Source organism: Lotus japonicus, chromosome 2 (genome assembly GCF_012489685.1).
Source record: "Lotus japonicus ecotype B-129 chromosome 2, LjGifu_v1.2".
Taxonomy (NCBI): Eukaryota; Viridiplantae; Streptophyta; class Magnoliopsida; order Fabales; family Fabaceae; genus Lotus; species Lotus japonicus.
In genome coordinates, this window is record NC_080042.1 from 68,525,755 (window position 1) to 68,596,026 (window position 70,272).

At 35.6% G+C, this 70,272-nt stretch overlaps 6 protein-coding genes and 2 long non-coding RNA genes across 27 annotated transcripts; 2 read left to right on the top strand and 6 right to left on the bottom strand.

Annotated features, from left to right (window-relative positions):
• Positions 1–4,116: 4,116 nt before the first annotated feature.
• On the bottom strand, positions 4,117–12,049 carry LOC130739060 (NAC domain-containing protein 75). Of its 4 annotated transcripts, none has more exons than XM_057591281.1 (7): positions 12,032–12,049; positions 8,711–8,861; positions 8,246–8,426; positions 7,287–7,876; positions 6,450–6,785; positions 5,689–5,790; positions 4,117–4,821 (listed from the first exon to the last, which is right to left on the bottom strand). In XM_057591281.1, the coding sequence occupies exons 2-7, from the start codon at positions 8,834–8,836 to the stop codon at positions 4,732–4,734; spliced, it is 1,425 nt and encodes a 474-aa protein (XP_057447264.1). In that variant the 5' UTR covers positions 8,837–8,861; positions 12,032–12,049; the 3' UTR covers positions 4,117–4,731. The 4 variants fall into 4 exon arrangements, with proteins under 4 accessions (XP_057447264.1, XP_057447262.1, XP_057447265.1 ...); XM_057591279.1 differs by lacking the exon at positions 12,032–12,049 and adding an exon at positions 9,488–9,678; XM_057591282.1 differs by lacking the exon at positions 12,032–12,049 and adding an exon at positions 9,488–9,676 and having other exon boundaries at positions 5,689–5,787.
• Positions 12,050–13,323: 1,274 nt separating this feature from the next.
• On the bottom strand, positions 13,324–16,520 carry LOC130735587 (uncharacterized). Its single transcript, XR_009018510.1, has 3 exons — positions 16,365–16,520; positions 14,025–14,169; positions 13,324–13,562 (listed from the first exon to the last, which is right to left on the bottom strand). It is a non-coding gene; the product is annotated as an uncharacterized LOC130735587 (long non-coding RNA).
• A 2,384-nt stretch (positions 16,521–18,904) lies between these two features.
• LOC130739063 (uncharacterized) lies at positions 18,905–25,708 on the bottom strand. Of its 14 annotated transcripts, none has more exons than XR_009019751.1 (7): positions 24,881–25,708; positions 24,643–24,766; positions 23,104–23,233; positions 21,162–21,383; positions 20,409–20,490; positions 19,678–20,288; positions 18,905–19,466 (listed from the first exon to the last, which is right to left on the bottom strand). It is a non-coding gene; the product is annotated as an uncharacterized LOC130739063 (long non-coding RNA). The 14 variants fall into 14 exon arrangements; XR_009019754.1 differs by lacking the exons at positions 24,643–24,766; positions 24,881–25,708 and adding exons at positions 21,886–21,981; positions 23,539–24,635 and having other exon boundaries at positions 23,112–23,233; XR_009019757.1 differs by lacking the exons at positions 24,643–24,766; positions 24,881–25,708 and adding an exon at positions 23,539–24,635 and having other exon boundaries at positions 21,162–21,240; positions 21,341–21,383.
• Positions 25,709–27,073: 1,365 nt separating this feature from the next.
• On the top strand, positions 27,074–32,569 carry LOC130739061 (ATP-dependent 6-phosphofructokinase 3-like). 3 transcript variants are annotated; one of them, XM_057591285.1, is made up of 15 exons: positions 27,082–27,281; positions 27,446–27,596; positions 28,123–28,169; positions 28,256–28,295; positions 28,674–28,736; positions 28,832–28,969; positions 29,528–29,578; positions 29,749–29,907; positions 29,982–30,035; positions 30,142–30,210; positions 30,327–30,456; positions 30,861–31,126; positions 31,392–31,440; positions 31,551–31,705; positions 32,162–32,569. In XM_057591285.1, exons 2-15 carry the CDS (start codon positions 27,495–27,497, stop codon positions 32,360–32,362), a joined length of 1,524 nt encoding a protein of 507 aa, XP_057447268.1. In that variant the 5' UTR covers positions 27,082–27,281; positions 27,446–27,494; the 3' UTR covers positions 32,363–32,569. The 3 variants fall into 3 exon arrangements, with proteins under 3 accessions (XP_057447266.1, XP_057447267.1, XP_057447268.1); XM_057591283.1 differs by having other exon boundaries at positions 27,074–27,596; XM_057591284.1 differs by lacking the exon at positions 29,528–29,578 and having other exon boundaries at positions 27,074–27,596.
• Positions 32,570–34,877: 2,308 nt separating this feature from the next.
• On the top strand, positions 34,878–36,467 carry LOC130739065 (AP-4 complex subunit sigma-like). Its single transcript, XM_057591289.1, has 4 exons — positions 34,878–35,085; positions 35,309–35,395; positions 35,929–35,997; positions 36,161–36,467. The coding sequence occupies exons 1-4, from the start codon at positions 34,945–34,947 to the stop codon at positions 36,293–36,295; spliced, it is 432 nt and encodes a 143-aa protein (XP_057447272.1). The 5' UTR covers positions 34,878–34,944; the 3' UTR covers positions 36,296–36,467.
• Positions 36,468–37,679: 1,212 nt separating this feature from the next.
• LOC130739064 (glutathione hydrolase 3) lies at positions 37,680–41,303 on the bottom strand. Of its 2 annotated transcripts, none has more exons than XM_057591287.1 (7): positions 41,026–41,303; positions 39,899–40,236; positions 39,196–39,714; positions 38,744–38,979; positions 38,376–38,640; positions 38,113–38,250; positions 37,680–38,023 (listed from the first exon to the last, which is right to left on the bottom strand). In XM_057591287.1, exons 1-7 carry the CDS (start codon positions 41,123–41,125, stop codon positions 37,751–37,753), a joined length of 1,869 nt encoding a protein of 622 aa, XP_057447270.1. In that variant the 5' UTR covers positions 41,126–41,303; the 3' UTR covers positions 37,680–37,750. The 2 variants fall into 2 exon arrangements, with proteins under 2 accessions (XP_057447270.1, XP_057447271.1); XM_057591288.1 differs by lacking the exon at positions 41,026–41,303 and adding an exon at positions 40,643–40,842.
• Positions 41,304–46,014: 4,711 nt separating this feature from the next.
• On the bottom strand, positions 46,015–48,701 carry LOC130735588 (inositol oxygenase 2-like). The gene is made up of 10 exons (XM_057587523.1): positions 48,482–48,701; positions 48,265–48,346; positions 47,820–48,024; positions 47,591–47,650; positions 47,424–47,476; positions 47,188–47,310; positions 47,008–47,077; positions 46,658–46,736; positions 46,437–46,518; positions 46,015–46,288 (listed from the first exon to the last, which is right to left on the bottom strand). The coding sequence occupies exons 1-10, from the start codon at positions 48,655–48,657 to the stop codon at positions 46,262–46,264; spliced, it is 957 nt and encodes a 318-aa protein (XP_057443506.1). The 5' UTR covers positions 48,658–48,701; the 3' UTR covers positions 46,015–46,261.
• A 10,807-nt stretch (positions 48,702–59,508) lies between these two features.
• Positions 59,509–62,110, bottom strand: LOC130735589 (inositol oxygenase 2-like). Its single transcript, XM_057587524.1, has 11 exons — positions 61,960–62,110; positions 61,676–61,853; positions 61,439–61,520; positions 61,007–61,211; positions 60,761–60,820; positions 60,590–60,642; positions 60,380–60,502; positions 60,183–60,252; positions 60,012–60,090; positions 59,838–59,919; positions 59,509–59,733 (listed from the first exon to the last, which is right to left on the bottom strand). Exons 1-11 carry the CDS (start codon positions 61,988–61,990, stop codon positions 59,707–59,709), a joined length of 990 nt encoding a protein of 329 aa, XP_057443507.1. The 5' UTR covers positions 61,991–62,110; the 3' UTR covers positions 59,509–59,706.
• Between the last annotated feature and the right edge of the window lie 8,162 nt (positions 62,111–70,272).

The following is a 70,272-nucleotide window of genomic DNA, read 5'->3' on the forward strand; positions in this document are numbered from 1 at the left end:
CGCCCTTGAGACGTAACTGGAGCAGCTTGGGGAGGCCTCTGAAATCTCGCCTTCTGTACCACCAGGTAATTACCTTCAAGTCGCAAACCATGGAGCTTTCGTATCGCAGCCCTGGCCTCATCATCACTTATAAAACGCACAAAACCAAATCTGAACCGGCGATGATGCTTCCTTTTTGTTGGATAAAAACATCACGGACACGCCCTGCCTTCTCAAAAATTGCTCTCAGTTTAGCATGAGTTACCCTATCCCCCAAACCATCCACAAAAATTGAGAAAGACCCTGTTTGCTGCTTTGCAGTTTGTTGTTGCTTTACTTTATGCTGGTTACCTTGGTTATTAATTCTGGGCTGATCAAACTTTTGGCCACCATTTTGTGCCTTCACGTGTTGCCTTTGTTGTTCCGATCTGCCAGATTGGTGCCGATGCATTCCCGGACGGTGCTGTTGCTGAAACCAAGGTTGCTGATGATCGCTTTGATGCCAATAGGATCGTTCTTTGTTGTAACTCAGATTGCGACCAAAGCCTGGCGCTTGCCATGGCCGATAGCGTTGATCGCTTCCCCTTCCGGCCTCCTGCCATGGCCGAAACCGCCGTGCCGGCGGCGGCCACCTTGGCCTGTTCTCTCTACTCTCTCTCTCATGTATGGATCGGATGACACCCATTACACACCATACCAAGGTCACCTAAAAAAGAAACAGAACACCACCACAGCGGAATGAAGAACAGGGGTGAACAGAGCATCACCAAAGCACCACCCAGACAATCGGAAGAGCGAGCAACAAGAGCTATATGTATAGGTATTAAGCTAAGATTTTTCAATGAACGGTTTCCCGTTTACCAGAAAAATTAAATGGAGAAAGGAACACAAAGTATTAATTAAGCTTTAAGGATTTCCTAAATTATATATATAGGTATTAAGCTAAGATTTTTCAAAGCCTACATCTATGGTCACTTACTGCAAAATGCAAAGCAAAATCTATATTCTATAGGCTATCTGTCATGGACATTCTTCGTATTATGCCTTTAAGGTTTGTTGCTTTCTCTTACGGGTTTGATGGCCTTTTGGGAACTTTGTTGCTGTTGGTATGCCACTTATATATATGGTTCATTCATGTTTGAGGGATGTTGGGATTGGTTGTCAGTCCTTGTCATTATTTCAGTGTGTCGTTTTGGTTGGTGGCATTGACCATACTATTTGCATTTTGGTTGAACTTCTAGTTTGTTCTTTTCCTTTTAATTTTTTTTTTTATCGTGGCTACTACATTTTTTTTTTCCTCTTTGTATCTGGGTTTAGCACTCTTTGTGCTAAGGTTGAATGCAATTCTTTTAAAAAAAAATTTAGAAAACAAAATTAACATTGTACCAATTGTACCAACACAAAGACCAATACTCACCTCCAACCAAAACCAAGACCCATATCTTGGCCCCACCTGACAGGTGGCATGATCCTATTCGTCCCTCCCTTTCTCTCCATTCCTGAAAGTCTGAAACACTTCTCAAAGGCTCTCTTTTTTTCATCTAGGTAGCGGTGAGTGAATCCCACCTCTCAAAATCCTCAAACTTATTTCTTTTTCATGCATACTTCCAAATTCCAATCCACACATTATCCAGTAGAGTTGCGAGTTTAACGAGTTACTTAGATTTAACCGTAGTTATTGGTATAAATTGCACTAACGGCACTAGCGGTGAATATCATAGTATTTTTTTAAAGAAAGGAGGACAAAACCTCCTGAAATTTATTAAGGGGCCTCACTTATAGCAGAGAAAAATCGTGGTAATTAAACCATAGTTGATGAATAACTTTGTTACTTAAACCTTTGAGCAATTTGTATATATATGATAAACTATAATTGGAGGGAAATAGAGCTGTGAAATTAAAACCATGAAGTGGTAGGGCCTTCAAAAACGGAAGCAGCCCAAAAAATGGGCCCATGTGGAAGAATCCAAAAAAGTTTGGTAATTAACAAGACAACCAAATTGTTATATTCCTCTTTGCACCACCACCATTCTTCCTGTGAGTTCTTTATGAAACCAAATCTTAAGCCCTAAATAACACTGCTTGCTAGTACTGTATCTCTCCATATATATCCTGCTTTCAAAAGTACCCAAAATCTTCCATAAAGTGAAAGAACTGAATATCACCTTTTTATGTCTCCTTTAAATTTTAAAATGGCTTGGAAAGAGACTCTTCCTCTTGCTAATTTCACATCACCACCCTCTTTCTTTCTTTCTTTCTATTCTTGTTTATTTAAATCAGTACATGCACACAACCTAATTACTTAACTTAATCCCTACACATATCAATCTTAGAAACACTGCCAAGATTCTCTAAGCACTTGATTCAAGTATATATCATATATAAATATTTTGCTTCACATTATTTATACTAATCTATTTAATTAACAAATGAGATGTATGATTATAAAATAGTTGTATATCTTTCTCTCAATCTCTCTCTTTCTCACACACAGTCACACCCCATTTCTTAGGGATGGTAAAGGAGGTCAGGGATTGGTACATAGACAGTAGTCATTTAAAAAGAGGTAGCTAGCACAGAAATAAAAGCAAATAAAAAGTTTATTCTTGTCTCTTCTTATTCCCTGTTCAATCCCCTTCTTTTATTTATTCGTTTCAGAAACTACAATGAAGTTGCCCCCTCTTCATCTTGATTTTAGCTTTATCATGCATGTCCCATGAAAGAAAAGATAGCATACCATTAACATGCACGTTACTCTCTCTCAGATGTTTGTTCAAATAATACTCAGGAAAAGCTCTAATCTAACGCAGAATAAAGCAATAAAGAGGTGTCTGTCTCCTAGTATATCACTCTTTCTTAAAAACTATATGAGGATAAAGAACCTAACCAATAATACATGTAACTTGCATTGTCATTCAAAATCAAACTCAAAATTTCCAGTCAAGAAATTTAAACTTTGGATCCCTCTTATATGTTACACATAAATTTGTAATGTCTGATTCTAATGTTATATCATATTTGAGTCTTATGAACAGAAAAATCGAATAATTAGTTTTATTATGATGTTGTGTATATTTCTGGCTGAAATAAAATTATCTTTCGTGGAAAATGTACATAAAGTATTATCGGCACAATTTTTTTTCTGAAACATTCTTCAAACATATCATTTTGTCACAGTCCTCACAGACGATAAAAACTGCCACTGAGTAGTATATCTGAGAAATATTTGACAGAAAAAATGCATATCTATGTATAATCACTCGAAAATATATGTGGTGTACCAAAATATAAATATATATATATAATATATATATATATATATCCAAGACATGGGCATACATATGCACTAATTAATTAATCATAATCATATAGTCACAGTCATTTCAAGTATATATAGAGATGAGATTAGTAACGTTACGGTTCAAACAAAGAGACCGTTCGTGTTGGTCAGTTGAAGGGACCCATCAAAACTACTAAAAGTTCTTCTTGAACTTCATCCCTTTAAAGTAAGTTTTCTTTCGACTTGGGGAGACATCAGCACGAGTGAAGCTCCAATGGAGATTTGGGGGAGATTACTGTACATGACTGTGTCTTAAGAAAAATATATATCTAGTAGTGAGTGTCATGCATGAGATCAGAGATGAATGGAAATGAACATAAATTAATGAAGTACGTAACGTAACGGATTCTAAAAATTATTGATTGATGGAATTATGAAAAAAAAATACTTGAAGCATATTGTGGTGAATTGAAAATCTTAAAATTTCAATAAAAATAATTAACAATTAAGAGAGAAAGTTTAAAATACAATAATCATATTAGCAAGATTACAGACACATATAATTCCTTTTGGAACTGAATTATTAGTTGTTCCCCTAATCATCTAGCTTTCCTTTTATCCACTCTTTTATTTTAATTTCATTATATAAAAGAGTGAGGAGAGGAGAGTAAACTTAACCTGGGAATTCTTGCACCGCCATAGAGGTTCCACGTAAAGAATTCTAAAATTGAAAGCGAAAGGCTACATGAGTTGATTCCTCTCTTAACCTTTCAAAAATGTGAAAAGTAAAAAGTGAAGCTCTAGTGAGAAATTCTTTTGGACATTTCATTTTTCAATATGAATATAAAAGAAACAAATAGGAGAACAATTACAATATTTTACTATAATAAGAAAGTGACCAACTACAGCACAAGTAACAAGGTGGTTTGCAGTTTGCACAAACTCTCATTGGTATGATATTTCTGGTATGAAATAAAAATAAGAAAAACAAGAAAAAGTGAAATTATACAAATATTTCAAAATAATAAAATAATATGAAGATGGTATCTTAATCAAATAGTGATGATTTTCATGCAGCAGCAGGAGGATACATTTACTTTGTTTGGGGTTCTCCTCCCTCTCAATGTGTCAGAAGTGACAGCAGCCTTTCTTGTCTTTTTCTTTTCTCTCTGATGATTTACATTTTCCTTTATCCTTCGTTCTTTCTATATCTCTCTTTCCAGCTTGTCCCGTTTGCAATGAGAGCCACCAGCTAGAGTTTTATAAACAGACAGGCTCCATTGGAAAAGAAAGAAAAGGAGCAAGCAAACTATTATGGATGGTGATTTCTGGGCCTTTTGTTTAACTTGGTGGAGGCTTGAAGTACTAATGATGATGATAATGATGTTGTCTGTTGTATGGTTTTTTGTTTTTTTCCTACTGTTCTCTCTCTCACACACTCTCTTTTTGGGGTTCATGACCCCTCTCCTCTCCTACCCATGATGATCCGGGTTGTCAGGGTCTGGCCAATAAGAAGAGTACTTCAACCATTCAGCTTCTTGTGGGTTTGTGATAGTTGACCCCTGAAAGGAAATCATTCATACAAAATGAGAATATAATTAGGGTTAGAGCTAGCTTATGGATTATAATTTAATAAAAAATGATACCCAGGTATATAAATAATATAGACATTTAACATAAACCTTATTTTTCTCTTCTATCATATATTACACTTGTTCGTTCTTTCTATTTTCTTCTTTTCTTTCTCTAAGTATCGGTTGGATATGTCTATACTGTATAGATAGAAACAAATCATTTATTCAATTTTACTCTTAAGTCTTAAGAAACAAAACATTATGAAGTGGTCGAAATTGATTTCATGTTCCCATTTCTAACATGGCCAGTAAATAAAAATAAATCAATTAAGTCGCTAACACTTTTCCAACGCAGCTTGTTTATGAGAATATGTAATACTAAAAAAATGAAAAGTTCTCATAATCTCTCTAATTTTGGAAGGTTGTGTTTTCATTTTCTTATATATTATACTAAGATATAAAATACTACTAAAATGTAAATTCATTTGCTTATAAAAAAAAACTAAGATATAAAATATAAATTCATGTATTATACAAAACAATGATCACTTGATCAAAGAAGAAGGGTAGCTTTTTCTATATAAAGAAAAAACAATTAAACATTTTAGTAGTAGTTTAATGGGAAATAGCATAAGTTTCTCTTGTAACATTAATTCAAATATGAACTAAAGAGAAGATCTTTTAACTTCAATAGGTCCCACATTCTATCTATTGTTCTTTCCCTATACAATGATAGAAAGCAAGAAATTGTTTTCATTATTTTATTCGGTGGCCTCTTTTCTCTTTTTCACTCTAGCTATGGGCATTATGACTAACAAAGTTCATATAATTCCGAGTCAAAAAGTTGTTTCTTACCGGTTTGATATCAGTTGAACTTGAAGTGCACCCCATGATGAGTTCCTCCAAACCAGACGCAGACCTTCCTCCTAGCTTATGATGCTGTTGCTGCTGTTGCTGCTATGTGTGTAAATATCACAGATCCATTTCCAAGGTCAACAAATCAAATTCAACACAAATGCACAAACATCTTAATCATCATGTTGAACACCAATCAAAAAGTGAAAAGATAGTTTCATGCTTCTCAAGCATTCACAAAAGCTGACTCATGTGCACAATACCATGCAGAGTGCAGATTCACTCCATTTTGTATCTTCACATGCTTAGTGTATAGTGACTCACTCTTTTAGCACTAATATAAGTCTACCTTTCCTTTATTATTATGATTAATTATTAAAGGTTACATAATATTGATGAACAAATAGTTCTTACATAAATTTTTCTTAGGCACAATCAATGAGTTTTTTATATTTTTAACTATTATTAAATTCACACGACTTTGTCTACTGTGGACTAGGAAAAGTTTTGTTCACAGATTTCAAAATCATTTTAGAAAATTAATTTAAATACATGAAGAGTATATTGTAAAAATGTAGTAATAAAAATATATTTATGAATATAGACTAAAATGAAGCACACTCCTTTTCTAGCGTGACCCTTTGACCAGCTTGACCTTTTACTCTTTCTTTATTGTCACTGCTGCTACTTAAGTAAGAACAATACAAGTTATAATCAAGTAATCATGTTTAAGAGAAAGACTTTGAGTGGTGATTAATTACCTGAAAATTATCGTTTTGGAGCATTACTCTATTAACATGGTAGGAGTTTTCGTCGAGGATGATGGACGTGTGGTGTAGTGGAGCTGGAAGCGGAGAGATTATGGTGGAGATGGGATGTGAAGGCCTACTGATATGAAAAGCCGAGTTTGCAATCTGATGGTGATGTTGCTGCTGCTGCTGTTGTTGTTGATGATGATGAGTTACATGTTGTTGTTGTTGTTGCTGTTGTTGTTGTTGATGATGATGAGTTACATGTTGTCGATGCCGTTCATGCACCTCTTCGCATGAGCCTGATGCTTGCACTTCCCTTGCTGTTGAAGCCTCTACTATTCCAACCTGCATTGCATCAAAATTCAACTGTCAACAATATAGATAGATAGATAGTTAGAATGGATTCTTTGAAGTCACGGAATCCTGCACACACATATTCAAGTGTTTCTAGCCGTCTGATTAAAATTGGATGACTATGTCTGATCAAAATCGAACGGCTAAAAAATGTTTGACTGTGTGATTTTGTGATTATAGGGAATCCAAATCCTAGCTCTTGCTAGCTTTGTGCCGTGGATTTTTTATATTAGACCTTGTTAGGTAAACAAATTAAGCATATAGTAGTTGGATGACACTGATTTAGGATCATATGAGGTCCATACAATTGCATGCTGTGTGTGCAAGCAATGGTTTATGTCAGCAGCTACCTTAACCCCTTTCATATTTTTCACTTTTTGGTACTGGTTACCAATCAATATAGATTGCAATTAAGTGAAACATCATGTTCATCAATCATAGGGAAGGTGCTGTGATATATATATTAAAAGAGAAAGAGAGTTGTGAATGTACCTCATGATCAAAGCTTTTCCTGAAAGGGATGAAGCTGAAATGATCAGATTTCAGCTGTTGTTGAATGTCCAATGCATGAGTGAAGCCTGTCATTGGATTAACACCACTAACAATAACAGAAGTCATTTCATCTCTGTGAGTAGGAACAATTTCCTTGGAAGAGCAACTCCCACTTCCACTGTCTCTTCTTCCACCATTTGGCAATTCCCCACTTCCTTCACCTGTTGTGCAGGCACTCCTATCTGACCAGTTACATTGCCTTGGCTGTGTTTGATAAAATATCTTTGACACCACAAGCTCCCCTTCTCTCTCCTCCTCATGCTGGCCAAGATGGTACTGATGCATCACCCAGTTGGTCTTCTCAGGCTTTCTGTTTTTCCCAAAGTTGGTGTAGAGGACAAGGATTTTCTTGCAGCCTTTTTGTTTCCCATTCATCATCACTGGCCTGGTCTTACCTGTCTTGTGCCATCTGGTTTCTCCACCTTGCAAGTCACATTCATTTTGGATCTTTCTTCTCTTTCTTGTGCCTGTTGTGTATGCCTTTGAAGGTCTGTGGAAGAAGTGCTTGCTCAAGCCATCCCTTGTTACTCCTATGAAGCACAACAACAAAAATCAAAGTTAGGTGACTTAGGTGAACTGCAAGAGGAAACCCAAACTCTTTTGGTTGAGTGTAAGTTTCTTCTTAATTAATACAACAAGAGAGGTTTTTGTACATATAGTAAAACCTAACTAGGAATTAAATAATAATAATTTATATGGATAAAAATGAAATTGTTTAAAAGAATCAGAAATACTCATGTATTAGCTTCTCTTTTTTCAGAGTCAATTTTGAAACCCAGAAGCTACTTATAAAAGCTTATTCCCATAATTGATTCTGGTTTTAGAATCAAATGTAGCAGAATGATCAAATAGAAAAAAGAGAGGTGACTTGAATTTCATTACATCACTTTATATCCCACCTGGAAGTTTCTCAGGATGGGTGTAACAAATTCCATCTTCTCCTTCAATAGTGGGGATGAACTCATCAATCAAAGGGTGTGATCTCATGTTGTTCCTTGCCTCCACTTTGGCTTCAAGATGCTCTATTAGTTCTTGGTCTGTTGGATCAAACTTCACTCCTGCTGGCAGACCTAGCCAATCCTGCATCAATCTCCATAGAAATTAATTCAAGTAATTAAAAAACAGAAAAAAAGAAGCTAAAGAGTGAGTGAGGTAAGGAAGAGAAAGAAGAGAAACATGGGAAAAAGGGAAATAAAGAGAAATAAAGAGGGTGAAGAAGCCTTTAACAAATACACAAACTTTAGCAATAGCAAAACAAGCATAATAAGCATATTAATTAATATTAGTACACTTCTATTTGTGTGATTCTTCATATCTTAATGTCAAAGGCTTTTCATTGAAGGCAAGAATATTTGTTCTCTTACCCGCTTTCCTTCAAACTTGTGTCCGCAACCGGGGCACTGCTTGGATCCACCCAACTGATGCTCTTCAAGCTTGGCATCTATGAGATCAGAGCTGCTTACAGAACTCAAGTTGTTCATCTTATTCATGGTGGTGACGTACTTGTGTTGTTCTCTATATTCAGAAAAGAAAAAAATCCAAGAGAGCTTGATATTGGGATTGAAAAAATAAAATTTTGCAGAAGATCAATACAAGAACTTGGGTGATCAAGGGAATATAATAATGGTTTGCAGCCACTTGTATAGGCCAAAATGAAAATAAAATAAAATAATTATATGTCATATGTGGCTAATCAATTTTCACAAGCTATATATATCAAGAAATATACACTTAACCAGATGATGATTCGATTGAGAAAACAGCAACAGTAGTTGAAAAGGATGAAAAAAAATATTGAGAAAAATAAGTGATTGAAAATATTACTTCTCTAAAATATTATTTAACTAATCCTAAGGAAATAAAATCTGCAGAATCCAGATGAGAAAGAAATGGGATACAAAGAAAAAATAAACACCAAGGAGGAAGGAGAAACAGGAAAAAAAGAAGAGAGAGAAGAAGGAGAAACAGGAAAGAAAGAAAGAAAGATTGAGAGGAAGAAGAAGAATTGAGGTATAAACCTGGTGCTTTAACCATAGAAATGAAACAAACACATCAGAGAGTTGGGTCTGTAGGTACTTTAAGTGAAGGCAAGGCAGTGAGATAGATAGAAAAATAATAAAGGAAACACAGATATATAGTACCTTTAACTTGTGCTAACGCATGTATGTATGTAGCTAGGCGGTTTATGAGAGAGAAGAGAAGCAAAGAAACAAGATAGAAAAGAAAGAAAACCCGGCCTAAAGCACCTCAAAGTTTAGAGCCTCTCCTCTCTCTTCCTCTAGGAGTGAGTACCTTTCTTTGAGGCTTGCTTGACTACAAAAGCAAAAGGCACAAATTAAAACGGCCTCACTGCTAGCTGGTACTAATCAAGGATCACTGTTCTAAAAGTAGAGAAACCCAACCATTTGTATTTTGTATTGTATACTGTATTTAGTGGGTCTGAGCATTGGTATAATTACACATGAAATTTTACTAGTTACATAATCATATCAATACTCGCACTATATATATATATATATATATATAATTAGGAATCAAAAGTTTTTTTTGTCTAGTTAAATTGTTATGTTTTATAGTTTTTATAATTAGAAATGAATTAAATGATATTTAAATATTTTTAAATGAGTTAAGCTATGTTTATGTAGTAGTTAGAGTTAGATCGCCTTTTTCTCGTGTTCTGCTGTTGAATCATTATGCTTTTCTGTGTTGGAAACGTGAAACGAAGTCTCTGTAGCTAGATCTCCTTTTCCCCGTGTTCCGCCATGGAGTCGCATGTCATGCTTCTCTGTGTTGGAAGTGTGAAAGAAGTCTCTAAAATTCCATTGAGAAAAACGTGAGTTCATGCTTTCCACAACAACTTTGGTTCGCAAACAGGAACTTACATGTTATAATTGTAATCAATGCATTCTTCAATGAATTAAATCTACATTTGTATATTAGTTAGATCTCCTTTTCCCCATATTTCGCTGTGGAATGATAATGCTTCGTTGTGTGCGGAAATGTAAAAGAGAGGCATGCTCTGTTCCATTGAAAAAAAAAACGTGAGTTCGCTCTTACTTTGCAACAGGTTAGCAAAGAGACACTTTTTAATTTTAATGAGTCCATTCTTCAATGAGTTAAATCTACGTTTGTATAGTATAGTTAGAGCTAGATCTCCTTTTCCATATGTTCCGCCTTGGAATGATCATGCTTTGTTGTGTGCGAGAAAATGTGAAAGAAGGTCTATGTTCCACTGAAAAAAACGTGAGTTCACGCTTACTCTGCAACAGGTTTGCAAAGATACACTTATTACGTGTTATATTTTTAATCAATGCATTCTTCAATGAGTTAAATCTACGTTTGTATAGTACAATACTTAGAGGTAGATCTCCTTTGCCGCATGTTCCGCCTGGAATGATCATACTTTGTTGTGTGTGGAAACGTGAAAGAAGGTCCCTGATCTATGGAAAAAAGCGTGAGTTCACGCTTACTCTGCAACAAGTTTGCAAACCGTAACTTATTACATGTTATATTTTTAATCAATACTTTCAATGAGTTAAATCTACTTTTGTATAGTACTTAGATCTAGATTTCTTTTTCCCATGTTTCGCCTTGGAATGATCATGCGTCTCTGGAAACGTGAAAAGAAGTCTCTATTTTACTTTTACATTCATAGATTGTTTTAAAATACCTTAATTGTATTTTAGTTGTTTTTCTTACCTTTTGAGCAAATTTGAATTGGTTAACCCATTTTTTAGACGGGTTAACCCAATAACTAGTCTCATTTTAGGAGATTAACCCACATACAATACTTTCTTTTTTTTTAATTTTTCATCGGGCCTATCTACATTAAAATGAGTCGAGTTGTAATGTGTAGTTCATATCTCGATTCTTGATGATAGGTCAAACGTACCCGACCCATTTTCATATGGGCTGGTGATTGGGCAAATTCGCTCATTATGAATCATGAGAGTATCGAAAAACATGTATTTTTTGGCCCGTTTTTCCATCCTAATAATGATATGAGCACTAAAAATATAACTTATGTGAATATCGAGATGAATATATATATATATATACACCATTCAATAATGATAAATTTCATCTCAAAATTCACTACTGTCTATTATAATATATATATATATATATATATATAATATGAACTTTTTGAGTTTTTTAAAATATGATTGGTTCAATAGAATTGATTTTGTCCAATTTGCACAAAGGTTTCACTCATTTCAACTGATACTCATCAATTCTGAGATCTACCGATTTTCTTTTAAATGAACAATCACTGAACTATTTTCCGGCCCAACCGATCATACTAGCCGGTTCGGTTTTCAAAACAATAGTTGCTTAGAAAGATTAGCTGGGCTCTCTCTCTAAAATTAAGCAATCTTATAATACATTATTTGTTTCTATCACTAGTTGCGGTTAAACTATCTCAAAAGTAAAAGTTAATTGTAAAACAAATACAACATATTATAATGCTAAACTAAATATTGTATACAGACACTTCTTAATACGTGTCACAAAGCTTTGGAATTTTGAGTGATAACGACGACATCAGGTGGCATATTAATTAAGGTCTCATAATTTTCATATAACAGATTAATGCCAGACACACATAACATGCAGACCCAAGATTTGTAGGGAGAGAGACAGAGTGATAGAAATACGGGAAAAAGGGGATGATAGAAACTCACATGGGTTTTGAGCCGGAGTGCTGATGATCATTATGCTTTTGCTATGAATGTTTTGCACACACTGCAGGTTGCTTGATAAGCAAGACAAACCAGTGTACTTGATGGACCACCACCTCCTCTTCTAATTACGACAATTAATGTTAAAATCATATTTTTGACAAAAAAAAATCTATGCATGTATTTTTTGGTCTCATTCAATATCTTATATTAGATGTGTCTAGAATTTAAGTGTAAGTTGGAGTCCAACATTGATTAAATATGAGTGAGATGATGACTTTATAAGAGATGTGACTCATATACCCAATGTCTTAAATTTTTTAGGCAAATATGTGGTTTCAGATTCTCTTAGTGGTCTTCGACGTTGACTCATAGTCTCCTCTGATCTCTCTAATTGGATGTAATTTGATACGAGGCAAAACGTTCCCATCATAGTGGAGTTAATTATCTAATTCTTGAACTAATTAGCTATTGGTTCATATAACTTGACAAAAATCACCAATTAGTTTACAGCTGCAGGGTAGTTAAAATAATGGACTGTTATAATTAGTTTATAGGTCCAAAGAAATAAATAATGGCATGCTAACAATTTTGGGATAGTGCTATATATTATTTCCCCTCCCTATTATCTTGTCTTTTCCTTTGGCCTTGTGTTATTTCTATTCCAGGCTTATATAAAGTATTGATCACTGAGACACCAATTATATAGTTCACATATATAAGAAGGAGACCCCACAACACTATGTGGGTCCAGCATGGAAATCTTATGCCCCCATAAAGTATCCTAATCAGATGATGGTTAGGTTTCACGTTTATAACAACATTCTTTGGAGCAGTCAACAGAAAAATGATGGAGGGTCCCTAATGATGTTTGCAGTATTTAGATAGATGGCTATGATTGCCCCTTTGTCTAGTGTCTTTTCCTTTTTTTGGTTTTTGCAAATTGGGAGATTTGCTTTTATTTCATGGAGCTGAGAATGAGAAGGGGAAATGGAATTTTTTGCCTAAATATCACAGACAAGCCTAAGGAATATATTCCATCTTAAGGGTATATCTAGAGAAATTTGGACCAAGCAAGCAGATAACCCCAAAATAATGGAAATGGATTCCCAGACATTTGAAATTCATACATAATTAAATCTGAGCTATTCGATTTTTGATCGGACGGATTAAACTTTGAGACATTTATACTGTCTGTCTGATATTAATAAAAATATGAGCCAATCAATTTTAATTGTACGGTCTTTATATTATGAATACATGAGTGTAAAATATTACAGACCACTGCTAACTGAAATTCCAAAAAAAATCAACTTGTATACTATTATTTGATTCATTTCACATTTCTCATCCTAATTAAGGATAAGATTTGAGATTAAAAGAAAGAGGAACCTTTAAATTTGATGATCCATTGCAGTTGACCTTTGACGAACCAATCCTAGGAGCCCACATCCTAATTACACAGTTTCATCTGCTCAGAACCTTTACTTTGTTTTGCTTTGCATGAACCATAATATTCCACTGTTTATAATATCTGTCCATCAATAGTATGGTTGGTGACACAGTTCCGAGGAATATAATCTCTTATACTAATGATAATTATAGTAGAAAAAGAAGGATTTAGTTTTATACATGCCCAAATATTCCAAAATACTCTGTTTTCTGCATAATTCATCTTTAAGAATATTTCTTAAGGCAGTACATTAGTACAACTCTTGACCCCGATATTTGTGTATATTCTAGAGTGCTAAGGAAGATTTAGCCTGGAACGTTTTGTTATTTAGCATTCTTGTAGCAACCAGGATATTTTATTTTATACATCACTAAAATTGCAATTATTCCCATGACCAAAAGTTATTAACATCAATAATTCATATAATATGGGAGACAAATTTGGCATCATGAGAGCTTTTAAGTACATAGTAATTAATTAGAGGAGGTAATTAAGAATAACAAAAACATTGTAAGAAAGCAGGTTATATGAATATCACTTAACTGGGACATATTCATCTGATTGCCATCCCCCACCCTGTAGGCCACAATACACGTTCCCCATTTTTGGGGGGATAATACAAGTTTTAGTTCCAGCTAGGACCTTCTTCATGATATCAAAGTAGGGCTTTGAATAAGCTCTCAATTTTCTAACAAAATTGTCAAAATAGTTTTCAGTTTTCACAATCAATCAGAATTTTAGATATTAAAAAGTAGGACAATACATATTTTTAATGTAAGGGTTGAGTCGCGGTGGCTAATCATAATGTTACGCGTTCTATCATCACCCATAAAAATTAAGTACATTACGTAGTCAGCCGCTCCATATTGCTAAGTCCAAGCACATGCGACGAGAAGATTAATCACTGCTGTTAGTGATGGATACCCTGATCTCAATGGAAAAAATATATATATCTATAAGAAAAATTCTAGAAGTTACAGGAAAAATGAAGGAGGCCTAACTCAACCCAAAAGCTAGCTCAAGAGTTAAGGTTTGCACAACCATATATAAGCAATTGCTTGGCCACATCTCTAGCCAATGTGGGACTCTAACACACCCCCTCACGCCCAGTGTAGAACATCTGGAGCGTGGAATGAAACGGGTGACCCAAATATGGGGAGTCAACAAATGGATCTAGGATAGGGGCTCAGGCCCATGGTCAAACAACCATTGGCTCTGATACCATGAAGGAGGCCTAACTCAACCAAAAAACTAGCTCAAGAGTTAAGGTTTGCACAACCATATAAAAGCAATTGGCCACATCTCTAGCCAATGTGAGACTCTAACAAAGAAAAGTAAGAAGTGGTAGTTATCCTCTACCGACTACCTCTTGACTTCTCCCGAATAATGCAACCAACTTTGTCGCATTAATATTTCAAGCATTTGTTATAATTTTTCCTTTGTAACATATAACCTTGCTTGCTTGTTAGTTTTTACTAAGACGACTAATAGCTACCCACTACCGATAGTCATGAAAGTAATTCTCTAGAAACTCTGAAATTACATAATAAAAATTTCTCAACTAACCATTTTATATACACACTATACAATACAAAGATAAAACTTTTAATTGAATAATTAAGGAGTTCACATATCTACAACTGTGAATCTTGTTAGTCCTTGCTTGCTGTTAATGTAAATATGCTTTGGACAATCTTTTTGTTCTCTTTATTTTTTATTCTCTAAATGTCGGGAATCAAACATGTCTGTTACTATCACAAGATAATGCAGTATACCACTGAAGTAAGGCCTTATCCATAAATATCTCATTTGCATAAAAAAAGGACTATCACACATGTTGACCATGGGCAATAAATTTGGTGAGGTTGGCCTATACTTAATTTGATCCACTTTTCTTTGGTAATTTGGGCCTAAATGTAGCATTGCTTGTGAATTGGAATTCTTTGGTGGGTGAGAGATGCAGCAAACTTCAGGGATTACAAGTCCACCAACATTAGAGCAATAACTCAATTAGACCTCTTCATTTCTAATTAAGAACCTAAACATTCGAAGGAGTAATTAGAACTATGTATCTGGGACTCTTTTATCCAAAAGGAAAGAGCAATAGTCAATAGCTAAATGATTTTGGTAAATACCAAAGTGGGTATGACCAGTGAGTGATAATACAGGAAACATTGGTATGTATTAGTCTACATATCATGAGTCATGAAAGTTTCCTTGTATCTTACTCGTAAAATTATTGTTTTGACCAATTGGACACAAGCTAGCGTATTGAATCAGAAAGACAAAGCAAAATACCAAGTTATATCCATTACTCATTATGAGTTAGTTTTTGGAGTATCTAGAAGTTGAGTTCAGCATAACACGAAACATGTTTGTGAAAATTCATGACTTATGTGCCCAAAAATAATCGTATATTTAATCCCCAAGTTATTGACTGCAAGAGTATTGAGTGGGCAATCACATGGTTGGAAGGCCGAAGCCCAATACAAGTGGATTATTTTTTGCACAGCCCAAACTTCCTATTTACACACCACACCCTGGAAATTTCTATTACTAAAATACCCTTTGGGCCCGTCTTTCTATGGTTCAAGATTTTTCCGCATCTTAACTTGTCACATTATATCCTTTAACCACACAAAAAAATCTTATCACATGTCCAGCTTGTATTTTGGGCCTGAGGCCTTTTCTAATTAATTTCCATCCTCCTACAAAAAAAAGTAAAAGAGAAGTTTGCAGGGAATAATCTGACACTAAATTCACAATTTTAGGACTAAATTGACATACACATGACACTTAACATTACACTTGAAGCAGAGTTAATCAAAGATGAACGACCAAACTAATGTGGCTAAGAACTTACAAGTTTAGAGACTTCCATACCTATTTTTTTAAGTACAGGGGCGGAAGTGATCCACGCTTGGACCAAAATCACTATCACTCCATAAATTTATTCTCAATTTCACATCAAGGATTAGTTAATGTGATTTTGATTTGATTAATAATGTAGAAAGTAAAATAAAATGGATGATGGAGGGCGGTGACACAAGGCATGAATGAGTACGCACTACGCAGAGCTAGGAACCATTTATAAATGATTTTGCAGGTTGTTGGACCACTTTAGATTCTTCCATAAAAGATTGTATTATTGGTCCACCTGGTATATATTTTGTCCACATATCCATCAAGAAGAGAACCCGGTTCTGACCATCGAATGCTCTGGTTTTTGTATTCCCTTTCTTTCTGAAGTCACATGCTATATAATTGCATTTCTTTAATTTTCCTCCAACAAACATCATCAACTTCATGTGATTCAATACCTGTGTGCTGTCTATCATCCAGGAATGCGACTTTCCACGCGGGAATATATTATTGTCTAACACATATTGCAGCATCCATGCCTTCATTTGCAAGAAGCTGCTTCAAAATAATAAGAGCTAGATGTAAATAACTATAATTGATTAAAAAATTATTTGGTTACATGATATACTATCATAAAAAATATTATTAAAGAATATTGATAAAACGAATATACCATAGTTATATAAATTAATTTTTAATTAAAAGTTTGTGAGCAATTAATGTATTTTTTTAACAATCTGTAAGAAGCACTTTTCTATTAGTTAAATATATTAATTTGTATATGCTTTTCTGAAGAGAACAAATAAATGTGGAACATATGCAATTCATGTTTTTCAAACTCTATAACCATGTTTACTTTTTGTTAGATGCCAAGCTCCATATGGCTTTAATTTAATATTTTTTAAAGAATATTTTTAATTTATTTTTATAATTTACGTATACTTATTACTATTCTTAGGACCGGTTCAACACTAAATGAAACTTAAAACAAACTTTAAAGTGAGTTTTTTTACCTAAACAAATATTTAGTTAAAAAATTCGGGAGCCTTTTTTACTTAGTAAAAAAAAATTGGGGGTGTTTTTTATTTAGTAAAAAAAGAAATTGTTGGGAGCCCTAAAGCCCTTGCTTGAGTGGTTTTACCCTTGTGTCGGCCCTGACTATTTTATAATTCACATATTACGTTGTAGTTATATCAATTGGTATTGTAAAAATATCTCTTTTTTAAGAATATTTTTATAATTTACGTATACTTATTACTATTCTTAGGACCGGTCCAACACCAAATGAGACTTAAAACAAACTTTAAAGTGAGTTTTTTTACCTAAACAAATATTTAGTAAAAAACTCGGGAGCCTTTTTTACTTAGTAAAAAAAATTGGGGGCGTTTTTTACTTAGTAAAAAAAATTGTGGGCATTTTTTATTTAGTAAAAAAAAATTGGTGGGAGCCCTAAAACCCTTGCTTGAGTGGTTTTACCCTTGTGTCGGCCCTGACTATTCTATAATTCACATATTACGTTGTAGTTATATCAATTCATATTAGATATATCTTTATCTTAATTATTCATATTTTATGTCCTAGAACATAGATATTCTACATACACATTATGAATCGCCCGCCAAAGTCTTCCAACTTCTCCAATGTTCCCCTTACCTTGTCGACTTGTTCTTTGGGGCAATCTTTACGGTAAAAGATGTGATAATAATTTATACAAAGAAGGATTAGATTATTATCATCTATAATTTTGAATTTAAAAAATAAAAAATAATCTTCAAAACTGATTAGATGAGATATTTTAAGGGATTGAAAAAATTAAAACAAAAACATTCTTTATATTTATTAAATAACTGTCTTTTACGACTAATTTTTCATAAGAATTTCTATTAAATAAATATTTCTGTTTTTATATTGTTATATTGTTAAAATCTAAAAACTAATTTGTTGAACAGCAAATGGATCTTTTTCAGTCACATTTTTTTACTTAGTTGTTTTCTCTACTATCTTTGGATGTGAACGACAGTTGTACTTGCTTATTCGTCTCATCTTAAAATACTAAAATGAGTTTACTGTACATTTTGTGTGTTGATTTAGCAGTGCATTGATATGACATGAAGGGCTCATCATTAATTTTAATACCACAGAAACACCGATTCTATCATCTATGAAGTATATTTGAATTATTAAACTGATAAATTAGAGTAGTCCCACCCTCTATTATGTGACTGTCGTTCAAAAATTGAATTCACATACCTGAGGCAATGAACTTCACTATCTCTTCTCATATAGGAAAATAATGAATATCATATGTTTCTTTACCACTCCATATTTAATAGATAGATTAACATATCTAACATAACTTACAGAGAAGACAACAAACAAACTACATCTCATAAATCATAACATCCAATTAAGCAGCACACAAAAGGGACACAATCCTCAAATTCCATCTTGTTTGTCTTTTTGGTTTTCTCATAATATCCACACCTAGCAAGTCAAAGGCAAATATTCATAGCTTCGTACAATGAGGCACTAAAAGCTGGGAACCAAACCATTATCCAGCCTGAGCAACAAAGATATGTTGTTTTTTTAATTAGCAATGATACATTCAAGGGGGTAAAAGGCTACCCCAAACCCTTACAAAAAGAGATTCAATAATTTGACTAAGAGCCAAAGTATTGCAAGTGTATCAGTACAAATTAACAGAACCAACAAACTTAAGAATTCCTTCCATCTAATAATCGAGTAGGCAGAGGATTGATTCAATCCATTCATAGGTAGCACGTGTGAAGTGGCAGCTTCTGGCTCTCAACCATTCCTACACTTTTAACTTGACCAAGTCAAAAATGCACTCAGGCAGAAAAACCCCTTCTCTGAGAACTACTTCATTCCTTCCCACCAAAATGTGCCAAACAACTACCAGCCATACTGATAAAATATAATCCTTGTTGACCGACAGAAACAAACCAGCAAAGGGCAGAAGATGATCAACTGGACTACCAGAACATACAAAACAGACCCCCAACCAATTAAAAACCCGACACCAAATGCTCCAAGCCCAATGAAGCCTCTGGTTTATCAATATCAGCAGCATCAAGAACCTTGAGGGCATCCCACACCTATTTACTAGATAAGAACACTTCATCAAGTCTAAAGATTTGGAACACCATAAATAATTATAAGATAATTCTTTAGGAAACAAAACTGAGGCGGCATATGAATTTAATATTTTCAACTTATAAATAAGCTTATAGGATAAATGCCTATTACTCTAACACTAAGTACTTAACTAAGCTGCTTAAAGGCACAACACAATGATAATGATGCTGGTAGGTACCTCTTGTCACCCATATCTCTGATGGCAGATACTGGAGGCCCTATGAAGGTGAGACCCTTGTCTTCACAGAGTTGAGCAAAATATAAAGGAACCCATAACCAGGTTACCTAAAATCTGATATAATGTAATTATTCAAATCTTAATGTCATAATTCTAAGGGGAATTAAATAATGATCAAGCCAATTCAAGGAAAATAATCAAAATATAATCATAAAAGTTATCAACGTTAAGGAGTAGCATATGTATAATGTCATTCTTCAAAGTCCCTTGCAGTGTGAGATTATCACCCTGCACTTGGTCACACAAACAATTTAATAAACAATTTACCTACAATTAAAACTATAATGGTAACATGGCCAAAATCTCTTCGCAGAACCAGCCTTTTTTAGTGAGAACACACGCTATCGATCCCATGATCCACTGATCATATTTTAGTTCCATCAAATAGAGAAATAGAGATGATCAAAGCTCACGAGGAATCTGCTTGGTAACAACTTCAGAAGCTAAAAAGGTATAGTACTTTTTCGCTAGTTTCTTTACCAATTTCTTGTTTTTTGTTTATTGTTCAAGGCTTCAACATCCATCCAGTGGTCTAGCCCTTTCATCTCAGCCTGCATACAGAATAATAAAGCAATTGAAATTAACCCAGCAAAGAGGGAAAGGAAACACTTGAGAAGAAATTGACATTAAATTCCTCCCTTCTTGCATTCTTTTATGATAGAAAAACTCACTTCTTTGATTCTTTCCACTTCTCAATTGACAAAGAATCCTCATTCAAGGGCTTATTGAGCAAATGGTAGATATGAGGCTCTGCTGTAGTGGTACAAAGCCAAGCATAAATTTGTGTACAAAAATTTATCAAAACAAACTCATAGAGACAATGAAAAAAAAAGTATGACAAAGATAGAAAGCAACAAATTACTTCGAAACAATGCATTTAGTTGTAAACTTCCTATAAATCTCACTAATTGCCTCCACCAGGTGTTAGAAGGGCCACTGGTTCATTGATTTCTTTTTCAAGAAAATTGTCTTTAAAGGTATTGGATTATGGAATTTGAACACCCTCTAAAGAAGCAATATCCATCTAAGTTTTTATATGTAAACTGAGGTGACAAAGATAAAGCTCATAGCTATTAGTCAGAGGAATATCTAATATTTATCTACAAAATGATATAAAGATAGATACATGCAATTTTCTCTAATAAAATTTTCCCTCTCTGAATAGGCCTGAATTAGTCAGAAGCTTCATCTTTTGATGTTTATTATAACAAAATGAAGAGAGAAAAGAAATACGTCTCAAAGAGGGCAAAGCAAAAAAAAAAGCCAAAAAAGGTGCTAAGCTAAGACAATCCTAACAGCACTCCATATTCTGTCATAAGAAGGAAAGCCCCTCTAATCCTTTCTTGATCCATCAACATGAAATGGACAACAATATACTATATGTCTTACAAAATTCTGCACTAAAAGCAGTTCATATTAGGTACCTTTTACTGATATATTCCCAAACTTTCCCACCCACTAACTTCAACGCACAAAACTGTTACAGCAAGTGATGCAAGGTTCCTTCAATGCAAGTTAAGGGATTTAAAATCCAGTCATAGAATGAATATAGAAATCCCTTTGATCTGCATCTGAGCCAATTCCACGCTCTAAATTTGATTACCTCCAACCCTTTGTCTTCATCAAATTTGCAGACCTGCATATTGCTTCATTCCAGACATTTGATAAATCAGTGGAAATCCACAAATGGTTAAACAAAGGTGCAAATGTGATATGGGATAGGATGTCTTTTAGTTACAGTAGTGGAAGAATAAGAAGTAGTAGATTAATTGAGTAGAAACTTTCTGGATTAAGAATTTGGAAATTGGAAGTGATCAGCAATTACAAAAAATGTGTTAAAAGTAGAAATGGCAAATCAAGAATGGGTTCATTATTTCTATTAAGACAGTTTAATATGTTTTTTTAAGTCAAGACAGGTTAATGTTTAAAGGAAGCTCCATTAGAAGAAAATCATCTTTATGTGACTCCCATCCCCATTACTTTCCGCCTAGCAAGAGCAATTAGCTAAAAAATGCAAAAGCCCTACCAAACTTAATTTCCAAATTATAATCATTCCAGTGAAGCATTTGATGTTAATAGACTCTTTTCCTGTAACGTCTTTAATTTCATACAAATATCCTCCAAAATACAATGGATACAATGTCTAACATGTATAGATCATGTGCTCTTATGTCTTCGGCACTGAGATCTGTTCCTTGATCCGTATTTCTTGATCATTAGCTAAAAGACTTCCTGAATGTGCCCCTACGATTAGGTATTCAACAAAGATAACAAATTATGTGTCAAATTATTTGTAACTGAAGAACTACTATTTGTAACCAATATAAAACAGGGAAAGCTAACCAATTTGAAAATGGGTTCCATATTCTGTGATCTAAGCTAATCCACATTATAACATAAGTCCCATCAATGTTGTATCTGTGTCAAATTATGATTTCAAAGTTGAAAATTTTAAGAGAAGTAGTAAGGTCAGTGGAATTAGATGTCTAATTTGGATTTTTAGAGACATAGCAATCACTTGAAATGTACGAACTCAGCATTCATGGGAGAAAGCAGATGAAAAAATCAAAGGAAATTAAGGGATACGTAAGAGATCTCCAAAAATCATGGAACAGATTTGATTTCACTCATGATGAGGTTACACACTTGATAAAGGTAAGCATAATATAAAAGAGAAGAGATGAGGTTACACACTTGTATTTCATTTGAAGCCCCTAATGCACTTTTCTTTATTAGTAATGTACCATTATCTTATCAGAATAATGAAAGACAAACTGGCAGGGAAAAAACAACTCATAATTGTAGGCAGTTCCATTAGAATAATTTCAACTTGGGAAGCATAATATTTTCTAAAATAAAAGGCCTTAAGCATCATTCAAGCGATCAAACATAAAATCAGCACCAAGTCTAAATTCTAATCACTCTTCTCTCCTTACTTCTTGCTTCAATCTATGGCAGTGCATAGTAATATTACTTGCACAGTTGTATTAAATAGATAAGCTTTTGATTTTCTTTCACCTCCCCTTGGCCCTTTCAACATGGCAGTGCATAGTTGTATTAGATAGATAAGCTTTTGATTTTGCAGAAACAAAATTACATTATGAGTCGTTGATGTGTTGTATTACATAAGTAAAACAAAGAAAAATAGATAGTTATAATTAGATGTGTGTGAAGTCTGCATATATGTACCACTATTGCTATCTTATAGTGTTTACATCCTTGTATTGGAGAATCAAAGTACCAATCATGTATCCTTCTTTAGTGAGGAGAAGTTACTTTTCCTTCTTCTTATTCCTTTGTTAAAACCATTAAAATTAAAAGCAACAAAAACAATGAAATACTACCATTTAAAAAAGAGGAACATACTAATTTACCACTGACAGACAGTCCTTCAGCAAATTCAAGATCACAATTGCCAACTATGGAGCTCCCTTTCTGATCACCCTTGCTTTGATCTTTCATGCTTCTCTTCCAGGGCATAAGCTTTGAATGGAATCTGCATATAAAGGAGAAATAAGAGAATATGAGAATTCAAACAGAACAAACAAATCAATGAAATCAGTGGAAATAAAGGGGATTTCAAACAGAAGGAGAGGGGAAATGTGTTGAACGGAAGTTCACAGCAAGGGGTATTTATAGCAAAAATTCAAAACTACACTGACAGGACCACACCTCTAGCAGATGTAGGCAACCAGACTACAAAAGTGTAAACAAATATCCAAATCTCAATAAACAAATTCTATAATAAACATAAAGCTTGCAGAAGTATGAAAATTAATTGAGATTGGGATTGATGCTGACCATTTGATCACAAAATCAACCTTCGAAGATGCATTCAACCCAAAAAGTTCGGCAACTGAGAAGAGGGAATGACGGATGAACAGCAACCGGCGACGAAAACAAAGGCGACATCAGATCAATCGAAAAGACGAAGTTGATGGATTGGTGAGAAGTGGATGGAAAGAGCAACTTAAACACGGAAACACATCTAGGGTTTGGATGGATTTGGAGAAGAGGAAAGCTAGCTAGGGTTGATTTCAGAAGAGAAATCAATGAAAAAGAAGATGACGAAGGGTACAACGGAGTGGGTGAAGAGGGAGAGGCAACACGCGATTGCTAGCTAGTGAACGGCGGAGTGGGTGGAGAGCAGAGGCAACACGCGATTGAGATGGGGATGATGACTGGTTAGTCGTATCCCAGAAGCCATTGGAAAAAAAATGAAAACTAAAGGAAAGAAAGCCAGATGGCGGAAGCTCATTGGAGGTTTTGTAGGAATAGTGAATTGCAAACTTGAGAATAAGAAGTAGTAGATTGGTATTAGTGTTCATTCCCTTTGATAGATTTATCCATGAAAACCCAAACAAACACTCTAACTTTCTCCAGTGTTTGAAATTTCCAAATCCAGTTCCACCCAGAGCTGTCAAGGACCTTTCGCACTGTTGTATCCTGGACATCAGTAAGCCATTGGTAGGATTAGGATGCGACATAGAGGCCACTGGTGATGTGCTTCAAAACTCATGTATCACCAAACTACACATTGATAGTTGAAACAAAAGCTTCTAGCTTCTCCTTAAATTGGATCAGGATACTTGTATATAAAGAGCTCAAGTTCTAGGCATCATTCACCACGATGTCCTTCGATTGAACATAAAAAGTACTAACAAATGGGACATTGGTTGCTAGGAAGCCAAGCCCACTCCAACTAGAATACTAAAGAAAAGTATAACCATCTCGAAGCTCAAAATAAAACCCGCCCTAGAGGTAGTCACGAGCTTTAATTATTCATTGCTATAGAGAAAAAGAACTTGTCGCAGCTTCAGCAGGTAAAACAAAATTTTGGGTAAAATATTTCTGCTCTGGAACCTGTACCTAGAGTTATGGAGATTTCTAGAGAACATCCCATACCAAATTTTTCATCAGCATAATGTTCTCTGATTTAGCATCCCTAACGCTAAGTTCTCCCTTGCTTTTTGAAAGAGATAATGTTTCCCGCTTCACCATGTGCCAACCTCTTCCCCCAGTCATGTGGCTAAATAAAATCATGAGTAACACAATTAATATCTTAAAGGGAAGCCAAACTGTCTGCACCGCATGGTATATATTGGAAAAACTGCTACAACAGATTAAACTAAACACACTTTACCTACGGTATTTAACAAATGAGATGTCCATCAGGATATTCAACGTTTGATTTGATCCATCAAATCTTGAAACCTCCCATACGTGACCGCACCTTGAGGGGAAATCCCAAATATTTCCCTAAATCTCTCACAATAGTAATGGGAAAAACTGCAATAAGCCTCCCTCGATCACCAACAAAGATTTCCTTAGAGCACAAAGTTGTGGATTTACTAACATTGACAACAAGACTCGAGGCATTCCCAAACTCAACGAAACTATCATAGATGATATGATTTTGAGAGAAAGTGGGTTTACGGAACAGAAAAACGTCATTTGAAAAGAGGGTATGAGATAAAGGTGGGCCTCGTTCTCGATAGTTGAATTGGATGTCAAGCCTTCTCACTCACCGCACATTGTATACGATAAAAGAGTTTCTCCATGCACAAAACAAACAGATAAAGAGACAGAGGATCATCCTGGCGAGCCCTCTACTAGGATGAAATCAAGGAAGGCAGGAACCATTCCAAAGAAGAGCAAGCTTAGACGAGGAGACACATGTCATGACTTTTCCAATTATGACGCTTAGGAAACCAAAGTCTACAGGGGTCTCATGCAGGAAGCTCTAAGAGAGCTTATCATAAGCCTTTTCAAGGTCGACCTTTAGTGTCGTAGAATTCTTCTTCGGAGTAGAGTGGTGGAGAGAGTGAATGACCTACTGAGCAATTATGGAGTTATTCCTTGTACCTCTCCCGAGAACAAAGCTTGATTGGAGGGGATGAATGAACTGATCCAAGAAGGGATTTAGTATAGCCTCAAAGACCTTGGTAACAACAAAAGAGTTTATTAAACATATGAATCTAACTTCATAATTTTGAAAATGATTAGTAAATGTACCGTCTAGCCCAAATTGTCCCAAGGCCTATTTTTTTTTAGAGCAAAAATATGTTATATTAATCAAAGTCGAGAAACAAGCTCTCTCGACAATGGGCGATACAGCGAATATACAAAAAGAAAAAAAAAACGAAGAAAGCAACGAAAAACAACGACCAAAACGACCAAATTAAAAGAAAAACGAGCCCCCAATGCAAAACCAAACCATGACCAGCTGAAAAACCCCAAACCTCCGTTGTACCTCTCTGCAAGAGTCTCCTGAAGATGAGAGACACAAGCCTCAATAGCCTCCTCGTCAGTACCTGGGAAAACCAAGCCGCAAGATTTACCAATCTTCCAGACATTAGTCGCACGCGTGCGAACAACCTCATAACTAACCACATGCGCACCCCCCTCCTCATGAGCAGGAGTGACATCCGAAATCGTCGGCGATTGCACATCCTCATAAATTATATCCTTAAAAGCTTTCTTCTTCCAACGCCGTCTAGTGAAGCCAAGGACCTTCTTGTTCCTACCACGACCACTAATCTTTTTTGGGCGACCCCGCTTGCGGCGCGGCGTTGTCTCCATATCTTCCTCAGCACCCGTAGAATTACCATTATCATGCCCCTCATTAGACCGAGAGGACACAACACGTAGCGGCACGTCTGAAGCCCCAACATTGTGATTGATAATCTACAACTTCTCTAGCCCCATATCGACGGAAGCATCACAACCCCGCGAAGGAACAACCGAAAGCTCACCCCACACATCCTCAAACACGGGTTTACTAGCAATACGGATCACGTGTTCTGTCCTAGCAGGAAATTCCGAAGCCGGCTTGACCCTCAATTCATTAATTCTCGCATCAAAGTCAGAAAATAATAGCACGAATTATAATTTTAAGCTCACATTAATTAGATAATAGTTTTTAAAGGTATCCCCACGGCCTACCCTAAAACTTAGCCTATCAAGATGACCTAAACATCTCATAGCAAATTCTTCTAGGTACATTCCCATAGCATCCTTGCATAACACTTAAAACAATGAAATTTGACCTGTGTTTTCCTTAATTAAATCTCTCACAATATTCTTTTTTTCTTTTTTTAACATGATTTTAACCTTTTCTATGACGGAAAAATAAAGATAATAAGACATTATACAACTGTCAAAAAGAAAAAAAGTCCTCTGTTTTTCTCAAGAGACACATGTTAGAATTTAACACCAAAACATGCAAGAAAAAAAAAAGAAAAAACAGTAACAATCCGGAATCTCCAAAGTTTATTCTAGAATCGAACAACAACTTGTCGACCACGCAGTGTGTTCTATTCTACGCAGCCTCCAAACCAAGCCTTGACCTCATTCTTCATAAACCACACGAAACCAAGCCACCCAACCCATTACCCTGTTTCAACCTCCCAAGAAACTTCCCATGTTCCTGTTCCTCTTTATAAACAATCATATTTTATTTTTATTTTCATTCTTTGTTTCTTGAATCTCTCTTTGGACTTTGGATCACTGCATGATCAAAAACAAACTTCAATTCCAATTTGGTGGGTAGCAAGCACACTGTTTTCAATTTCACAGTATCTTTGGTCAACTCAACTTGTTCCTTTCACTATAAATATCATCATCTCTTGTTATCTTCCACTATTTAGCATCACACTTTCTCATACCCTTTGATTTATTTGACTCTACAACATCATCAAAACCGAAGTTGCTTTGATCCGAAGCTGGGTTCCGAGGCTGTGAGGTTTCAGGTTGGGATGGCTTCAAATGGGAACACCGAGCCTAAAGTGGTTCATGGTCCTGCTGGTTATGTCCTTGAGGATGTTCCACACTTGTCTGATTACATTCCTAATCTTCCAGTACGTCGTCGTTTTCATCTACCTTCTTGTCTCTCAAGCAAAACATTAAAAGCTGCTTCTTCTTCAATAGCTGAATCATTGTTTTCCCTTTTTTGTTCTGTTTCATATTTTCCATCTTATCTTCATAATGATTTGCTTTTATGAAAAAACTAATCTTTTTTTAATTCTGCCGACACCCAAAAGTTATTATTAAATACTATTATTTCTGTGTATTTTTTTTTTGTATTTTATGTTATCTTTCAATTTACAGATCAATTTTTTTTCTGCTTGTGTGTGTGTGAATTGATATATTCTGTTTTGAAATTTCTTTTCTTTTATCAAATTTAGCAGAATTTAGCTTTGCTGAAGGGGTGAAAAGGAAGAGATTTGCCCTTTCAATTTTGATCCTTTGAAAAGGTTTTTTTTTGGGGGCATTTTTTATGGAATGAAAATCAATGGATGGTGACTAAAGTATATATTTTTTTTCCTGGGGTGTGTACAACTGTAAAAGGCTAGTATCTGATTTCATATCTTGGTGTTACTGCAGACATACCCTAATCCTTTGCAAGACAACCCTGCTTACTCAGTAGTCAAGTAAGAGTTGCTTCTTATTTGCCTAGTGATTTCCTTTTGCTGTGTTGCATGATTGATTAGCTGAATTTTTGCTTGCCATTTTGCAGGCAGTATTTTGTGCATGTTGATGACACTGTTCCCCAGAAGGTTGGTAATTGCTAATTTTGTCATGTATAAATGTATAATCTTCAATTGGTTATGAGTCAATTTTAAGTTGCTTGAAAGTGTCACTTTGAACATCAATTAATTAATGGTTCCATGTTCCTGGATTGGAGAGACAGTACCAAAAGCATTAGCCTTTATGTAATCTCTGCATTGAGTTGGTGCTTCTCTTCAATACCAAGTGGGGACACCTTCGAAACCAAATTAAGGGAATCATAACTGCATAGGGTGAAGTCCATGTTTAAGACAGTGTTTCAAAATCTTCTGATCAAAGAGGTTCTTGTGAAGTTGGTGGAATGTTATTTGCAAATTGCAACTATGACACCATTACCTTAATTTACATGTCATATTCTGTCCTGGCAGATTGTTGTTCACAAAGATAGTCCAAGAGGGGTACATTTCCGGCGAGCTGGACCCCGTCAAAAGGTATGTTTCTATGCTTGTTGGTCTATCTTTGCAATAAATGATATGTTAGGTACCATGCCTTATTTTGTTGATGGCTTTTAAACTTGGATATTCAGATGTACTTTGATTCAGATGAAGTTCAGGCTGCTATTGTTACATGTGGGGGTCTGTGTCCTGGCCTCAACACTGTGATTAGGGAATTAGTGTGTGGCTTATACCATATGTATGGCGTGAAAAAAGTTCTTGGAATCGAGGTATGTGGATGTTGATGGCATTTACACTATTACACAGCCTTCATGCTTCTTCTTTCTTACTCTTCATAATTTACTTGTTTGGGGGCTGGGGGTGTTAAAACTTATAACAAGTTCTGTGCTTGTTTTTAATTTTTACGACAAAATGAAGGCAATAGGGCAAAAGAAAAACAGAAGAATGATTTTGAAATTTTCTTCATTTGTCTCCATTGCTTTTGTTCTTCATTATAATTAAGGTCAATCATTCTTCTCATTTTGATTCCCTCCATATTCTACTCAACATTTCCACTTCTCTTGGTCTTTTCAAACAAATTTGAAGTCAGGTTATTGCTGTGCTGACTTACACTTGGGTAATGGAGAGCAATGCTTTTACTCTTGCTTTGTAGTAAACCTGCAACATTTTCCTTATTTGGTATCATTTAAAATTTATTTATTTTGGAGGAGACTTTTTCTATATTTCGTTCTCCCTTATCTGTAAGAGAGTAAATTTCCAATGATGATCGACTGCTATTGTACTTCGGCTTTTATTGGTTTGGTTAAAGAAAATGTTGTGATGTGTAGGGAGGATACCGGGGTTTCTACGGAGAGCAATGCCTTCACTCTAGCTTTGTAGTAAACCTGCAACATTTTCCTTATTTTGTGTTGTTTAAAATTTATTTATTTTGGAGGAAACTTTTTCCATATTTAGTTCTCCCTTATCTGTAAGAGTAAATGTCCAATAATGATCGACTATTGTACTTCAGCTTTTATTGGTTGGTTAAAGAAACTGTTTTGATGTGTAGGGAGGATACAGGGGTTTCTACTCTCGCAATACAATATCTTTAACTCCTGCAAGTGTTAACAATATACATAAGCGTGGGGGAACTATCCTTAGTACTTCACGAGGTGGACATGACACCAATAAGATAGTTGACAGTATTCAAGATCGCGGAATCAATCAGGTATGCATTTTGATCTATTTACCACTATATACTTTTCTGTATGTATGCCATATTAATATCTCTCTGAATTTCAGGTTTATATAATTGGAGGAGATGGAACTCAGAGGGGTGCATCTGTTATTTTTGAGGTATCTATAATTTAAATGAAGCTATTAACAAACTTATTTAACATCTTTGACAGTAATTGTAATGAAGTAGCAATTTATCAATAATTCAACTTGATTATCTGTGCAGGAAGTCAGAAGGCGAGGTCTCAAAGTTGCAATTGTAGGAATCCCCAAAACCATAGATAATGATATTCCGGTTAGTTTTTTTTTTTCTTGCACATCGTGGCTTCCAACTCATAACTTGAATCCATCTATTACTACCCATTAGCATCATTAATTGGTAAATTTCGTCCATTGTCTCTTGCTCAATAGGTTATTGATAAGTCCTTTGGCTTTGACACTGCTGTAGAGGAGGCTCAACGTGCTATAAATGCAGCACATGTTGAAGCTGAAAGCGTTGAGAATGGCATTGGTGTTGTCAAGCTGATGGGGCGACACAGCGGTAAGTTTCCTAAAAGTTTATACTGCCACTACTCATCGCCTTAATGGTTCATCCTGCAATCACATTCAATGGCCTAAAGATAATCGAGAAGCTTATATCTTGCTTCTTATTAGACTTATCGGATGCCAATTATTTACTATTGGGGAGGGTTTGCGAGGATCCCTTTTGACATATAAGTTATGATTCCTGGAAGCTTAATGTGGGAGTAAAATGCACTACATGCAAAAGATTTGCGGGTTCAATATCATTCTGTTCAGCTAACATTCTCCTTAATCAACATACAGTTATTGTCTTTTCATTGTAACATTTAAAAAAAAACAGCTGAATATGATGCTTGAATGTTCTTTTTCTGTTGCGGGAAGAAAACCTGACACTGATGCTTTTATTTTGGATGCATGGTGCAGGATTCATTGCAATGTATGCTACTCTTGCAAGTAGAGATGTGGATTGTTGCTTAATTCCAGAGTCACCTTTTTACCTTGAAGGTCCTGGTGGACTTTATGAACATATAGAGAAAAGACTGAAGGAAAACGGGCACATGGTTATTGTGATTGCTGAAGGAGCAGGACAGGAACTTGTTTCTGAGAGCATGCAAAACATGAGCCAGCAGGATGCTTCTGGAAACAAGCTTCTTCAAGATGTTGGGCTATGGATATCCCAAAAGATTAAGGTAAAATTATTATTTGTTCCATTTGTGGAAGATACCTTGTGCTCTTCAGTGTGATCTTTGACTGCATTATCCTCTTAATTTCTTTGTTGACTACGGATTCGACTTGTTTACTTCCTTACAGCTATTCCCATTCTTGCTTCCAATTTATGAATTCTATATTGAATTTAAGGAAAAGTTTGTAAAAGCGTCGCCATTTGCCAATTTTCTCATACCCAACAAATGTTTACATTTCATACCACTAACTTTAAGCATTTTGTTTTTCCAGGATCATTTTGCTAAAGAGAAGACGTTGGCTATAACACTCAAATATATAGGTTTGTAATGACTAAACTTCGTAGAATTGCATTTGTACACACATACACATGCATACTGAAAGAAACAATGGTGGAAAGAGTATCATTGCCTTCTCTTTTCTGTATTACAGATCCAACCTATATGATTCGAGCAATTCCAAGCAACGCTTCTGACAATGTGTACTGCACACTTCTTGCTCAAAGTGCTCTTCATGGAGCAATGGCAGGTTACACTGGCTATACAAGTGGACTTGTCAATGGAAGACAAACTTATATACCCTTCTATGTGAGTTCATTGTGCATAATATTTGTTAATTCTCCAGAGCAGGATAGAATTCATTCATTATCGTTCAATGGACATAAATGATCTCTATAGTTCTAAAATAGTTTACCAAGTTATGTTACCTTTGGCCTACACCACACCCGCATCAGAATTGCGAGAGCAATTTAACAAAAAAATAGAAAAAAGAGTAATTGCATGTTTGGATTGGTAGCGGCACACAATCCATAGCAGGCTAACTCCAGAAGCTATACTTTTCCTTAGAAGTGATTTTGAGGCTTCCTGCTGTAGAACCAAACTATAAGGCTAGACATTGAAAGTTGAAACTGCATGTCCTGCACTAAAGTAATTGAAAGTGGTTCTAGAAAGTAACTTCAAGATGTCAAGCAGTATTATTACATTTTAGCTGCAAGACTTCTTGTGTTTTGGCTAACTCTGATGTTTTGTTGCATTGTGATGCAGAGAATCACGGAGAAAACTCACCATGTAGTGATAACTGATAGAATGTGGGCTAGGCTTTTATCTTCAACAAATCAACCCAGCTTCATGGATCCCAAGAGTGCCCATGAAGACAACAAGGAAGTAAAACCATTGGACCACCAGTTTCTGGATGACACTATGCTTAGCAATGGAATCAGCAGTTTTTTACCCCCACCTTGCTAATAGTTTTTATTATCATTATGCTACCCCTTGTGAAGCGTTATAAGCAGTAAATATGAGCTATATTTTTTGCCCTTCCACGTCTATAAATGGCTGTGGAAAATTCAGCCTGAAACATGACCAATAATATATTAGGTACAAACAATTGATATGTTTGGTCTTGTGACTTGTATTATATGCTTAATAAAAATTGGAATGCATTCTGCTTTATCCGGAATTGGATTATTGTATAGTTTGAAATTCTTATACATGACCTCACTCATACAGACCATGTGGACAATGATGAAGTGTGAAGTTGGTAAACCATTGATTTTGTCGACATAGACCGTTTTTAATGAACTACACCATTGTTGTTTGAACTTGTTTTAAATTGAATTCTACTACAAATTCCTGAAGCTATGGAATATGCTTTTCCCCCACGGCTTTGACCAAGTGGAGTGAACTTTTCCAAAAGAAAAAGAGTTTATGATATGTTATCATGGGGAGAAAATTGTGATTCGTGTCTTGAACGTGATTACCATTTCCAAGTACTATTAATTTTGGTACGGTGGTAGCAGCCTCTAGTTCTGGAAGGTTTCTGACTTCTAGATGTTAGAAAACGTGTATGACTTGAACGTCACGGTCATGTGTTCATGTGCAAATACATCTCACGTGATAGAAATACTATCCAATACGATTCACCATCTTCACTTCTACCTTAACCAACGTAGACTCGGGAAAATATGACAATTCAATTAGAATTTGTTAAATTTCAAAAGTAATTGTTGAATATTGAAAGTTATGAAAATTGGGAATGACTTAATTTGTGGATACATTCACTCTCGTTGGGAGATCATAGAGAAATCACAAGCAAGAACACAATCAGTACTAATATAACGTGAAGAACACAATCAACACTAAAATAACGTGTAAACCTCCTAAATTGGAGAAAAATCATCCTAATTATCCTATGACCCTAATACATTCACACTTTGTACAAATATTGAACTACATAAAGCAAGAACAAACTCAAATTTCAGTGTTTTGCGATGTTGGTGTTTGGTGTATTATAACAAAGAACTTTAATAACAAAGAACTTTGAGATTTATATATTTAGCTTCAAACTCTTCACAATTCACCATTCTAGGCAATATGCGCAAAGACTTTTTCAAGATGCTTTCCTTAATTGTCTTCTTTTTTCATCACCACTTTTAAAGAGAGATTTACATTGCAATCAACCCTAACAATCATGACATTGATTGGAAGGTTAGAGCATCTTTAACCATGATATTCACTAAAGTATTTACATTTTACTTTTTACAACTCTCAATAATGCCACATCATCAACATCATTTTATTAATTTTTACTCCAACCCAACAACTCTTAAAAGTTTATATAAAAAACTTATTTTATTGATTGCAAGTTTTATTTAAACCTTTTACAATTTTTTTTTGGTTACACTAAACATTTTACATTAAGCAATAATAAATGCAAACACATTTTTCATGACTAAATTGAGTATATACTCTCACATACCCTCACTAGCCATGTTGGAATTAAAAATATGCTCTAATGGTAATAGATATTGATGGGAGTATGTATTTGACACTACATACTCCCATTGGAAATGCTCTTATGAGTCTTCATTGTCTACATCGAGAATTATAGTTTTCATTGTCTTAAATGATAACCATAACTCTCAATGGTTATACTTAACAAAGAAAACTATTATACTCCGCACCCTCATAAGAATTTTTACATGTCAAAAAACCTTGCTGGCTTTGTATTCATGTCAACTAATGTGCGTGTGCTATCACCACGCACTTTGCATCAATGTCGACCAACGCATGTGTGTCAGCGGGACAATTACATGCCCACCTTGTGTAATTTTGATTCCATCAATCATTTATGACTTAAACTTTCCACAAGTCGAAATTGATTCTATGTTCCAATTTTACGTGGCTCCTAGCCGAAGCAAACTCCATCATTCACCATTCTAGGTAATATAAGACTTCTCCAAGATACTTTTATTTCTATATCTTTCTTCTAGCATCAACATTGACAATGTGAAACTTACACCACAATCAACTTCAACAACATTATCCTATATCTCATTTTCAACCACACTCACTAAGGGCTTGTTGATTTATGATTTAGTTTTATGTATTTAAAAAGTAATTTTCAGAAATAATTTTTAAAACCTATTTAAAAAAATGAAAAAAATATTTGAATGAAATGTTTTACAATGTTAATAAAAACTGAAAAGCTGAAATAGAAAGAGTTTAATGGATACGCACAGACAGTGTAAAATAGTTTTACACAGACATCCAATTGAATTCCGCCAAATCAGAAAATATCTTATTCTTTTAATTAAAATTAAAGTCAAATGTAATTATCTCTCCTATGTGGCAAGCTTTGATTGGATGACTGTGTAAAACTATTTTACACTGTCAGTGCATATCCATTATTCTTTTACACATTTGAGATGTTTATAAACTGAAAATAAATTTATTTGTAAAAAGTGCTTTTAAAAATAAAAGAAGGTCAAAGATCGTGGAGAAAAAGGGTGGGAAGACAAGGGTAAAGGAGTTTTCAGCAGAATCGAATGGGGATCCGATTCGTGTTGATGGTGAACAAGCAAGGCCAAACACGCCTTGCCCAGTACTACGAATACCTCACTCTCGAAGAAAGACGAGCCCTTGAAGCTGAAATCGTTCGCAAATGCCTCGCCCGTAACGAACACCAGGTTTCATAATTCATGTCTATGTTACATTTCATATATGATTTCATTATTCATTTTAATGTTCCTGTCATGTTTATTTGTTTTCATCATAGGTTCTATTTTGATGTTGTGCTGTGTATCAAGTATGAACTATTTTACATTTGTTTATTCTAAGTGTGCTGGGGTTGATACATTTTACAGTGACTGAGTTTTGTTTTGTAACTGATACATTTTACTTGATGGGCAGTGTTCATTCGTCGAGCATCGCAATTACAAGATTGTATATAGGCGGTATGCGTCTTTGTTCTTCCTCGTTGGAGTTGATGAAAATGAGGTAGATTACTTTCTTTATGTCATGTTTTCAATTTGATCATGGAAGGAAATGAATGTTTTGATGTTATTGTTAGAATATAATATCAAACCGTTCATGTGGCGCTTACCCAACAGCTTAAGCTTTGGGATAAGTGGTTATTTGACATGGTATCAGAGCCTCTATGACTTAGCGGCCTAGAGTTCAGCTTAAGCTTTTGGGATAAGTGGTTATTTGACAGCTAAGCTAAATCTTTTAAATGCTTAAAACTCTTCATGACTTAAATCATTGTGTGAAATGTGAAATAATTTAGCTATGAACTTCATGCTCATGGCTTCAAGAGTCATCAGACCCAAAGGAAGATTTTCCTTGTCCAAGTGAATGGTTAAAGAGCATTTGACTATAAAATAAGTACAGCCTGAAGTTATTAATCTTGTTAAATATGTGCAATGATATGAAGAACTTTTATATGGACCCATTTTGTGTAAACCTGCTATGTTTTAAATTCTGCTTGAGTGCTTATTCAGTTATTCTATCTTTTGTGTAAAATGTTGCAGAATGAGCTGGCTATTTTGGAATTTATACATCTCTTAGTTGAAACCATGGATCGTCATTTTGGCAATGTGGTAAGTACTGCTGCTATTGGAATTTGGTTTGGTTTTATGTTTCTTGAATTTCCTAGCTTGTCTCCCCTGCCTGCCTTCCAAGTGTTCCTTTGTTGTTACTTCCATTTTCTGAAAGTAGATTCCAGTTAAGATGCTTATATTTCTTGTCAACTTACATTTGCAGTGTGAGCTAGATATCATGTTCCATTTGGAAAAGGCACATTTTATGCTGGAGGAAATGGTCATGAATGGTTGCATTGTGGAGACAAGCAAATCAAATATTCTGACTCCAATTCAGCTGATGGATAAAATGTCTTGAAGGATGAGAAAGAAGTATGCTCAGTGATTTATGTATCACTATTGACTCTCATTACTATCTTTGTGTGTATTTTTTCTTTCCTTTGTATGAATGATAACACAATACCGTGATCACAAAATTTATAAATTTCAAATGCAAGACACGATGAACACCTGTCTCTGCTTACCTACCAGTTGTGGCATCGCTTGTGGTCATACTTATTTATATTAATTATCAGACTTGCACTATCCATTTTCTAGATGAAGGGAGGTAGCTGAAGATTTATTATCTTATTTTGAGGTTCAATTACATGGACATTAGCGGAGAAGGGGAAGGGATGGTGATTTGCATCTAAAATGTAGCCTAATGTAGATACCAAATAATGTACTGTAAGGGTATCTAGATGTGACAATTTCGCGGCTGTCAGTGTAATTTTTACATGGAGTTATCAATACTATGGGAATTTAGTTGCAGATCGGTTGGCTATCTCCTATACTAAGCATGGCCAATATAGAATTTCGATGGCACTTTTCCTGTCTTTTTTCTAGGCTGTTATCTAGTTGTCAAGTTGTTGCTAGTGTTGGTATTGTCAAGTTGTTGCTAATGTTGGTTATCTTTGTATGGACTTCAGGTTGTATTTAGATAACACCCAATATATATTTCTCCCTTTTTAATGAAAAATAATAGTAAATCATCAAGAACATTGTGTTGGAATTTGTTTTACATGTATATATTTCTAGCGTTCTTGCCCAAGCGGCACATTGTTCAGTTGATAGCTGATTGTCTATAACCAGGCTTTCTTAGCATGAACCTATAAAAGAAGCAGCAATTTCCTTTGAATGAATTTGGGTTCTAAACAAATCCCCACTTTGAAATAAAAGTAGCACACTTGATAGCAAATCTTTGGAGACCATGCTTTCTTTTAGAGTAAACCTATGGAAGAAGTTGCAATTTCCCTTAAACCAGTGTTAATGGTGCATGGTGGAAAGCCAAAAACAGGCCACACAAATGCCGATGGAGTATGGCGGAATATTGGCCATGACGGCTTGCTAGAATTCTGCCATGAGATTCAGCCATAGCGTATATTTGGCAATGGCGGCATATAGGCCACAACGGATTGCTGAATTCTGCCATGAGATTCAGTCATAGCGTATATTTGACAACACTGCCAAACTGTACCAAGTGACCCTTCCTTTCCTATTATTTTCTATTTTGAGCTTGTTTAAAGGAAAGGGAGGAAAAGAGGGGGAAGAAAAAGCTTCAGAGCCGGAAGTGATATCAATACTCGAGCACTGTCCCTAAAAACTTGTCCTTCCTGCAACTATTTTGAGCAAGCGCTAAGTATGAGTATGGTAACACATAGGATCTCTATTCATGATGGTATTTAACTATTTATACAAAAGGGTTTAAAAAATTTTGATTTTCAATTTGAAATGTCTGGGTTTTACACGTTTCAATCTGAATTAATCAATATAATTACACAGCAGCTGGACATCCACCCTTTCTAGGGTCACTGACTGCTGTTAGAATACCATGCATTCCATGTGAATTGGTTTTTTCACCAGTTTTCCTGTTCAATTTAATAGGTGTATCGAGAGTTTGGACGATCAGCTGAGTGACAGCTTTTACAGCACACTCACACAGTTCATGACCTCTCTCTTCCAGGAAATGCCTACTTTCTTCTGCAAGCCCAATGTGATCACCATTATAAGCCGTCAAGTGCTCGTAGCTAACTACATTTGGTATTAGCTGCATGAGATAAAAGATCCAAATTAGATACAAGTTCGGAGCATCATCAGACATTAAGAAACTACTTGAAGAAAGAAAGTAGTAAGGACCTTGTGATAGATCCTTGGTCTCAGAACTGCATCCAAAGGTTTCATTCCCAAGATGAAATGATTGAGAAAGACTTGAGCCACGGCTGGAATGATGTTCATTCCGCCGCTGCCTCCAATGACCCCGACCAACTGGTCATCCTGCAAATGATTTAACAGGTTAGTTATTGCAAACTTTTTGAATTCCTCACTACAAAACAATGCCGAGTAGCTTGCTGAAAATGTGTTGGGTATAGGAAATTGCTGCCATTTACAATGAGAAATACCTTAGTGATGATTATAGGAGTCATGGAAGACAATGGTCTTTTGTTTGGTTTGATAAAGTTTGTTGGAGCTGGAGGTAGTTTATCAGGGGAGACATCAGTTGGCGTAGAGAAGTCATCCATCTCATCGTTGATTACAATACCGGTTGAAGGAGAACGAACCCCAGCTCCAAAATGATAGTTAACGGTTGTTGTCAGTGATACAGCATTTCTATCAGCATCCACTACACACAAATGGCTTGTTCCGTGGTCTCTAAGTTGGCTCCATCTGCACAGCAAGATTATGATCACCCATTATATTAACAACTCAGTCACTTTGCAACATATCAAGCGAAAGTCATTCAAATTACTACACATCAAGTAGATTAAACCTGTTCATATAGTACTCTGGAGGGAAAGTAGTGTTATCAAGTATCTTTTGCTGAATATCTTTTGCAAAAGATGGGGAGAGCATTTTGGAGACAGTACTACTGATGTTTTCGAAGTCTGGGTCACCCAAGTTCATTCTGATGGCATACGTGTGTTTAAGAGCTTCTATTAGTCGATGAAGACCCAGATTTTCATTTGCAGCATCAGGACTTCCATAGCTGTTCAAGATGTTCAAGATCTGTCCATACCAATAATTAGAGGTCTTTAAACCACTCATGTACTTTTACCTTACAATTTAATCTTTTTAGGATAGTTAGCTTAGAACAACAAACATATGGATTTCCATATTTTCAGTAATAGACTCATTAAATCATGAAAGAGTTGATAATGTCAAGATTTCAACAGAAAAACTTGGAAATGACACAGAGAAAAGAAGGGATAGGAATCTACCCACCAGAGAAAGAGAGAGTGTTCCACTTGAAGGAGGTGGCATGCCATATATGGTGTATCCCATCACATTCACAGTCACTGCATCTGTTATTTCCACCTTGTAATTGTGCAAATCCTCCATTGTTAGAATCCCACCAACTTCTCTCACATCCTTTACTAATTTCTCGCCAATGGTTCCATTGTAGAAAGCTTGTGGCCCTTGCTCTGCCACTACCTCTAAGGTGTTACCAAGTTCCGGGTTACGACACACCTCCCCTTCTTTCAACAAAATTCCATTAGGTGCATATATATTTCTTAACCCAGGATCATTCATTATCTTCTTTTCTGAGCTAGCCATGTAATCTCCAAGAGTAGCAGACACTACATAACCATCTTTAGCAAGTTTTATAGCTGGTTGGAATAAGGTCTTCCATGGTAATCGTCCATATTTCAACCAGGCTGCATGAAGGCCAGCTATATCACCAGGAACTCCCATTGACAATGCGCCTGCGTTCTTAGATTCTGGATTGTTCTGATACATATTCTGTTCACAGTCACATTCACATGTTTACACAAATGTAAGTTGCATATAGATTTCTGCATAAGAAAGTGATCAAATGATTGATTGCCTACCAAGCATGGACTATATCTTATAAGCATAAGTTAATTTTGTTTGCTTAAGCAATTTCAATCATGAGTTTGTTTAGCAGAAAGAATTAACCGCAAACCTGCGAAGCAGCTAATGGAGCAGTTTCTCTCATGTCAAAAGCTTGGGCTTGGGAGGTAGAAGAAGACCGGACAACCATGAAACCGCCGCCTCCTATGCCGCTTGATGCTGAAAAAACAACACCAAGGCATAATGCAGTGGCCACTGCAGCATCAACAGCATGCCCACCCTGCCTGAGCATTGAGACACCAACTGCTGAACACCGGCAATCATCAGCTGCAACAACTCCTACCTGTGATTCAATGACATTTCCCTGATTTGCTTCCACTCCCCCATCATATTTTTCTACCCCTTGTAGTCTCTCGAAACTTATGTTGCCTCTGATTGCTAGCACAAAAACTGGAAATGGAATTATCTTGAGCATTAATACTACAGTACATCAACATGATGATCAAATTTCCTTAGTGTATAGCAGATATTTTGGCACAGAAGTTGAATGTAACAGTCACCCTGGGAGGTGTAAAGTTTCCAGGTTTCTACATATTTTGGTAAAAGTTAAGGTATATGTTTTAGTTCACACAATCTAGCAAGTTCAACATCTAGCCTTTTCCACATGATTCTCCCCCATGTCTCTCCACCTCTAAAAATTTGACTATGCAAAATACATCAAACAACTTAATTAAACGATTAAGTCAATAAGCACTTATACAAGAGTGCTTATTCCTTTTATAAGCAAATAGTTCAAAAAAACTTATACACAAGTATGAGTACTTATTCATGAGGTAAAAAGTCAAAAGAGCTAGACCTTCTGGTCAAAACACACCAATGGTGGTGGTTTGGTAATTCATTTTGTTTTGACCCCACAATCAGTCATCTGAAAATTCACACATCTAAACAATTCATCCAAGACAAAACGTTATCTTTTGACCTTCCCCGGCAATAACACAGTGTGAACCGTGGATATACCCAAGTGGGTTGATCGTATATTTTGATTCAGAGCAATCTCTGTAGTCAAATTACAAGAATACATCAAACCACTTCTGTAACAAGGAAAATACTTTTATATGCACACAGTTGATTGATCCAAGAAAATTAACACCTTCTGAGTCAAGCACTGATCAGCAAAAAGAGTTCCCAGAACAGAGGAATTGAATCAAAAAGGGAAAAAGTGAGAGAAAAAAAACTGACAAGTGACAGCAACAGAGGTGAGAAGGGACCGGAGAAACACGTTGGAACTGCTTTTACTGCGCAGAGGATCATCAGGTCGTTGAAGCAGAGGAGAATCCATCACTGTGAACGGTGGATTCTCAGGGGAATGGAAGATTCAATTGAGTTGAGTGAGCCAATCAACAAACTCAACTCAACAAACAGATATTAACAGTTATAGCTAAGGTGGGTGTTTTGGATTGGATGTTTTTGTTGTTGTTGTTGACTTGATTAGGATTTGGAAATTCAGTTGATCCTTTTGTTAAGTTGTTACAACATTACATATAGTTCCCTTTTTCGTAAAGAAACAAACACATTTTCAATTTTCAAATAATATTTGTTGCGTCTAAGGTTAAGGGAAAATTAACTCACTTTAACGAACCATTAATAATAATTTCCTCCTTAATGTTTTCCCCCTTCAATGGGTTACTCTAGCATAAAATATTCACATGACACGAGATTCTATACCACATTACATTTCCCATACCATATGGATCACATTAAAAACTGATAATCATTCACCATGTTTAAGTATTTAATTTATTTAAACCATTGACTAATTTTAAGAGTTTACATAAAAATATTAGGGTATTCAATCATTGCTTGAAAATTGAAATGAATAATGTTACTCACACACCTCTCTTTTGAGGTGTGTGAGGTGGAATGATGAGAGAGATAGGAAGAAAATAAAAAGTAAGGGAGAGAAAGTATGAGATGTGATACTCCCTTCGGTCCTATTTATAAGCATGAAAGAGAAGAAAAATCTTGGTCCTTTTTATAAGAACCAAATGAAAGTTTGAGCTATATTAATTATTTTTTTCCAATGATGCCCTTATTAATTCTAACTTGTAGAATGTGTCTCATTAATTATTCTCTCTCTTTCCCACTTTCCAACATGAATAACAAAGGGTAATTTTGGAAGTTTATTTTGATTCAAGACAAATTTAATGCATTTTATCTAGTTTTACTACATTTCTTAAACTATGTGAGTTTTTTTTTTTGCTTATAAATAGGACCGGAGGGAGTAGATGGTAAGAGGAGAGAGATAGAAACAAAATGAGGTGGAAATGAAGTGTTTTAAAAATGAGGTGTGTATATATCATTACTCAATTGAAATATCTTCTTTTGGTAAAAGTAAAACTGCTTTGATAAGTGTGCTGTATACATCAGAATCTACGTGTACTCTGCTATTTTACGGCTGTGGCTAAAATTGATTTTAAAGAAATAACTTTTTTAACATTTTGATAGCTAGGATTGATGTTGAGTGAAAGTCACAAATACTTATATTTATTTCAAAATAATTTTATTTGATTATCTAAACATATTAGTTTTTAGAATTTTATTTTCAACCATTACTTTTATTATATTTCCTTTTGCTACGAAAATATAAGGTGCTTATTTGGATAGGTGTCTCCTCAATATAATTCTGTTAATTATAATTAACTTTGTAAAATGAGAATTATTCATTTTTTATGTAAATAGAATAAAAATGTAATGAATTTACATTTTAAAATTTTTTTTTTGGTTGAAAAGAGGGCTTAAGCCCGAAACAAAAGATAACTAAACGACACTCCTGACATATCATAGAGGAGCAGGTTTGAACATCTTGGAGGGGGATTCTCCATTACATGAAAATCTAACTCAAGCTCATGAGCTAAGCTAGCCAAACAATCCGCAACCTAGTTCGCCTCTTTGCATCAATAAATATTATCTATCATCAAAATCCTTATCGTATCTTATCATGATGTATTTCACCCATTATTTGGGCACAATTCATTAAAATTAAAATGTTACTCGTAGCTAACAGGCTGGATCTAGTCGGCAATATATAATTAACTTAAAATAACATACACTTATGCAGTACACTATTACTAGTCTTGACGATCCCCTTCCGTTTAACTGGATTAGTGCACAAGCCAGGAGTAACAATGCAGTGAAATTTGTTATGGCTCTTTGGGGAGTTTGGAAGTGGAGAAACAACATGATCTTTGAGGATTCCCCTTGGTCGTTGGAGGAGGCCTGGCGACGTGTCTGCCATGAACACGACGAGGTCGCTGCTGCCATGGGTGAAGACGCACATGATTCAAATTGTTGGTTGAGTAATCGGTGGCAGTTACCGACGATAGGGTCTATCAAGCTGAACGTCGACGGCAGTTTTAGGGATATGGATGGAACGGGTGGAGCTGGTGGTTTGGCTCGTGACCCACAAGGAGATTGATTGGTCGGCTTCGTAGCGCACAGTTATGGTGGGAATGCTTTCGCATCGGAGGCGGAAGCTTTGCTACTGGGACTGAATTTAGTGTGGGATCGTGGCTATAGAGAAGTCACAGTGGAGGTCGATTGTGCAGAATTACTCCAGAGCATTGAGAATGGGACTAGTGGCAGGTTCTTCCCAGTCATTAGCGAGATCATGCAACTCAGGGACAGAGCTTGGAACATCTCAATAGAAAGGGTGCGACGCGAGTGCAATGCTCCAGCGGATTACCTTGCAAAATTGGGTGCACGTTCTCCGGGTGTCAACTTCAGCTTCTTGGATAAACCACCTTGGGAAGTAGAGACCCTTGTCTTGAGGGACCGGTTGTTTGCTCGTTAGGTTTATTCTTTGTCAGTTTTTCGATGTAACAAAAAAAAGTCTTGACGATCCCCCAATTGTTACTTTTTTTTTTATTTTGTCTTGGGATGTTTTACTATTGTTTTTTTTTTTTTTGAAATCGGATGTTTTACTATTGTTCTTTAGTCGTTTGTTAGTTATCACATTTAGGTCCTTTCCGCTGTACCGAAAAAAAAAGTTATCACATTTAGGAAAAAAAACATTTATACATTATTATAGTCAACATACATTACATCACACGTCATTTTTCTACCAAAAAACTAAAATTATAATCGCTTATAAATTTAGGGACCAATTGACTATTAACCCTTCTTTTTACTTAAATATAATTTTAGTCCCCGTGATATGGAGGTTATTTGGTTTAGGCATTTGTGAAAATGGTTTTTCTAGAGAAAGTCCTTAAAAGCAAAAATCATAAGGTGGTTTTAGTCTCAACCGTCAACTTGCGTTACAAAAAACCGAGTAACCAAAAGTAGCTGATGTGGACCTTTGTCACCTCACTAGGTGGGCTCACAAGATACTGACGTGGAAATGTGAAGAAAAATTCCAAAATATCCAATGGGGATTCAAACCCCCAACTTGGAGTATAATGGGCAATCCTTACCACTAGGCTAGAGGCTTCATCATTGATGCAAATTTAATATAAATCTCATTATAACTAATTAATTATGCTAAATATTCTACATGATTCGGACACCATATATGGAGGTTCATAAGCGAGGTTCTTACCACTGAGGCAATGACTCATTTATTATTCATGTACGCGAAAAATATAAATGAGCTATTGACTTAGTGGTATGAGCTATTTGTATGATGGTAAGAGTCTTGCCCTTAAACCTTTATGCTTGGTGTTTGAATCATGCTTTTGTTCTTTTCTAATCGTAACATAAGTTAAGGGTAGGATCAAAAGTTCAAAATCACCCTGTTATTTTGACTTGAAGGGTTTTGTCCAACCAAAACTTTGCAGGACCTAAATCAAAGGAGATCAATATTTTAGGAACCTCAAACATATTTAAGTTTTTCACATTTTTCATATATTAATATATTAATAAATAAAAAATTAGTAAACAATTGTTTTCACACATTGATACCTAAAATTTCTGACCACCACAAAGCTTATTAAAAAAAAAAACTCACAACATGTGTTTGAGTGTCTACCAAAAATAATGGTAAATTAACCAACGCTGGCACCTGCTCGTGATTGAGGACGCCACATAGAGCTAATGGACTGTTTTTACACATCATCACCGTAAATAAAATTGGGTTTTGCAATTCTTTTCACTTCACATGATCAAATGTGCCGCGCAAACAATGAAGTGCAAACAACTTTAGAACCCAATTTTCGTCATGGCGATGATGTGTAAAAATAATAGACGTGCTCTATTTTGGTTGGATAACAGTAGAAACAATAGTTATATATTTTTTTTTTTTTTTGGTGAATTCTATGGTACCCATATTTCTTTTCGGGTGTGGTACCTCGTATAGTACTTTAAGTTATAATTTTGTTATTTTCTTAAAAAAAATGGAAGATTTATTGTTGCAATTTTTAAGAATTTAAGTTCAATGACTCAATGAACTAATAACATATTGAATTTAAGTTTGTTTATATTGTTCAATGCACGATTTGAAAAATTAGGGTTTTAAGTTTAACTTTCAACTTTGAGAGATCATCTAAGATCCTTTCTTATCAGGATCTTCTTTCTCCATGCCTCACCTATGTTGAAACTTGCAAATCTTCATCCATCATTTTCTTTTCGGTTCAAATTGCCTTATTTTTCTATTAATTTATTTCATTCTGGGTACCACGCCTTAATCTGGCTTAAGGTACCACAACAAGCACCTTTTTTTGTTACATCTGAAAAGGTAACGAAGGTGCAAATTTAACTATGACATCTTGACACAACAACTGAATCAAGTTTGAAGAAGTGAACTTCCAAAATTGCAATGGACTCACATTTCGTGTTGCTTGTCTTGCAAGGCGTCAACGACCAAATTGCTCTGATCACGAGGAACATGAATGATATAGATCATAAGAAAAAGTCTTAATATGAAAAACCACCACAACTTAATTAAAAATCTAACAACTTGCTTTTTTATATAAGCAAAAGAACTATGATGAAGTGAAGTACACGGGGTACTTCAACCTAATATAACTAAGAAACGAGAAAAAAGAAAAAATAACAGTAACAACTTATACAAAGCAACATCAAAGACCCTTAACAACTTTACGATTTCAAAAAAAAAAAAAACAATTTGCTTGCAACAACTTGCTACACATGATAAGAATACAAGGAGTACGGCTCTCGCGTCCTACTCAAGGTCATCCAAAATCCGTTGTAACCATTTTTTTAAGTCGAGAATAGTATTCAAATCATCAAATGAAATATTTTACATAATGATCAAGTAACAAACATAACACATATTTTATTATCAAGCTACACACCACTGTGGCTATATGTACATAAATTGGTAATATGAAATTTATTCTTGAAGTACAAACGATTAATAAAACACTAAAAAGAAAAACAAATAAGCAGTAACTTTCATATAGTCCCTGCACTAATATTGCATCTTCACATTCCTTAATTTATATCTTCAATTCAAGATTTACCATTTGAGCTTTGGTGGAAAATACTGCATACACAAGAAGAAAGTAGCAAGTGATTAATCACTACTCAATTACAATTGATTAATCTAGGAAAATAGCAGAGGTAGATTAAATCGATCTATTAAGAAATTAATCTAAAACAATGACATATCATATAGAAGTTTTGTTGCCCACCTTCTCAATGAGTGACATATAGTATGGCTTAACTTGTTCAACATCAATTTGAACATTGCTCTTGCTATAGAGATCATACTTGCTGTGTATTCAATCACAGAATGTGTAATAAACATAATCAGTTTAGTTAATTTTGATTTAATTAGCATGTTTATTAGGGAGAAGACAAGAAACAAATGCACTGCTGAAAAACTGAAACAAATTAAGAAATATTAGCTTACTGAAATATCTCAAGCCACTTCAGATTTTTGACATCCTCTTCACTATACAGGTGCTTGTATGCCCCTGCCTCGTACAGAGCTGCAAGATTATATACAAATTTGAACAGAGTTATTGTTATGTTTGTTAGACAAACTGATGTCATATATATACTAAAGGGAAATGTAGCATAGATCATACGGTTTTAGCAGACATTCAACATATTGACATACATATATATTAGCTGCGGTTTTTAACAACCATCAACATTAACAACAGTTAAAAATCGCAGCTAATGCGTATGTCTGTTGCATATCCCACTACCATTAGTACTCTATACTAAATCATAGTAGAAATTGGTGAAAATCCATACGGTGAAAAGAGTGATAGCGGATAATGAAGAGTGCCACCGAAGGTAAGGTGTTGCTATTTCCCTTTGCAACCTACATAGATCAATGCATTGTTCAGGACTGTATTAGATTTCGAATAACATGCAATTACTGTCACAAATTATGATAAATTTCATGACATATTTATATGGTAATGGACTCACCAAATGCATGTATTCATCATGTCCCCATGAAATGATTACGTTGTCTAGTCCACATCCTTCAGCATAAATCCCATTTTTAGTGTTATAAGCAGGATTCTTAGCATCTATGTTGTCCTTGAAATACTGCAGTTGGTAGAAATACTTTATACTTGTGAGCTTAATTAATATCTATGATATGAAATATGTGCCTTTGATAAGGTAATTAATTTTTTGTGCTTAGAAAATTAGTTTAATACCTTGAAGTAAGTATTTGCTTCATGGAAAGCACAGCCAAGAGGAAAAGAATCTCCTGCACAACATGCTTGGTCATTTTTATTTGTCATGAACGCTTAATTAATTTATTTTTTTATATAACTTTCTCAAGATCGTTATGCATCAAGTTAATTTAGTGAACGGTTATTACCGACAACTGCCCATTGAGGAAGTCCACCAAAGCTTGGAAGAAGAAGAACCTTCCCAAGATCTAGGAAAAAAATCAGTTGAAGAATTAAGTAAATCGCTCATATGAAAATCTTCTTCATTTAAATTGTATAGGCATCAATCCAAGAAATTAAAGTAGGTGAAAGCCATATAATCAAGAATTAATATTTTGCAAACTTAAGCTAATTATTTGCATGTAGTGTGTAGTGTACCATGAATAAGAGCTGTTAAATGTAACCAATCTTCATTAGGATAGTCCTTCCTAATAGCTTCAGCTGACTGCAAAGCATGCTGAATTTGAGATTCTTCCAAGTCAGGATCACTAGCATCCACAATTTCATCAAGTAGCTCACAACATTCCCATATACCCATTTCTCCTTTATTCAATTTCCCATACTCCTCCCTCATTGTCTTGGCCTACAATATAATTAAATTAGTCATACCATATGCAACCCATTCTAATTTGTTTTTTTAAATCAAGAGTTTGTATAGTCTAAAGTTTTGAGAGTCAACATGCCTTATCGTTAAAATGTTTTTTTTTCTTCATTTGAAAAAAAAAAAACATTAGAATGTTAAATTAATCTGTACTTGTATCGTACGGAAATAAGCAAATAAATATAGCACTTTGACATTGATGGAATATTCAAACTTGCTTACAAATTCATATGTTTGGTTGATGTGTTGTAGTCGGTATAATTCCTCCACAGACTTTTGCCTTTCGCTTTCACCATAATAATCTCTGGAATTTGGGAAAAAGTTTGTCGTATTTGGGTATAACAACTTGCTTAATTGAGTAGTATATGCGAAAATAAATAATTAAAAATCTTAATTTAAGAAAAAAATGTAAAGGTAAATTAAGTAATGTAATGGAGACCTGAAAGATTTGCCATATGAATTGATATCAGGGGCTATGAATCCAGCACTTGAGAATGGTTTGGGCAATGGAAAGCCACCATCAAGGACCAGGTCATTGGTGATTTGTTGAGAATGCTCTTTGTTCTCTTCACCTTGTGGCATTGTCACCTCTTGTTGCTCAACGAGGATAGTCATTTTTTATATGATGTTTAATGTGGGCAGGAAGCTTGGAAATGAAATCTTTATGAAATTGTTGTGACTAAACTGATTGTGGAAGGGGTATATATAGTTCCTAAATCGAGATCTAGCTAGGAGCACTTGGGAAAATATTTTGCACGTTTTTTAAAATAAGAATTTAATATGTAGTGAAACTGTAAAAAGTTTTACTCATATATTTAATCACATGACCTCTTTATTTTTCATTTTAAATACTGTAAGTTTAAATTTTATTATTACATTTTTTGAAAAATTAATGAATTCTAATAGGATAATGATAGAAGGCGGCGATGCATCTAATTCCTTTTTTTTTGTACCTCAGAAAGATAAATTGCACCCGTCAGGAATTGATCTCTGGACCTCCTCCTACCCAACCCATATGTCTCCCAGCTCCTACCACTTGAGCTATCCTACGGGGACGATCCATCTAATTCTCAAACAAAAGTTTTTAAATTTTATTATTACATTTTAAAAAATTAATGAATACTAATAGGATAATGATAGAAGGAGCATCTAATTATTTCAGACAAAAGTCCACGAAAACATTTGCACCGTTGAATTTGATGCTTTCTTGTTAATATCTTTTAATTTTTTTAATATCTTTTCATTAATAGCACTCCAATTTGTTTCTAAAATCAAATGAATTGAGTTTTCCGAAGCAGAAAAAAAAAAGAACCAGCCATGCTTGAGGTGTGCTTATTCGCGTCGTGCAAAATAACACTGTAATTCAGAGATGGATCCAGAAATTTGATGTAATGAGGGCAAAATGTACATATAAATTCATAACAAAAAAAATTAAGTGATTTAGACAACACCATATTATAAACCTTAATAGGAACGGGCTAGGAGCACTTGGGTAAATCTTAAGTGATTTAGACAACTCCATTAAAAACCTTAATTATTCTTATTATTTTTTTATGTTAATAACTAAAAACAAAAATAATTTTTTCAATGAAAAATAAAAATAATGTTTTTTGAAGCAAAATAAAAATAAAGTTTTTTTGAAACTCAAAATAAAAATAAAGTTAATTCTATATTTATATAAAGATAAAGATATAAATAATAATTTTTAATTAAACAAGTTCTTAAGCGTCCTTGAATGATAGCTCAATCGGTAAGAGTTAGGCGACATAAGAATTGGGTGGGGGAAGTCTAGAGATCAATTTTTTATGCAATTTACCTTTTCGATGTACCATAAAAAGTTCTTAAGCATGTCCCATACAATATTTGATAAAATAACTATTTAATTAGTTCTTATCTAATTTTCTTGAATTTTTATTTTAAATGATTTGTTTTTACGGTGACAACATCATAATATATATATATATATATATATATATATATATATGCGAATTTAACAATTATACACAAATAGTGTGAACAACATTTACATTATTGTCCAACCATATTTTAATTTAATTATAATATAATAAAAATATGATTAAATATGTACGTAAAACTTAATGTATATTTCATTTTTTAAAAAGAGAAAAAGGAAGATCACACTTGAAACTTGAGAGTTTGTACTTTTTTTTTTCCTTCATTAAGGTTTTTCTGATTGGATTTTTCCTAATGAAGTTTAACGAGGCATATTCTTTAGTAGGACTTTCTTAGAGGGGTGCTATATTTGTAATTTTTAGACTACTTTGCTTGCTCTTCCTCATGAGGGTTTGTACTCATCAATAAGTCATTTATTTTTCGAAAAAAAAAAAAAACAAATAAGATCACACATATACATCTTCTTATCTTGTTTATGACTGTGTTGGTGAATGGAATAAACCTATATCAATTATCAAACCACATGTGCCGTAGAGATTGATCGACATCTTCTTCTTTTTTGTTGTAGACATCTTCTTCTTTTGAAAACATAATCCTAATTGTTCATGCAAGTTGCTAGCTAGTTATATTTACATTTCTTTATTATTTTCTATTAAAATAATTAATTTATTAGCTGTGTAAGTGGTGGTGCTGACACATGACTGATCCTATTTCCCAAACAATAATCCATCCACGATCATAATCACGTGCCTGGCGTTGGTGAAATTGCTAATTACAGGAAAAAAGTGACGTGGAATTGAGTAATGCTATGTGGTACATACCAAACTATGATGCATATATGTACGAAATCAATTGCTGGAAACACACGATCACAAAGATATAAGAACATGAAAAAGAAAGTACGCAGGATGAAACAATCAATATAGCACATATCTTATCAACTAGTTTGTATTATTAATCAAAATTTGGCACATATCTTATCTTTTGGCTTTAATTTTCATCTCGTATCAACCACACACCCTCTTATATTTTAATGTGCAGTCTTCTATATGTCTCAATTGATAAATATCGAAAATTACTATTTATTTAAAAAATTATTAATTGTCACTTAATTTTATGTTTTCAATCATCCTGATTATGTAAATTAAATAGATAAAAAAAATTCCACATAATTAAGCCAGAAATTTCAAATATGCAAATAACTTTTTTTTGGAGAGTCTTTATCGGCTTAAGGGGATACGTCTTCGATGCAAGCAAAAATAAATGAGGGGAGGATTTGCTAAATTTAGAGATAACGCCTATCTCAACGTTGAGAGATGGCTGATTGTGGTGTGGTCGTCCAAAAGGGAGTCGCAACAAAAAGGACAAATCGTCGAAGGATTTCCTAGAGCCAGTTCCAGGTGATCGAGGATGGGGTTACTACTAGGGCGAAGTGCATTTAGTTAGTGATGGGCAAAGAATTGGTGTTGTGCCTTAGGGGTTTAGAGAAACTGATGATTAAAGGTTTAATAACTTGGTTAGGCGAGATTATCCTAGGTTCATTTGAGGGCGCTTTGTGTGTGTGTTGGGGGGGGGAGGGGGGGGGAGGTTCGGTGGGTTTTGGCCTTTTGCATTATTTGTTTCGCATATGTGGTTTGTATATTTCTTTGCATTTGATCATTAATAAAGTTCTGCTTAAAAAAATGTGCAAATAAAAAAATGGTGTTTGTTGTTGTACCTTTAATTACATTAATGTGTGTACCTGAAATTATGTGTATCAGTTTACTAGAAATCATACATGCATGTTGTCATTAAATCAACATTTATGTATTAACATTTTCTTTTCTAAGTAATCTTTAAAACAATTCTTAACCCTTCAACTCCTTTATGGCGCCAGACCTTGCACCACCATTCTCTTCGTTTGCCAGTCATGATTTTCAGATCTCCCCCTCACTGTCATCAGGGCTGGTCCCGACATTTTGGAGGCCCTGGGTTAATAATAAAATTGGATCCCTAAATTTTTTTTTGGAGTAAGTTTAATAGGAACACTAAGCCAAAAAAAAGGCCTTTTACAGCGCTTCGGACATCTCGCCGCTGTTAAATAGTATACAGCGGTACGAAGCGCTGTAAAAGATTAACTATTTACAACACTTTTTTAAGTAAAAACGCTGTAAAAAGTATTCGAATTTTTTTTGGGGCCCTTCTTTTTTGGAGGCCCTAGGCTTGCTTGCACAAGCCCAGGGCCGGCCCTGACTGTCATCAATAAGCCTCGACAGCCAGAATCTTCTCACTCTTCTTTTGTCGGCCACGATCTCTAGATTTCATTTTCTACCTTCTGTCTTTCTTGTCTACTGAGGTACTTAATACGAATATCACACCAAAAAAATGTTATGGATTCAACCATATTCAACTATTAAAAATAATTTTTTTTGTTACATCGGAAAGATAAATTGCACTCGCCGGAGATTGATCCATGTATCTCTCACCCCAACCATATGTCTTATAACTCTTACCACTTGATCTATCGTTCGAGGAATAATAATAATAATAATAATAATAATAATAATAATAATTTATAATGGATGGTCTTTAATGTTTTAACATTCATTTTTAGTTTTTAGTTAGAGAAGAAAAGGAAATCAAGATTTGATAAGATAATAAGAAAATATGATAAAGTATAAAAAAGGTCATATATAAATATGAATATCATTACTAAAAATCAACATCAAACTCCAACGTGGATCCACGTCATAGAAATATCCGTGTGGGGCTGTATTGTTGTATTTGTTCCTGTCAAACACTGTCTGTTACCTCTCAACTGGAATGTCCTAAACGGCTGCTAAACCATCATTATTCATCAATTACTTATCCACAACTTTCAGTGTTATTAAAAAAAAATTTAAACACAATTTTCATGGTTTTTTTTTTTTGAAAGAATTTTCATGGTTATTAGTCCTACTTTTAGTTTGACACGTTAATTTAAGAGTAAAGTACACTCACCCCCCTCAAGTTTTGTTAGAATAACACTCCACCCCATTCTTATCTAAAATCTACACCCCACCCCATTTTATATAGAGGCAAATTTAGTGACGAAAAATATTCTTCATTAATAATTAGTTATTATTTAAATTGTTAATCAATAATTTTAAAAAATATTTTCAATATAATCCAATAAATATAAAAATGAAAACATCACAGTCCTCCTCATTCTCTCAATCGCGTTCTTCCTCCGTAAATTCACAATGCAAATTCTGCAATAGCACACATGACTGGTTGACAAACCATATCTCGAACATAGTGAAACATGCTTGTGTTTTCATATTTGGTAATAATTCAATTTTAATCAAAATAATATATTTATACCTCCAATTTTTAAAATTGGATTGTAGACCCAAAAAGCAACACAAATAGGTGAAGAAAATAGAGAAACAAAATTAAGAAATATGAAGTGGATCGGAGGTTAATAGAACCCAACGATGCGGTGGAGCACCGTTTTTAACAAAATCCAACAACATCTTAAACCAACAAAGCGTTCGCTCACAACTTAAAGGGGTGAAGTTCACAACAAGTAGTTGAACAAGTGGCTTTGGGGATGTGCGATTCACATTCTGGGGTTCAGGTCGCAACAAAACTTTGAGGCATGGTGGTGCCATGGGGTTTCACATTTTGGGATGGTTGTCGTCGTGTTAAATGGAGCAAAGGTTTGGTGGTGACCATTTGTGGTGAGAAATATGATTTGGAGATAGATGAGACGTGGACTTAACAGACAGAGTGGATGATTTTTTAAAATTTAATTCAGTAAAATTATTTTCATAAATTGATGTATGATAGTGTATATGCATTTAATTTATTTAAATTTTAACTAATTAGTAATTATTTTTTATTAGTGAGGAATTTGTTTTCGTCACTAAATTTTGCCTTTATAAAAAATGGGGTGGAGTGTAGATTTTAAAAAACAATGGGGTGGAGTGTCATTCTTGCAAACCTTGAGGGGGGGTGAGTGTATTTTACTCTTAATTTTATTTGAATTTTATTTCAAAAGCAAAGAATTTTATATCTCCCATGAATATCTGAGAACCAATCTCTTATCTCTCAAATAAGATTATGATATTAATTCAAATCTCCCACCAAACAAGAATAGAAGAAAAAAACTTGGCAATGCAAAACCACCCTTTTTTTTGGTGAGTAGTGCTATATGACACGACTGATTTATATCGTGTCATGCACGAAATGCATTTTCTGGCGGTTTCAAACCGCCAGAAACTCATAAGTGCCACAAATTTCGAAAACCCAACTCGTAATTTCTGGCAGTTTTAACACTACAAGCGGCTTATAACCGCCACAAATTGATTTCGTGCATTACACGAGAAATCTATCTCGTGCACTATGGCATTTTCCTTTTTTAGTACATACGAAAATTAAACAGCGAGACTACAAGCTAAAAGAATCCTCTAGAAGAAGAGGCAACACCTCCGTCGGAGGAGAAAGCAAATACGTGACACCGCATCATCGCATTGCAGACGCTCGTCAATGCTCGCCAGACAATCCGTCGACGCGTTATCGTTACGAGAAACATGACAAATGTTAACCTCCCAATTCCGCGAAAGAAGAAGATGAATGTCCATCAACATGGTGCTACCATATTGGTGGAAATCATATCTACCCTTCCTCACAGCTCGAACCAACTCCAGACAATCCACGCCACAAACGATTTTCCTCCAATTTCTACTCCAAACGAACTTCAGGCTCAACATCAACGCTTGCATCTCAGCAAAGAGAGATCCCCACTTGATGCTCCTGCATAAAAGCCTCCTAACCACGTCCCTGTAGCATCACGGACTAAACCCCCATGCCCATACGACCATGAACATGACTACAGGCTCCATCACCATGAGCGAAATGCACCCATTCGGAGGTGGTTTCCAGCGAACATTCTTAATCAATGTCTGAGCTTGTTGTACCTCACTCTTAAGCCAGCGGTCATGGTCCTCCAAGTCTCTTCGAACCTGATCACACACATGCGAAATAGTCCAACGTTGATCACCAAGGATCATTTCATTCCGCATCGCCATTGGCACCACAATAGTGCGAGAAACATATCACTATGAGCACCTCGAATCTGGGTTTGCACCCAATTTTGGACTGTCACTAAGAAGAAGCCAGGCCAAGTCTTCACATTGAAATGGAGCCATACCTCACGTGCATGAAGGCAGTCTCGAAGGGCATGTATGTAAATTATCCTCAACATCATGAGAACAATGCGATCACCTAGGGGAAGTGGCGAGATGACAGCGATACCGGTGCGCATTTATCTGCGTAGCGTCTGGCAAGAGCAGCCAAACGAACACCTTAAGTTTCTCAGGCACTCGCATTTTCCAGATGAAACCCCAATCAGTCACCAATTGAGGACCTATTGTCGGAACAGATTGTTGCAGCCATTTATACGCTGAAGCGGCTGTGTATGCACCAATGCAAAACCACCCTAAATATGTTAATTTGAATTTAATAAAGAAGTACTTTTAAAAAAAAAAATTGTCCTTTAGCCACCAGTCTTCACGGGAGATTTCAAAAATAATTTGATAAAGAAGAACTTAGCATTAACTTTTTTTACACAGGCAAATAATATAAAGAAACTACACTAGCAAAGGCTTTATACAAATCCTAAATAATATTAGAAGAAAAAAACCTCCAAATGTTTAAATGAGATTAGTTGTCTTTAGAAGCTTCTCTAACCAACACAATTGTGTTGGTCATTATAGGAATATAGAAATATATATGAGAAGACGTAACACTCTAAACCCAAAGCTTGATGCTCCTAATCCTCAAAATAATGTCCCAAAAGATTTTGATTTTGGACATCAATATTACTAGTAATTAAGTAGCTCCACAACCTTCATATGATTAAATTCACAGACAATCTCCTAATACCCGTGCTCTCACGCATGACATAACCCTCATCCACAACAAGTAACTCAACATGAAGATGACCATCATTAGAGTGGAAATAGGTCAGATCGTTCGTATGAGCCTATGACAACCTAATTTACATTAAGTCCAAGTAAGACTTAAGAGAAATGTAATTAGCAGCACGATCTTTTATGACACACTCCAACACACTCATTGTGATTAATTTATTTTTTAAAAAGTCAACACATTCCTCTTACTTCTTAAAATAATGTGTTGATTTTCAAAAAAATAAATCAATAACAAGAAGTATATTGGAGTATATCATTAAGAGACTGTATTGCTAGTATTTCTCTTAGACACAATATCAGGAGAAACTAAAGAAGGTCCATCCTAAGCCCGGTTATGATCTGACATCACCCCCTCCACAATGGATGGAGCTACCAAACTTATTCTATAGAAGGAGGTTGTGGGAGGCAAGAATCGTGGACGATTATACCACACATAAGACTTGTCCACCAATGTCAAGGTAGTCACTTCATGTACTTGAGAGTCTCAGACTTCCTACAATGACGGTTGTGGCCTGTGGGTGAAGCATATCAGGAGCTCATAATGAGGTTGTGAGAGGCCGAAGTTGAAGTTGCATGCCTCATATAGGCATTAGAGTTGTCACAGTAGGTTGCCATCTAGAAGGTTATGGTTTCCTAGAAGGTTGCAATTACCAACCAATATATGCTGAGGAGGCATGGCCGCAGAGATCAAAGCCATCCTGGACTAAATACTAGTTTAGGGACTTTCAAGTTTCAACGCATACATCCACTAGTACTAGTAATCAGGTAGGTACATCAACAAGGTCATCTTGACTATGTTGTGGATCGCGACAATCAATCAACCGATTTATCCCCTACGCCCCCTTCAGCGTCGTTGCCATAATTAGGAGTTTTTTTTGGATTTATTTCCATAGTATTCTTGAGTAATATGATTTGGTTAATATGATTGATTTGAGTAATATTGTACTTTGTAGACATACATTAGCATTTGTGCTTTCTTTCATGTTTTTTTTTAAAGAGCTTTCTTTCATGTTGATTAAGTTTAAAATATTTATAATTGTTGGCCTAATGTTGAAGGTCAATTGTAACTAGATATGCAACTTGTACAGGTTCGAGCAAAATAATATGAAAAAATAAGAAAAAAATCCGCTTGTACACGACGCTAATATTGCCCAAAAAGGTTCATTGCAAGGATTAGTGTTGACCAACCCGACACTAATAATAGGAGTATGAAGTAATAAGTTATATTATATTAAATAGAGTTGGTATGGGAAGGCACTAATTAAGTAATTATATACCTCAGCTAGTGTCAAATGTGTTGTGTTGGCGTGAAGTCGGCTACACTGTCCCTAAAGTAGTGTCGGTCTTAGTGGCCAATGCTAAAACATTAGCTTCAAACCATTTAATGTGAGGCACAACGCCGACATTAAATTAATTGTAGCTTCAAGTTTTACTTTTTTTTTTGTACGTTTCAAGTTTTACTTTTTACCGTAAGACATTAAACTCTAAAAAGTTAAAAAATTGATTCTTAAAGAGAAAAGCTGAAACAAACCATTTTAATTACAAATTTGATCTTCTATTTCAGCAAAGGTTTGATGAGTTTTATTAGTAATATCCTGTGAATTAGGAGTGACATATTACGTTAGTTTTGTTGTCAAATTACATATTTCCTTTTGGGATTTATTCATTACCAACAGAGAACCCACGAGAGTAAATTTTACATGGGCACAAACTCGACACATTATTAAATATTAATCTTGAGCATAACCAATCATAAAATTACACTTCACTAAAACTTATAAATGGGTTGTTAAATAATTAAATTGACCTGATCAAAATCCTTGGGAGGAGGAAAGAAGGGGACCTGCAAATTCATACTCTGTAGATGAGGATGTTAATTAGGGAATTTGTCTCCCATCATAATTTAACTGATCCCTTGGCCTTGAGCAATGGGAATTTTACCTAGTTCAGTTCCACGGGATGAGGGTTATAGAGTAGGTTGGATAAGTTTTTTTTTTGGATAAGTAATATTATATAAACTATTCAAAGTCTTTTTTACTCAACAATTTAAATTTTTGGGATAATTAATTGTTTAATATGACATATATAATATGAGGACCTCTGGGACTACGTTTTTTTTTTTTTTTTTTGAAAATGGACTAAGTTCAATTCTTGCATCCTCAATTAAGGAGCTTAGGGAATTTATCTAGAATCATAATTTAATTGATCCCTTGAGCAATGCGAATTTCACCTAGTTCAGTTCGAGGAGATGAGGGTTATGGAGTGAGTAGGTTGGAATTGGATAAGTAGTATAAAATAAAATCATTCAAAGTATTTTAACCAACAACTTATATTTTGGCATAATTGGTTGTTTAATATGGTATTAGAATTATCTATGACTGTCTAGAGTTCGATCATGGCACCATCAATTGTTCTAATAAAAAAGTTAAATTTAAATACATAGTAATAATAAGAGAGTATGTGGATTGTTCATGCTTCAATTTCAAATAAGCTTGCGCGAGAGTCTATCTTAAAAATATAATATAAAAGCATTTAATTTTTTTTTTACCCTATAACTTAGTTTAAAGTTTTTTGAATAATTGGTTGCTTGATAATTGATAGTTAATAGGTGAGGATGTTCTTAATATGTTCAAGGAGGTGACAGGTGAGGCAACAAGCATATGATAGGGGCCCGTCTGAACATAGGGCCCATCTCTATTAGCTAGCTTTGGTCCCTCTAGCTTTGTACCAAAAACTATTAGACAAAAAAAAAAGTTTTGTACCAAAACCGTTTAGATTTTTCAAGGATGGAACTCAAATCTTTCTGAAGGATGGTCAGGGTATGTGTTTAATCAAAAGCTCAAACTGGTCAAAAATAAAAACAATGGAACAACAGAAGAGGGAGTTGGGGCCTTAATTGGGGGTGAAAATAAAGTTAGAAAGCTACAAGATGATTTGGTAAATCTAATGACAATGCTTGAAGAAGAGGGGGTCTCAAAGGGTCATAGAATGGAAAAAATGAAGATTTTAGAAGAGTTATGGAGAAATCACAGGTTGCAGGGAAAGTAGGTGGTTGCAGAAATTTAGGATGAAACTGAGCACAGCATAACAAGCATTGTGAGAGGGTGAAATTGAGGAAGATGAGATATGGGAAGCTCTAAATAGTTGGGATAGAAATAGGGTCAATTACTAAAGAGCATATAGTAAAATTTTCCAAGGAGTTCCACGATATGGGAACCTTATAAGAGGTTTGAATTTCATTATTCTTGTTTCAAAGAAAAAAGAATGCGCTGCGAGCTTGAATGATTATAGGTCTATTAGCTCAATTGGCAACATTTTCAAGCTAATGGTGAAAGTTCTTGCAAATAGACTACAACATAGATTTTGAAAAAGTATATTACCAAAAGAAATGAACTTTGGGCGTAGATGGGGTAATTGGATAAAATTATGTTGGGCTCTATTTTTTTATATCTCTAAAAAATCTTATAATTAAGAACAGATGAAATACTATCATATTTTTTTATTACATCCGAAGAAATACTATTATCATATCCATAATAATGTAAATAGCACTAGCACTTAAATTATTAATATACTCAAAACTATATATATCGGCATATTGCAATTTTAAATCAGTATCGACAATTTTATTTTTATTCATAAATTTAAACATACTATGTTTGTTTTTCTCTGTGAGCACACATTCCAATGTAGAACGGTGGTGTAGACTAGAACTCCAATTTTAAAGTAATACAATAAGTTAAATGATTCCTTTGCATCCCCTCATCTTGGACACCATGTCTTCAACTTTCAAGTTTCACCATCTGAGCTTTGCTGGGAAATACTGCAAATCAGCATGAAACAAAATAAGACACCAAGAGAAAAAGAATGTGACAACATAAACCAAATTGACCAAATCATCACAATCACTCAAATTCATTCATTCACCTTCTCAATTAGCGATATATAGTAAGGCTTAACTTTTTCCAAGTCAACTCGAACTTTGCTCTTGCTGTATAGATCATATTTGCTGCACAAAATAATCATTGGTTATGTGATCAGAGGCATGTTTCCATTGAACATTATCTCAAAGTACCAATTGAAATTAAGATAGAAGCATACTTAAATATCTTGAGCCATTTCAGATTCTCAACATCTTCTTCATTCATCAAGTGTGTGTATGCTCCTTCCTTATGTAATGCTGCAGGATTATTATAATTTGAAGTCATTATATTGCTGAGCAGAGAAGAACTACAAGTATATGAAACTTGATGACAAATTGACAATGCTTACGATAGAATGAGTGATATCTGACAATGAACAATGCTGCTGGAGGCAGAGTGGTGCCATTTTCCTTAGCAACCTGCAGATTATTAGAATGTACCATTTATCATATCATATCTCAAGCAAAATGATATGAAATAGAGGGGGGAAAACAGAAAAGATGAAATAAAATTAAGGCATTGTTGAATTATGTGTAGATCACTCACCAGGTACATGTAGTCATCATGTCCCCATGACATCACTACATTGTCTAGTCCACATCCTTCATTGTAGATCCCATTCTTAGTGTTGTAAGCAGGATTTTTGTAATCAGAGTTGTCCTTGAAATACTGAACAAGAAGAAGAAGTGAAATTTAGGCCAATTGATCATTTTGGGTGAAAATTCAGTATCAATTTTCTTAGACAAATTGAATTACCTTGTGGTGAACATTTGACTCATCAAAAGCACACCCCAGGGGAAATGTATCTCCTGCAAATGTCATTAAACATTCAGTTAAGTGATAATGTTGTATTCAAAATTAAATAGCAGGACAAATTGGATGAAAGAAAGACATTTTAGCTGATGAGGTTTAAGGAACAGTTCTTACCAACAACAGCCCATTGAGGAAGGGGTCCAAAGCTAGGAAGGAGAAGGATCTTCCCAAGATCTGAAACCAAACAAGAATAATGAAAAATGACAGAATATTATCAGAATGTCAAAGAATGGGACCCAGCAAATCAAGGTATATGGTCAAAGTTAGGTGAATAGTTAGGTGAATAATTATGCATTTTAAATTGGCTTCCTAGGATATAACCTATACTACAAAAAATATTTCCAAGCATATAGTATATACCATGAATAAGAGCAGTCAAATGCAACCAATCTTGATCAGGATAATCTTTTCTGATAGCCTCAGCTGTCTGCAACAAATGCTCAATTTGAGGTTCATCCAAATCAGGATCACTGTCATCAACCACCTCATTGAGCAGCTCACAGCATTCGCATATGCCCATTTCTGCTTTGTTCAATTTCCCATATTCCTCCCTCATTTTCTTCACCTATATCAGCATTTAGCAAATCAAATTTTGGTCAGCAACATTGCATTAGCATCATGTAATATAGCATGCTTAGATTAACTTATTTTTCCTCAAAATCAACTCCAACTTCCACAAACTACTTAGATAAACTTTTCCTCAGAATTGATTTTACATTTATAATCAAATTTAGAACAATTTCCAAACATGGACTAATGTAATGCATTTTGATGAAAACCAGGTTTGCTTACAAAGGCATATGTCTGGTTGATGTGTTGCAGCCTATAGAATTCCTCCACACCTTTTTGCCTTTCACTTTCTGCATCATAGTTCCTGTCAAAATCACCCTTAGGCCATGTCAGTTTCTTTGAAAGGAGAAAAAAACAGAACAAACTTTTATGGCTATAAATTATATAAACCATGATGGACCACATAAACCTTTGGAGGAATACAAAAAGAGTAGAAGAAAAAGAAAATGAAATTTAGACCTGAAGGAGTGTCCAAAAGAATTGATCTCAGGGGCTGCAAATCCATTCGGTGACTCATGTTTAATCTCAGGGGCTGCAAATCCATTCGGTGACTCATGTTTAGGCAAAGCAAATCCACCATCCAACACAAGCTCATTGGTTTCTTCTGAATTCACATTTTTCTCTTCAAACTGTGACCCTGCAGCAACAATGTAACAGTATAAAGTATAAACATTAAGAAATGAGAGGAAGAAAGGAAGAAGCATATAATTCAGCAAATGATGATGACAAGGAATGGTTTGTACCAAGGGAAGGTTGGTCGATGAGGATGGTCATAGTTTTGTTCTCTGAAGAAGCGGAAGAAGCAGAGAAAAAGGACAAAGGAAGAAAGACTGATATGTAGCACACATGTTTACAATGGGTATATATATAGTCCCATTGAAAAGGTCATTGCCGGAGAATTTGGAACGTGATATCATGACTCAAAAGTCAAAACAGAAACCAAACCAAAATACTTACCATAACAACATGTACATTAATTATGTATTCAATTCCCCTTATCCATTTTCAAACACAAACTGAAATAATTGAAGAAATAGTTAAAGATGAGTCACGTTTGCGTGGAATGATATCCTGATTAGTTGCAATGCAAGTTGTAATGACAAAGCATCTAGTCATAGCCGCGTAGTATGAATGAAACTGCACCGTCGGCAGTTTCAAAACTTTATCAGAATTACAAGCATTCATTCATTCCAATTATCACATGATATTGATACATTGAATTATTAATTCCATATTTACTTTCTAATTTTATTTTAGTAAAATTGATTAGTCTTGTCTCATGATATTAAATTGTTTGCTTTTGATTCTTTTTTCTTATAAAACACCTTTGAAAAGATTTAAATGAATTCTTAGTTATGAACTATTTTTAATATAAAAACTAACTATTAATTTAAATGATGATTAATGTTTTTCATGAAGTGGTTTATTATGAGGGCATTTGGTATATATAGAGATTGTTTGGTGGTCAAGATATGGTAGATATATATGGTAGTATACAGTCTAAGTATTTTATATGAAAAGATCATAATAGACTCTATCATGTGTTTGACGTGGACAAGATAATGATATAAAATTATAAATAATGAAAGCACATAATACTTTCTAAAAATTATTTTTTATAATTTATTTTTATAAACGAGTCTATATATGTTTTGAAATTATCTAAAATTATATTCTTTTATATTATTGAGTCTATTGAAATTTAATATATATACACATGGATCCAATAAGTAACAAATTGATTTTAATTTAATAGTAGAAAGTGGTAAATAATAAAAATAATTAAATTTAAAAAATATTATTAATATTATTTATTTTTTAAATATTCTTTATTTAAATTATATAAGTACAAAAATAGTCTTAAGTTAGTGATAGTATATGATAAGATAAAATTAATCCATATTTACTATTAATAAAGAAATGTTTATAAGTAAGTAGTCTATTTTAATTTTAGCGAATAATTAATTTATATTTTTAATTATCACACTATAAGTAAAGGAATAATATTAACTAAGCAGTGTGGAGTGATAAGGGAAAAAATGTCAATTTTTATATTAGTAAGACTAATATTTTAATCATTTATACTAAGTTAGTTCATTTTTAACTAAATTTATATGAGTAACCTAATTTTTAAGTCTCGCAAAGGGGACACTAAGGGTCGAGTTCCATGCCTCTCGTAAACATATTAGCCTGCGCCGAAACATTATCTTCACACAAGCGCCAAGTTAGCTCTTTTACCTGAGGCAAAGCAAAGCATGCACCTTCCGAAGTCTTTTCCATAAAGTTTTCGGAATAACCGAAAGGTCTGTTGATTCCTAGGGATGGTTATAAAAACAATATGGTTAATAACCAAAGGAGGGAAAACATAAATTAATGGCCTCATATCCCAATAACGAATTCGGCATCCATTAAATCATAAACATGACGCACATCAATTTCTGACGTGCTTTTGTCCCCTCGACGCATAGGAAAGGGTGAAACTTGTAGTACCTTCGAACTATCACATATCTTTCAAATACAACCCTTTTTGAACACTCATCTTGTCTGAAATATACTAAACCATACAAAACTTGGTCTATGTCCCTCTGAAGCCTCTCAAATGGAGTTTATGGGAAAATAAACCTCCTTGAAACCTGGTGTTTACGGTGGTTTTTGGTAAACAAATATCCTCTTAGTTCGACTAAAGGAAGTTTAGATTCAGGGTCCTTTTGAGAAAACGTTTTGCCAAAGTGTTGTGTGTGAGTTGATATTTTTCGACAGCAATGAGCAATTCGAAAGAAACTGGATTTCATTAAACACGGATCAATTACATGAAGATCAAATAGTAACAAAGCGAAATGAAAATGACGGGAAACGTAGGTTTCGACAGGAAACTACACAATAGGACTGAGAATTGACAAGCTTAAATGTAAGAAAACTAAACAACTGGTTCTGCAACGTACTCCTCCATCATCACGTCCTGCTCCTTGAGTCTCATTAATGCGGACATTAGAGCTTTTTGGTGAGTTTTTTAGAGTTGAGTTAAGAACCCCTTTTCTGATGATGTTTCTTCTATTTATAGCGTTCTCTCTTCCTCCACGTTCTTGGCGGTTGTTCTTCAGTGTATGCGGGCTTCGTGGGTTTGAATTTTGGCGCCTTGCCCCACGTTCAACCGGAGGTTCTGAGCACGTGATTTTAATTGCAACGTGGGTGGTCTTGAGTCGTGGGTAACCGTTGCCATTCGTGGCATCGTGGGTGCACGCACGTGCTGATAATAGCCCATCACTCGGTAACTGCTTCCTTCGCTGCATTTGTCGAATTTTCCCTTACTCCCTTGACTTTGGTGAACGTTACCTGACGAGTCTCAAGCCTCACCATGGTCCCTTCTGTCGAGAAACCGTCCTCCCAACATCGGTGTCGAGAATCGTAGCGTTGACAATTTCAGCTCAACAGTTGCCCCCCAAAAATGTTGGTTGTCGACTGCTTTAGCTTGAAGATACCAAGCATTTTTTATCGCGTCCGTTCAATCTCAACAATTCAAATGCTTTGCATCCCTGACCGTTCGATCCTTAGGTCCAATCAGTAGCCATAACGTCTGATGACTTTCCACTAGCTGACAGTTATAGCCTTTTTAGGGCCATGATTTCGTTTATGCCAAAAGCTGGGCAATGACATGATCTAATTAATAAAATACTCACTTGGACTCCAAATTTTATAAACTGAAGCACAATGCGGCCTTAGTTCCGTCTGCATTTCTGCTTATAAATACCCCATTAACGCTCCTCTTCAAGCTTTACTTTCTTCAAAACTTTCAGCTTTCTTCTCCAGAGTTCTTACCCCGTCTTCCTCTGTTTTCCTCAGCACATCTATCGTTTTCTTCAATGGCTTCTGACCCTGAGCAGACCATTCCGTTGGCCACCGAGCTCAAGCTGGATGAGTCCAAACGTGTGGCAATCCCAGAACCCCCAAACGAAGCAGAGAAGAGAGCTATCTGGAAATCCCAGGTACTCATTCCTTTCTCTGTTAATGGTACTTTACGCGCCATTTTGGGTCCTTTGAAAGTAGTGAAGCATGATAGACCCAATAGTCTTCCTGAGGAACATGAATCGTTTCACCCTAGTGTTAGGGGAGAAGAGCTTATTTTGGCTTTCCAACCTTCTTATCGCATGCCATTTCTTAACGACCCAAAACGGGCCTTTCGTTCAGCTCCTCCTAACCCTTCTGCTAACGACAAAGCCTACCTCAAATGGTTAGATAGGGTTGAGGAGCATAAGAGGCAACACTGGAAAAATGTTGGGATTCTCGATTTGATTCAGCTGTCGAGATCCCAAATCTCGTATAACCCTGCCATGCTATTGAGTGCGCTTTACTTTTGGGAGAGGTCTACTAATTGCCTTCATGTCCCCTTTGGCATGATTACCCCAACCCTCCTGGATGTTGCTGCCATCACTGGATTATGGCCTATTGGCGATGATTATCACTCCGTGCCTGCAGCTGCTAAGCCCATCTCGATTCCTACTGATAACATCTCATTTGGCCGGTTTATTAAAGACCATTATGTCGAGAATGGCGAGGTGTCCGATGCTGAACACGTTGCGTTCCTGTTGTATTGGCTTTCAGCTTATGTTTTCTGTACCAAGTCCTTGCGCATACTCGCTAAGCTTTTGCCTTTAGCCAACCTGCTCCACGAGGGTCGACAACTCTCTATGGCTAGGCTTGTTCTCGGCAACCTCTATCAAATGCTGAATGAAGCTGTCGAGGACGTTCGGAGCACCAAGACCATTTCTTTGAATGCGGCTGGACCTCTGTGGTTATTTCAACTTTGGTTGAATGCATTTTTCGAATCTCTCTTGCCGGCGCGAGACAATCCTCCGACTGGTTTTAGCACTAGGATTGATGCTCATAGGCTTGAAACCTTGACCCCGGCCTATGACTCGTCGAGTTTTGAAGCTGACTTCAGGAGATATTTTACCATGTTTCTTGAGCTGAAGCATTATCGATCTAGTTTTTCTCCTTATAGCAAAGCTAGCCGTGGCCCTTTCTGGCTGAGGAACTCTTACCCTAACACATGTGACCCCACATCACCCAAGGAACACCACGTTACTCTCTGGAGGACAATCCTTTCGCCTAGGGTTTTGACTATAGGCTTTGCTAGTAACGACTACACTTTATGTGGCTATAACCCTCAATTGGTATCTCGACAATTCGGGCTTAGCCAGGCTTTGCCCAACACCCTGTTCGACAAGAGCCTTGTCCTATACTCCGGGACCATCAAGAAGGCTTCTGCTTTTGACACGACGGTTCATTTCTATAACAAGAAGCTTCTCAACCTGAGCCCTTTCAACTATGCTCCTTCGTACTATGCCACTAACGTTTTCAAAACCTGGTGGTCTGAGTATTGGGCCCGGATTTCGAAGCCCCTCGTAGATTGTCTTCAATGCATGACAGATGCTTTTCTTTTGCAGAAGCAGGACCTCAAGAAGACCAAAGGTATGCACCTGGCAGAAATCCGATCCTTTCAAGAGTTCTTTGGTGTGGTATATTATCCAACTCTTCGCCTTCGAGATACAATTGCGAAAGCAGCTCAAGTATTAAGGCAAAAATGGGAATCTAAAGCCAAAAAATCCAAGTTAGTTATTCCTCCTGGTGAGGAAGGTCTATCTTTTGTTATTCGAAAAACTGGCTTTAGGTTCCCATCTTTGCCCACGAGTAGGTTTGCATTGGCTTTTCCACCGGTCTTGCCCAAATGGGTTGACCACATAAATATAAATGTGTTAGCCAATCAAGCTCTTCTTCCTCGAAAGCGAGTGACTTGGACTAAATATCACTTATGAGACTTCCCGTATCATGTGGCAGTCGAAATCTTCAACCACATATCGCTGAACATGCGTATTGGTCAAGGTAATAGTTCGACTTAGCCTTGCCTTTGCTGTTTTACTTCTTAACTTCTCTTTCCATTTGCAGCTGAAGTCATTACCCAACCGGCTCCTCGAATTATTTCCCCAGTGGCCCACTCCTCTAAGGACAAGCCGGTCGAGATTGAGGATGATGATGATGAGGACGATAATGTCAGCCTTGCTGACAAACTCAAGGTATTTTCCTTTCAGCTTTTCCTTTTCCTTTTAACTTCTTTGGAATATTGACTAATATTTTCTTCTGCAGGGTCGAAAAAGGAAAGCTAAGCCTACTGCTTCAGTTAGCCAGAAGAAGGCCAAGGGGGCTGGTGCTTCCACCGCAAGCAAGGCTTCTACATTGGTGTCTGATGCTCAGCCTGAAATCGATGGCAAAGAAGGTGGTGACGACGCCAATATACAGGTATGTTTCTTATTTTCAAGAATACTTTGCGGCATTTTAATTTGTGATTTCTCAATCAGATCGCGTTTTGCTTTTTCCTCAGGCTGATGTCCATGACCATTCCACTTCCAATCCTCCATCCCGTGAAAATTCTCCAGCTCCCAACCTTGCAAAATCCAAAATTGGGGGCGTCGAGAAGCCCCCTAAGGCTGCGTCTTCAGTTAAAGAGACTTCGACAGCTGAGGGGAGGAGGAAGACTAGGAGCAAATCTGGTCACAAATCTCCTCACCATTCCAAGAGCTCCACCAATTCAAGTCCTTCCAAAGGGTCTCCTCGCCAGGTAATCATTCATCCCCATAATTTTTCACGTTCTGGTGGCTCCTTGGATGTGCATCCTATTTTACTAAAGGGGCCACTAAAGAGGCCTAGGCTTACTTTTCAGATTTTTTCGTAGGAAACTCAAGGTGCAACTTCTCCCATTCATGAAGAAGAAACTCCTCAGGTCGAAGTCTTGCTGCCAGCCGATAACTCGCATTCGAAAGTGCAACCTTACCAGAATGCTAGCCCTATGCCTCCTCCAAAGTCGACGACTGCTATTGTGCAGCTTTCACCTCAAGCCAAGGGCGGTTCTTCATCTCGTGTGTCTAGCGAGAAGCTTGACACCTTATTTGAGGAAGACCCACTAGCGGCTTTGGATGGCTTTCTCGATGGCACTTTGGAATGGGATTCTCCTCCCCATCGAGCTGATGTTACTGCTGAGACTGCTCAATCCAGTGGAATTGCCAATCTTCAGCAAATTGAGGAGAGCATGGGTCGGCTGAAGGCTATCGTCTTCGACAGTGGATTCCTCGACCAGATTCGAGCTGACTCTCAAACAAGTCACACTACTAAAGAATTGCTCGTCTTCCTGCTTGGCCAAAAGCTTGATTCTCACCAGGCTGCCGCTTTGGCCAACCTTCAATCCTTTTTGACGGATACCTTAGCCACTTTCCATCAAGCCAAGGATGTGGGCCAAGCTGTTAGCCTCAAGGAGGCCAAAGTCTCTTCTGGTAAAGCTCGGATTGTGGCGATGAAAGAGGACTTCAAGAGGTTCACTGCTAGGAAGGTTTTAATTGCAGATGAAATTTCTGATGTCGACACTAAACTTGAGGAGCTGCGTCGAGAGATTGCCAAGTTGGAGAAGAAACGAGCTGATTTGGTCGAGGAAGGCCCTGCTGTGAAAACTCAGCTAGATGCACTCACTACGGAATCCAAGGCTCTGATCTTCTCGACGAAGGAGGTTATCAAGGATTTGGAAGTTGATCAGGCTATCAAGAAGGATCTCGAAGCCAAGATTTCCACCTTTGCTGTTGAGTTCTTTCAAGTCTCAACTCTAGGATTTCTCTTTTCATTTGTCGGTTTGTAATGATGACATCGTTTTGATCATGGCTTTCGATGCCAAATTTCATGTACTTATTTCGACAATGTTTTTGGCACTTGACTTTTGGGCTATATAATCTAACCTTTAATCTGCCAAACCTCTTCGTTTTCCTGCAACGCATTTATGCTTTTACTCCTCAACGGCTGCCTATTATTGTTGCACCGTTCAAACTGCAACGCATTATTTATACCGTCGTCGTTTGATTTCTGGGAAATAGGCCAATTTATTACAGTCTTTTACCACGTTTTCTTGAAAGGCCAAAGCTATTTATGATGGTAGTGGTATTTACGATGGTAGTGGTAACCTATGTAGCCTATAACCATGAGGTAAAGAGTTGGCAACTGATTGTCATTAATTAATGCAACCCTTTGTTACGAGTACTATAAATAGAGCATTCCTTATTACTTTTCCTCAATAACTTCTTCAAACTTCTTATCACTGTAACTCTTTAGTAACTTCTCCAGAATTTTTCTTTCTACGAACTCCTTTAACTATGGCCAGCCGTCGTCTTCTTAACCAAATCCGGAGCTTGGCCTTTGATCAGGATTTGTTCTGGGAGCTACACTCCTCTCTCTCCCTGGCTGAAGAGCTTACTGGGCTCATTAACCAACTTCTGCAGCGGAATATCATTGCTTCCGTGAAGACTCCTCTCCTGGAGTTCCTGGAACTCCTGAATGAAGCAGTGCCTCTGTATGAAGAGCACCGGGAATTCACCGCTCGAGCGTTCTTTGCTGAACACCAAATCAATGAGAAGATGGAGGAGTTTGACGAGCTGAGGGCTGCTTTGGGTCAAGTAGGTCCCGAGGGGAGTGTGGGAGCTCTGAAAATCTTGGCTAACAAGATTTCCACTACCGCTTGCGAGGAACTAGATCTTCGACAAGAGAAATCACGACTGGAAGCCCAGCAAGAAGATGTACTGAGGCGTATAGAGCCTCTGAGGGCTAGATACAACAATTATAGGGCCAATTCCCCCTTTTAGAGTTTTTTGCCATATATGTAATGTTTTACTCTAATTAATAAAACACTCAGTTTTGGCAATATCTTTCTCATTTTCTTTACTCGACTTTTATTTCATGCAACGTTGGCTTATACGCTTTCAAGTACTTGTCATTTATTGTTAACTGTCGATTCCGACCCCCTAATTCCTTGATCGAATAAGCGTTACTGAAAAGCACTTTCTCGACTTTGAAAGGGGCCTTCCCAGTTTGGAGCCCATTTTCCGTAACGTTTATCTTTTTTATCGACTGGTAAAATAACCTTCCACACGTAATCACCGGGCATAAAAGATTTAACTCTAACCTTTTTATTGTAAGCTATAGCAATGCGATCCTTTTGCCTGGTTAGGGTATCCAATGCCAATAAT

Coding starts and splice junctions, on each gene's coding strand:
- LOC130739060 (XM_057591281.1), bottom strand. CDS start 8,836: ATGAATAAGATGAACAACTTGAGTTCTGTAAGCAGCTCTGATCTCATA. Junction 8,427..8,710: donor ACAAGTTTGAAGGAAAGCGG/GTAAGAGAACAA, acceptor AGATTGATGCAG/GATTGGCTAGGTCTGCCAGC. Junction 7,877..8,245: donor CCATCCTGAGAAACTTCCAG/GTGGGATATAAA, acceptor TGTGCTTCATAG/GAGTAACAAGGGATGGCTTG.
- LOC130739061 (XM_057591283.1), top strand. CDS start 27,495: ATGGCTTCAAATGGGAACACCGAGCCTAAAGTGGTTCATGGTCCTGCT. Junction 30,457..30,860: donor GCTGATGGGGCGACACAGCG/GTAAGTTTCCTA, acceptor TGCATGGTGCAG/GATTCATTGCAATGTATGCT. Junction 31,706..32,161: donor AAACTTATATACCCTTCTAT/GTGAGTTCATTG, acceptor ATTGTGATGCAG/AGAATCACGGAGAAAACTCA.
- LOC130739065 (XM_057591289.1), top strand. CDS start 34,945: ATGGGGATCCGATTCGTGTTGATGGTGAACAAGCAAGGCCAAACACGC. Junction 35,396..35,928: donor TTGGAGTTGATGAAAATGAG/GTAGATTACTTT, acceptor AAAATGTTGCAG/AATGAGCTGGCTATTTTGGA. Junction 35,998..36,160: donor ATCGTCATTTTGGCAATGTG/GTAAGTACTGCT, acceptor TTACATTTGCAG/TGTGAGCTAGATATCATGTT.
- LOC130739064 (XM_057591287.1), bottom strand. CDS start 41,125: ATGGATTCTCCTCTGCTTCAACGACCTGATGATCCTCTGCGCAGTAAA. Junction 38,641..38,743: donor CCAGAGTACTATATGAACAG/GTTTAATCTACT, acceptor CTTGCTGTGCAG/ATGGAGCCAACTTAGAGACC. Junction 38,024..38,112: donor GACCAAGGATCTATCACAAG/GTCCTTACTACT, acceptor TATCTCATGCAG/CTAATACCAAATGTAGTTAG.
- LOC130735588 (XM_057587523.1), bottom strand. CDS start 48,657: ATGACTATCCTCGTTGAGCAACAAGAGGTGACAATGCCACAAGGTGAA. Junction 46,737..47,007: donor CCGCTATCACTCTTTTCACC/GTATGGATTTTC, acceptor ATAATCTTGCAG/CTCTGTACGAGGCAGGGGCA. Junction 46,289..46,436: donor ATATGTCACTCATTGAGAAG/GTGGGCAACAAA, acceptor TTGTGTATGCAG/TATTTTCCACCAAAGCTCAA.
- LOC130735589 (XM_057587524.1), bottom strand. CDS start 61,990: ATGACCATCCTCATCGACCAACCTTCCCTTG. Junction 60,643..60,760: donor TCCTCAATGGGCTGTTGTTG/GTAAGAACTGTT, acceptor TGACATTTGCAG/GAGATACATTTCCCCTGGGG. Junction 59,920..60,011: donor AAATGGCTCAAGATATTTAA/GTATGCTTCTAT, acceptor TATTTTGTGCAG/CAAATATGATCTATACAGCA.